At 47.1% G+C, this 56,632-nt stretch overlaps 1 protein-coding gene across 1 annotated transcript; it reads right to left on the bottom strand.

The window, feature by feature from the left end:
• Positions 1-16,389: 16,389 nt before the first annotated feature.
• LOC149345673 (4-vinylphenol methyltransferase 1-like) lies at positions 16,390-50,188 on the bottom strand. Its single transcript, XM_089585271.1, has 4 exons — positions 49,935-50,188; positions 45,803-46,169; positions 25,359-25,518; positions 16,390-16,559 (listed from the first exon to the last, which is right to left on the bottom strand). The coding sequence occupies exons 1-4, from the start codon at positions 50,186-50,188 to the stop codon at positions 16,390-16,392; spliced, it is 951 nt and encodes a 316-aa protein (XP_089441397.1).
• Positions 50,189-56,632: the final 6,444 nt, after the last annotated feature.

Genomic DNA, 56,632 nt, shown 5'->3' with positions numbered 1-56,632 from the left:
GCAGCTGCTGTCGCTTCATCACCCGTGCAGGCAGCGTCCACCCATACGGCGTCCGGCTGGGGGCCGTACGCTCGATGGAGTGCCTTCGCACGGGCTCTGCGGCGCTGCTCATGGTGGGACGGGTGCATATTCCTCGGGAGCGGCCTGATGAGAAGCTCTCGGTGAAGGGATCGTGGGATGGCGAGAAGGGTTGGGTCGTTGGCCGGTATTTTGATTCCCAGGGAGCCCAGGTTATACCGACCTGTGGAAGTTTTTGTGAGCCTGATGTATTGGGCCTGTCGGTGGGCCTCCACCAGTTCCCCGATCGTGTTGTGGAGGCCCAGGCCTAGTAATCTGTCTGTGGGTGTGTTGAGGGGAAGATGAAGTGCTACCTTGAATGCCTTGCGAATCAAAGCATCCAAAGCGTTTATGTCATATTTGGATAGTTGTAAGTATGGGGTAGTGTACAGTACACGGCTGAGGACAAAGGCATGAATGAGGTGACATAGGTCGCGCTCCTTCATGCCTCTATGATGTCCCGAAACCCTGCGGATGAGGTGCGATATCGCGCCTGCAACCTGCTTGAGTTTCTTGAGGGTAGTGGTGTTTTTGCCATCGTTCTGGATGTGCAAGCCCAATACACGGAGGGTGCCAACCTCAGGTACCGGGTAACCATTCAATTCAATGGCAATGGGGGAGCGGGGACAGCGGTGGTTTTTAGGCCGGATGAGGAGCAGTTCGGACTTCTCTGGGGAGCAAGACAGTCCGATGGTCCGTGCGTAATTTTGGGTGAGGGTGGCTGCTTCCTGTAAGGTGTTCTCTATGTCGCCGTCACTGCCGTGGGTGGTCCACAGGGTGATATCGTCGGCATAAAGAGTGTGCTTGAGGTGGGGAATAGTTGCCAATTTCCGGGCGAGGGGTATGAGGGTTATGTTAAAGAGAAAGGGGGAAAGGACGGACCCTTGAGGGGTGCCGATACTCTGAAGTGTGTAGGAGGTGGAAGACAGAGGGCCGAAGTGTATCTCAGCCGTGCGGTCAGTCAGGAATGCTTGAATGTAGGCATACGTGCGCACACCCACATTCAATGGGGATAGAGCAGTCATGATCGCCTGATGTTCAATGCGATCAAAAGCTTTGGAGAGATCCAAAGCTAAGACTGCCTTGGTGTGACCTGGAAGAAGCGGGTCAAAAAGGTCGTGTGTGAGTTGCAGCATGGCATCCTGTGCGGATAGATGAGGGCGGAATCCCACCATGCTATGCGGGTAGAGATTGTTGTCCGCCATGTGACTTGTGAGTCTCGCTAACGCAACATGCTCGAGGAGCTTCCCGAGGCATGAGGTTAGCGAAATCGGGCGAAGGTTTTGAATGGTGAGTGGTTTGTTGGGTTTTGGTATAAATATTACCTTCGCGTGGCGCCAGGACTGCGGGAGGTTACCCTCCCTCCAGCACTGGTTGAAGTATTTCGTAATGTGGGTGATCGATTGGTCATCCAGATTACGGAGCATGGAGTTTGTGATTTGGTCTGCACCAGGTGCGGAGTTGGCGCGGAGAGTCAGGAGGGCCGCTCTGACTTCCGTCTCCGTGATGTCGGTGTCGAGTGTTGGATTTGCTTGTCCTGTGTAGTGCGGTAGAGGTACGGGGCCGCCTGGAGATGTGTACATGGTTTGAAGTGTGTCTAGAAGGGTGTCGGGATCGTCAATGTGTTCATGTGTGAGGCGTGTCACGTGGTGCTGTGCTGCTGATTTGGTGCGTGTGGGGTCAATGAGGTGTCGGAGGAGTTGCCATGCACGTTTGCTGGACAGGTTTCCGGCGATGCCGTCACATATCTGTCCCCAGTTGGATCGGCAGAGCTCCTCAGAGTGCTGTTGGATTTGTGTCTAGAGCGCGGCCAGCCGCTTTTTAAGCGTTCTGTTGTGTTTGTTGCCTTTCCAGCGTTCCAGGATGCTGTGATAAGCCTCCCAGAGGTGGGCTAGGCGTGTGTCAAGGGTCGGTGTTTCGGTTGTAGTTTCGATGTGTCGCGTGTTGTGGTGAACGTCATGCTTGAGTGATTGCACCCATGCACAAAACCGTGTATGTGTTCATTATCGCGCTTATGCGCACGCTGCCCTCCCCCCCCCCCCCCTTTCCCCTAAAAAATATCTGCTGGCGTACAACAGTCAATCTGCAGACCAAGCACCAAAACCGCAGCACATATCGCTCTGAATACAGGCTGGTATGTCCGGTTTGAGCTCCGTACCGGACTTGTCTGTCCGATTTCAGCTTCGAACCGGGAATGGACTGTCCGGTATGAGCTCCGTACCGGAGCGGTCTGTCCGGTTTGGGATCGATGCCGGACCGGTATGAACCGGTATAGCCATCAAACCGGACGGGTCTCGCCGGTATGAAAGTGATACCGGACCGGTATAAAACCGATATGTTCCGGTAAAATCCGGATTGCCGCAATACAGGATTTTTCAATAGGGTATCCTATCCTATCCACTCCTAAAGGCAAAGATTAAGCGTCATTAATTGGCTGTTAGTTAATGCACCAAGAGAATGTGAAGTGAACAATCGCGTAGTAAAATGCAGCTCTCAAGCTTTCGCCTTTCACCACTTTAGCCGCTCCTCGTAATTGTTTTGTTTCCTGTAGCGTTGTATCGGCGTTGAACGCCACGCCGGAGCACGTCACGGCACGCCGGGATGGCGGCCGGAAAAACGAGAGATACGTACGGACGCAGGCCGAGGCCGAGGTTGAGAGAGCCCCGGTTTGATGGTTGGTTGATTGCGACTCAGAAGGATGAAAAGGAAAAGCGCACGGGCTTGCCGACTGGCTCAAGCCGAGCCAACGTCTACGTCTAGGTGGTGTTGGCCGAGCCACCACCGCTGCCGCGTGCAGATAGAGGAGAATCAAGAGGTCAGAGGAAAGAGAAAAAGTAAAGAAAAGAGGCGCGTCGCAGCAACTACCGCGTCCGCCGAAGCGGACGCTGCTGAAATCGGAGCGCAGCGCCTTAAATAGGGCCGCTAATACAGCGCCCCCTCAGGTGAGTGGTCTGTGGTCTCCAAACCGAAACCACTACGCAACAGCAACCTTTTCTGGAGTTCCTTCACACCATTGTTTCAAAATGTGTTAGGCGAATGTGCATTTCTTCTGCTGCAAAAACGTTCTTCTTCAAACTGCACACATCTACGCTAGCTGTGAAGGAATGGATTGATGCTAAGGAGATGCTTGCGCCATGGACGGTGAATTGCCGTCTGTGCAGTACACCAGAGAAAATTGACCATTGTTTTATTCTGTGAATTGATGCTGTGTTCTTCTGGGACATATAACATCGAACAAGTAAGAAGGATATTGATATCACACCCCACAGTATCCGTCTTTTGCCTGTGGAGAAAAACTGTGTTGTGCCGCATGATCGATTTATGCTGCTGGAACTATTTAGTCTCTGGAAGAGCCACCTGATGGACCGCCACTCCGAATCAGCACAGTCGTTGAAATTTTTGTTTCGTGAGCAATGCGCCTTAGTGCGGGTAGTATATGCTGCCCTGGAAGAGCCGCCTAGCTGGCTCCCCTTTCTGGATGCAAGTGTGTGGCTCCCAGACTTTTAAAGCGATAGCTTCACTACGCCAGCCACTTTGCCTCGTCGAGCGTGGTCGCACCTCGGCCGTATGCCCGTGGCTGCAGTGGACTCCCGTCATCCATTTGTAGAAGAAGGCAGGAAATGGGAGTGAAAGGAGAAACAGAAATAGTGTCCTTAATGAAGAAAATGAATTTGAGGAAAGGAAATTACGCAGTAACTGTCTCACATATCTCGGTGCACACCCATCATCCGTATTATGACGTCAGAGATTACCCAAGTGAATCATCAGTAGCATTACATCGATTGTAGAGATCGGCGTCAGCCAGCCTCGCTTGGAAGCAGCCAGCACACATGTGTCTCCTGGGTGGCTCCGAGTACTTGCAGTCTGCTCGGCGACGGCTGGTTCAGGGCCTGCCGTAATGGACCACGAGGAGATGGTCTGGTCCCCATGTGGCTTCAATCAACGGGCTCTGCTGCGTCGGAAGATGGCAGTCTTTGACTGAAAGGAATATCGGGCCGAAGTTTGGGGTACAAAAGCGCCCTATTTCCTGTGTCGCCCCACGTGCCGACAGCACCCGCAGTGAGCAGTCGGGCGTTATCTTCCCCAATTATCGCTACAAGGTCCGGAGCCGAAGGTCATGTTTCCGCTGTTGCACTCCTGGTGGTGGTGAAAAACATTTATAATGCAATAAATATTTACAGAGAGGTGATTGGGGTAGGGCCTATTGGCCCTTTCCCCTAACAATACTAGGTGGAGCCCCTATTCCGGGGCCCCATTGGCAAGCAACGCCGCCCGCGTCCGGTGAACCAAGGCCTTTTGGGTCTTTAGGTCCTGACAGCCGAGCAGGGCCGCCTCCCAGTCCTCTCTGGTGGGGTTGGGGTTGGGGGGGATAGATGGGTTTGACTGACACGCCCAAACCATGTGGAAGGTGTCAGCCACCTCCCCACAGAACTGGCACGTGCCATCAAAGGATGTATTGAAATGTTTAAGCACCGCCGGGCACAGTACAGTGTTAGTAAGAATTTTGATGAGGAGGCGCTCGTCAGCGCGATCCAGACCCTTACAAGGGGCCGGGTAGCGCCGGTGCTCCTCCTTGTAGTAATCGGTGATTTGTTTGAATGTAATGGCCAGATTGTCTGATTGGGAGTACCCTTCCAAGGACAGGGAGATAGCCCGGGGAGAGAGTGCGCGGGCGGCCTGATCGGCCTGTTCGTTTCCCTGGAGTCCCTGGTGACCGGGGGCCCAAATCAGGTTGCGTGGAGTTGGATCTTCAGATCGACAGCTATATTCCAGTATGCGCCAGGCAAGCGGGGGAGCCCAGCCCAACTCGTAGTTCCGACAGGCCCCTCGCGAGTCGGTGATGATGTGTTTCGACTTGGGAGTAGTGAGAGCAAGAGCAATGGCAATCTCCTCCGCGTGTGTTGCGCTGTAGGCTTTGAAAGTGAGCCCGTTGACTGTGTTTGTGTTTTGTACGACTGCGGCCGTGTACCATACCCCGTGGTGTGGGCCGGCAACGTCCACGTAATACACATGTTGTTGGTTAAAATAGTATCGCGCCAACGCTTCCGCGCGCGCCTGTCGACGACCGCTATGGTCTTCTCTGGACATGTTGCGGGGAAGGGGTCGGACCCGGAGGGCGCGTCTCCAGGGTTCTGGCACTCTCTCCCTTTCCTCAATATGGTAGTCATGTTTGATGTGTAGCCGGTCCAAGAGGCGGCGACCGGACGTGGTCTGTGCAAGACGCGTGTATTGGTTGACTAAGTGGGCCTCTCGAAGCTCCCGAAATGTGTTCACCACGCCCAAGGCCAGAAGTCGCTGGTTGGACGTGGTGACCGGGAGGTCGAGAGCCCGCTTGATGACTTTCCGGTGGATGACCTCCAGTTGGTCATCATCATGTTTGCGCAGGTGCAAGTAGGGGGTTGAGTAGAGGATTCTACTCGTTACGAAAGCATGGGCAAGCCGCAGTGCATCCTTGCTTCGTAATCCGCCCCGCTTGTTGGAGACCCGGCGGACCATGCGGCCCACCTGGTCTCCCACCGTGCGAAGTTTGGCTAGGGTGGTGTCGACTCTGCGTTGGTGGTGTATGAAGAGACCAAGGACGCGGATCTCCTTGGACTCCCGGATCGGTCCCGAGGGGAGACTGATGCAAAGCGGAGTTGTGTCCCGAGGGGAGGGACGTATGTGCACAAATTCTGATTTAGACGGGGCGCACTGGAGTCCGCAGTAGGCCGCTTAGTCGTCGACTAGGGTCGCCGCTGCTTGCAGGCAGGATTCCATGTGGCCCAGGTTACCTTGCGTGGCCCAGATTGTAATGTCATCCGCATAAAGAGCGTGATGTATCCCGGGCAAAGAGGACAATTTGGAGGGAAGATGAAGCATTGCCAAATTGAAGAGGAGGGGAGACAGGACCGCGCCTTGAGGTGTTCCCCTCGAGCCGATGGTGTATGGCCCGTGTTCCGCATCTTGTATGCGTATGTAGGCTTGACGGTCTGTAAGAAATTGTTTTATGTAGTTGAATGTTTTGTGGCCACAGTTGGTGTTACTGAGGTGGTCCAGGATTACTTCGTGTTTGACGTTGTCGAATGCGCCTTTAAGATCCAAGGCCAAGACCACTTGTCGTTGTGGGGACATTCGACAGGATCTAAGATGTCGTGGTGAAGCTGCAGAAGTATATCCTGTGCAGACTTGTGAGGGCGAAAACCGAACATGGTGTCCGCGAAAGTGTGCTGTGTTTCTAGAAAATCGGAGAGTCTGTCGCGCACCATCGTCTCCATCAGCTTGCCGACACAAGACGTGAGGGAGATGGGGCGAAGGTTCTCCACATCAATAGGTTTGCCGGCTTTCGGAATATTCTACACTCACACAACACGAACAGCAGATACAGCTTACAGAAACACAAACAGACGTGGACAACCACCTTCTCTACCTTTGGGAGGCCCGTCGCAGCCTCACGAAGCGATGGAAGAAACAGAAACATAACAGACGCCTAAAGAACCGCATCCTCGAACTCACACAACATGCAGCGGAATATGCTACTCAGCTAGCCGACACTAATTGGGTGGACCGGTGCAACGCGGCTGCTCGCCAGATGTCTGGCCGCAACACGTGGCGCCTGTTCCGCGCTCTCATCGATCCAATACAAACACGCACGGAAACCCAACGCCAATTACATAGGGCCTTGCACAACTTTACAGGAACGACAAAACAACTAGCGCACACGCTCAGGGATCGCTACCTGTGCACCACTAAGGACCCCCGGCAGGCGGCGTACTCGTATGCAGGCGAAGAGAACACGGAGCTGGACAAGCCGTTCCAGCTCCACGACCTCCGGGCGGCCTTGAGCAAAATGAAGGGGGGCACTGCACCCGGGCGCGACAAGGTTACGGTCAAGCTCTTGGCCAACCTTCCCGACGCAGCCTACGCCGCGCTCCTCAAATACATCAATAGCATTTGGGACGGAGAGACTCCTCTCCCTCTCGATTGGAAATCGGCTCTCGTGACCTTTATTCCGAAAACCGGCAAACCTATTGCACTCCTGCGTTGCATGCCCCACGAGTCGGAGGTTGTTAACCACAGGTTTCGGCAACACGTGTCTACCATCAGCTGGCCATGGAACAACCCGTGCTGACCTACCGAGGCCTATGTGACCTCACCGGCATTCTCCTCACTCAAGCTCCAACATGTGACAGGAGCGAGGCCACGAGCGAGGGAAAGTGAGATTGTGCGCGAAAGTGAACTTTCAGGCCACTCCCTTCTGGACGAGGCCGTCCTCTACCTAGGGACTCTAGGGAATGAGAGCCCGATTTAACTCGCTTGTGTGTGTGGCCGAGGAACTCTCCCGTTGACTCTCCCGTTTGCTCTTACGCTTGTAAAAATGTATTGAGGCGGAAGCATTTAATGCCTCATCGTTGTAAGCAGGATTCAGGAGGAAAACGGCGCAAAAAAACGTGGACAAAAGAGACAAACACGACAGGACCAGCGTCCACGTTTTGTTCAAGTTTTTTTGCGCCGTTTTCCTCCTGAATCATGAACCAACTAGCCCAAACTAGAGTTCTTCGTAAGCAGGTGTTGTCCACAGAAATGTGGCGCTTTTCAATTGGTCGAAATGGTCGTGACGTCACAGTGCGCGAATTTCAAACTGGGCCAATAGCACTTTGGCTACTAACCATGCAACTAATTAAAGAGATGATACAGGGATCCTCCAAGCAACCCGTTAAATGAGGACTAGGAGGCGGCGCTGTGCAGCTCTCATCCGAAAGACGAGGTGAACTGGTGAACCGGGCAAGGGCGGCGGCAAGTGCCAATGTGTTGCTTGGATGAGGGTCCACTCAGCACACCTCAACTTATTCTGCCCAATGTTTTCGTCACTAAGGGGTGGAGGCTAATGCAGTGATCCATGTTTAGAAGCACACTTGGAGTAGTGTATTTTTGCATTGGAATAATAGCATATCGTTACCACGTTTATGCTGCCGTTTACCAGGCCCGGCTAGCGACATCTGCGCATGCGCGGCCGTTGCTAGGCTGCTAGCACTTTACGGGATCTCTTTTGCAGTTGCGGACAGTTAGCGTTCGCTCGTAAGCAAACATGGCGGCGCACTGCGTGGCCGCTTCGGACAAAATGCAGCATCCGCACGGCATTCTCTGACTCCATCTCTCACTCTAAACGAAGGCATTAGCTTTTATTTCGCAAACTCTCGCTCATACATCAAGGTTTAAGTAATAATCAGCCCATGTTTTTGAGATAATCTAGCGAATATCGGGCAGTTAAGCCTAAATATATGGCGATTTCCCATGCCTCCTTGCGCCAGCGTCCGTATCATGTATCGGCCACTGAGCGCCGAGTCATCCGTGAGAACGTCCATGACATGCTTAATCGCCGCATCACACAGCCCTTGGGCCTCTCCAGTTGTCATTAGGACGAAAAAGGACGGCTCCAATCGCTCATGTGTTGACTGCCAGCGATTCAACTAGTTCATACGAAAGAATCTTTATCCTTTGCTGCGCATAGGCGATGCGTTGGGTTGTTTGCAGGTCGCTGTGCATGTTCGCTGAGTATCGTCAACTTCTTTGCAGGAAAGGTACATTTTTCAAGTTCATTTGGAGCACCGCGTCGACAAGGCACGTTAGAACGCGTTGAAAATGGTTTAGGGGAGAACAAAAATCTTTCGAAAAATGACAATATCATCCAAATACCAGAGACAAGTCTCCCATTTGAGCCCGCTGAGAATAATGTCCAGAATTCGCTCTTATGTCGCTGGGACATTGCGCAGGCTGAATGGCGCCACGTCAAACTCGTGCAAGCCGTCTGAGGTGTCGAAGGCGGTTTTAGGCCGGTTAGCGACGAGCCATCCTTTTTCGTCCCAATGACAACAGGAGAGGCCCAAGGGCTGTGTGATGCGGCGATTAAGCATGTCATCGACGTTCTCACGGATGACGCGGCGCTCGGTGGCCGATACACGCTACGGACGCTGGCGTAAGGAGGCATGGGAAATCGCCATATAAACGGCTTATATTTAGGCTTAACTGCCCGATATTCGCTAGATTATCTCAAAAACATGGGCTAATTATTACTTATGTATGAGCGAGAGTTTGCGAAATAAAAGCTAATGCCTTCGTTTAGAGTGAGAAATGGAGTCAGAGAGTGCGGCGAGGATTCTGCCTTTTGTCCGAAGCGGCCACGCAGTGCGCCGCCATATTTGCTTACGAGCGAACGCTAACTGTCCGCAACGCTAAAAGAGATCCCGTAAAGTGCTAGCGGCCCAGCAACAGCCGCGCATGCGCAGATGTCGCTGGCCAGGCCTGGTAAACGGCAGCATAAAGATGGCAACGACACGCTATTAATTATTCCAATGCAAAAATATACTACTCCAAGTATGCGTTCGCGTTGAAACAATGCATATGACATTTAGTAAACATAGATCACAGCATTAGCCTCCACCCCTTGAGTGAGGAAAACATGGTGCAGAATAAACTGAGCTGAGTTGGTGGGCCCTAGTTAACTTGAAACACTGATCCTGGTCACGGCACCAGTTAACTTGAAACACTGTTCATCCTAGTCACGGCACCAGTTAAGTTTCTCCTCCGGTATGTAAGTAAAACAGCGCTAGACACGGGACGAAGAAAGAACAACACAGCAAAAGGCGCTTGTGCTGTGTTGTTCTTGCTTCGTCTCGTGTCTAGCGCTGTTTTACTTACATATGATGTACCAACTTGCCCAAGCCTCCGCCTTAACACATTCTCCTCCAGATCGTTGTCGGAATGGCCGGTTCGTCTATGATCGTACGTGGTTAGCAGTTCGAAGGGCACTTCGCACCTTCGTCCACTCGTCCGGCGACACGTTGCCGGTTGGGGCAATAACTCCAAACTTCTTGATAGACAAAACTTGTTTATGGAAGACGGGACCAAATACAAGAACTTAGAGAAAAAATCGGTTTGAAAAAAGGCTTTTTAAAGGAAGGGCTTGTGGGATTTAAAATCGGGGAGATAAATCCGTTCTCCCATTTTAACCGCGGCTGACATAGTTCAAAACCGCCCGGACCCCACCCCGTGGTCGCGAGCGCTACCGAGCGCACGCCGACCACGGCGGGCCTTGCTCTGCGGGAACAAAGGAACGACACACTGGCTGACACAAACAAGGCATTTATTGCTACAACAACAATAACGCCAGCTAGCAACAAAATACACTGAGGAATCGAGGATGTCCGACTCACCAGCACGGTTACGAGCGAACGTTCGCCCACGCTAGGGCAAAGGGATAAACTCCGAGGCCAAGCGGGACGGGCTCGGCGGGAGCAAGTTCCAACCAAGAGGCGCCCGTCGCCGAAGAGCGGAGCGGCGCGCGGAAACGTCCGCTTGCGATCCCGATCCCAAGGAGAAGAGAGCCAGCTATCTCCCTCGCGCGCGCGCAGCAAAACGCCATCCGTGGCGCTGGTGTCGCTACGACGCGAGCGCCCTCCCCTGTTAGTTAAAGTAACCAAAACTGAGGAGAGCGCGTTTCGGAGGAGCTAACTACAGTAGGGGGTGCAATGCGGGAAAGTGAACGCAGGGGACGAAGGCGTCCCCACAGGCTGTAGAAAAGCGGCCGAGACTGAGACTCGGCGCGCTCCTCTGCCCTTTGTTGCAGCGGGTTTTGATACCTTCGATAATTGGGCGGAGCTTTATTAAATCTGCTCTCGCCCAAATTCAACCAATACTGCTGCGATGGCACTGTACATACAAGTGGGCGGGGCCCAGTGCTCGCCAGAGCCCGACTCGGCGCACCGCGCACTTTTCCTGGAACTTTCGCACTTTTCGAGGCGCCAGCAAAGCCGAACTCCACCGCTTAGCACGACAGTCGGGTGGTTTCAGAAGGCACCGACTTTACTGACCCCCACCCCTTGAGAGCTAATCTCTTCTCAATGGGAAACGGTCGTCGGCCCCTCGGTCCCCGTTTCCCGCGGCCCACGACAGCGTCCGAAGCGCGCGACGCGCTGTCATCATTATCAATCACCTCCCGACTTCAGACGGACACGGTAGGGGGAAATTAGCTACTGGCGCCGTACGCCTCTAGCTTAACAGCACTCATTCCAGGAGCCCATTGGCTCTTGGTGCCGTTCTTGCTCGGTTCATCAGTTCACCTGGTATTCCGGGTGAGAGCTGCACAGCGCCGCCTCCTAGTCCTCAGTTATTGGGTTATTGATTCTCACCATGTATGGATTGTTCTGCAATGCCCTTACCATATGGTGTAAGTTAGCAACTTCACCGCAGAAGGAGCAATGCGGATCGTACGAATTTGGAAACATATAACTGAATATCGTTACAGAGTGCGCTGCAGAAGTAGGTGGTAGGATTGTTCGACAGGATACCAGCATGCTATCTCAGGAGACTAAAGATCTGATTAAGAAACGTCAAAGCATGAGGACGTCTAACTCCACAGACAGGATAGAACTAGCAGAGCTATCGAAGTTAATAAATAAGCGCAAGGTAGCCGACATAAGAAAGTTTAACATGGAGAAAATCGAGCATGCTCTAAGGAACAGAGGTAGCCTAAAATCAGTGAGGAGAAAACTGGGCATAGGTAAAAACCAGATGTATGCGCTAAAAGACAAGCAGGGCAATGCCATCAGCAATATGGACAAGATAGTTGAATTAGCCGAAGAGTTCTACAAAAATCTATACAGTAGCGAATGTAATCATCAAGTTACTGAGGGAGGCAGTCGAGCACAGCAATGGGACATCCTGCCAGTAACGAAGGAGGAAGTAAAGAAAGCCTTAGGAGCAATGCAGAGAGGGAAAGCAGCTGGTGAGGATCAGGTAACAGCAGATTTGTTGAAGGACGGAGGAGAGATTGTGCTACAAAAACTAGCCACCCTGTATACGCAATGCCTTGTGACCTCGAGAGTACCAGAAGCTTGGAAGAACGCTAACATTATCTTAATTCATAAGAAAGGAGACGTCAAGGACTTGAAGAATTACAGACCAATCAGCTTTGTCCGTTGCCTACAAGGTATTTACTAAGGTAATCGCTAATAGAGTCAGGACAACCTTGGACTTTAGTCAACCAAATGATCAGGCAGGCTTTCGTAAAGGATACTCGACAATAGATCACATTCACACTATCAATCAGGTGATAGAGAAATGCGCAGAATGTAACCAACCCCTATATATAGCCTTCATTGATTACGAGAAAGCATTTGACTCAGTGGAAACCTCAGCTGTCATGCAGGCATTGCGGAATCAGGGTGTAGAAGAGTGCTATGTGAAAATATTGGAAGATATTTATAACGATTGCACAGCTACTATAGTTCTCCATAAAGTCAGAAATAAAATTCCAATACGGAAAGGTGTCAGGCAGGGAGACACGATCTCGCCAATGCTCTTCATTGCCTGCTTACAGGAGGTATTCCGGGGACTGGAATGGGAACAGTTGGGGATAAGAGTTAATTGAGAATACCTGAGTAATTTGCGACTCGCTGATGACATTGCCTTGCTAAGCCACTCAGGACAAGAACTGCAAAGCATGATCAATCAGTTAGACAGGCAGAGCAGAACGGTGGGGCTAAGAATTAACATGCAGAAAACCAAAGTAATGTTCAACAGCCTAGCAAGGGAACAGCAGTTCGCCATTGGTAGCGAGGTGCTGGAAGTAGTAAGAGAATATGTCTACTTAGGGCAGGTAGTGACCGCAGATCCGGATCATGAGAGGGAAATAACTAGAAGAATAAGAATGGGGTGGAGCGCATATGGCAGGTTCTTTCAGATCATGAATGGTAGCGTACCAATATCCCTGAAGAGAAAAGTATACAACAGCTGTACCCTACCGGTACTCACCTATGGGGCAGAAACGTGGAGGCTAACGAAGAGGGTTCAGCTTAAGTTAAGGACAACGCAGCGAACTATGGAAAGGAAAATGATAGGTGTAACGTTAAGAGATCGAAAGCGGGCGGAGTGGGTGAGGGAACAAACGCGGGTTAATGACATCTTAGTTGAAATCAAGAGGAAGAAATGGGCTTGGACAGGGCATGTAATGCGAAGGCAGGATAACCGCTGGTCCTTAAGGGTAACGGAGTGGATTCCAAGAGAAAGCAAACGTAGCAGGGGACGGCAGAAAGTTAGGTGGGCGGATGAGATTAAGAACTTTGCGGGGATACAGTGGCGGCAACTGAAAAAGGACAGGGTTAATTGGAGAGACATGGGAGAGGCCTTTGCCCTGCAGTGGGTGTAGTCAGGCTGGTGATGATGATGATGAACTGAATATAACGAGATTGACTAAGTTTTTCACTGCAATTTCTTTAGGATGACCCTTTGCTCCGTGTTTAGAATTTTGACTGGTTCGACGTTGATTTTAATTGTTAATCTCGAATGTTAGAGTAATTTACGCCCAGGCTGGAGAGACCAGGTTGGAGTGAACTAATCGCAACCTGTACGAAGTTAATTGTGTTTTCTGCGCCATTCAGGTTACCCTGAGAGTATAAGTTCTAATCTTCTGATGGTGTCGTAAGCGGACATGTGTAATCGTTTGTACGTGATAGATGGCCTTAGAAGGCCTTTCCGACCATTCCATAATCACGGGTAACCTGAATTTTGTGCCCCATAAAAAGGTAACTCGTACTAAACAAATAAGGTGCTACAACCGAGCAAACTTCGGCGAAATAAACGCTCAATTGTCAGTCTTTGCTGATCATTTTCTTCACGATTTTTCGTCACGCTCCGTGGAAACGAACTGGAACCTGTTCAGCGTGAAACTTGCTACTCTCATTGACAGATTCATACCCGTCATCAGTATCCCCTGCACTAACACAGCACCTTGGTTTAATAGGCATCTACGTCGCCTTAATAACAAGAAAAAGCGCCTTTACAGACAAGCCAACAAGAACAGACACTCCGAATCTTGGCAACGGTACAAATTATGTGATAAGGAATATCAGTCTGAGTTGATATCTGCACGTAGGCACTTCTTCACACACGATCTACCGGCAATGCTAACAAACAATCCACGGAAGTTCTGGCAGATAATAAACCCCGCTAATCATCCTGACATTACTCTTACTAACGCGGAAGGCAGCAGTGTTCCAGTGGCCGAATGCGCCGAACTTTTCAATAACGCATTCACATCCGTTTTTACCCGTGAAGATCTCCCTCTACCTCCTGTTTCTGTCAGCACTTCTAATACATCAATGTCCGAAATATTTATCAGTGAGACCGGTATCTTATCCTTACTAGGGAAGCTTAAAACAACATCAGCATCAGATCACCTTGGCTTTAATAACAAAATACTCAAAAATTCATCTGATGGTATTCATCGCATCTTGTCCGCTATTTTTTCACAATCTCTATCATCAGGCGTGATTCCGCTGGACTGGCGCCTAGCTAAAGTTGTGCCAATTTTCAAGTCTGGCGATTGTTCCTCACCACTAAATTACCGACCCATTTCATTAACTAGCACTGTTTGCAAACTTCTTGAACACGTAATTCACTCGCAGGTAATTAACTATCTTGAAGAACATAACATTATCTTTAAATATCAACATGGGTTCCGTAAAGGCTACTCTTGCGAAACGCAACTTGCCGGATTCATTCAAGACATACATTCATCGATTGATGCTGGCATTCAAGTAGACTCCATATTTCTTGATTTTTCTAAAGCTTTCGACAGAGTACCTCACAACCGGTTATTAATGAAACTAGCACTGCTTAATATTCACCCTCTTGTCATTGCATGGGTTAAAGATTTTCTGTTTTCCAGGTCTCAATTTACAACTGTCAATAACCACAATTCGTCTTTCAGCCAAGCACACTCTGGCGTCCCACAAGGAAGTGTGCTTGGCCCCTTACTTTTCCTAATATTTATCAACGATTTACCGGATTCCATTTCTTCCCATATCAGACTTTTTGCTGATGATTGTGTAATTTATCGCAAAATTTATTCTAACACCGATTGCCAATCCCTTCAATCTGACCTGGATTCAGTAACAGCATGGTGCTCAACCTGGCTTATGCAACTTAATCATTCAAAAACTAAATTGATGTCTTTTACTAACCGAATGTCTCGAATTCAAACAGCATACTCCTTAAATAATAGCTCACTCGAGCTAGTCACCACGTATAAGTACTTAGGACTTCACCTTCATTCAGACTTAGCATGGAACCACCATATTAACCTTATGCTTGCATCTGCTAATCGGTCATTAGGTCTCTTAAAACATAACCTAAAGCATGCTCCTCCTCACCTCCGTGCTCATGCCTATACCACTCTAATTCGACCTAAAATTGAATATGCCTCGGCTATTTGGGACCCTTACCAATCTTACCTAATAAATAACATTGAATCATTGCAGAACCGCGCCGTTCGTTTTATTTACTCCGATTATTCACGTAACACCAGCGTCACAGCCTTAAAGAAACGCGCAGGTCTCCAGGATTTATGTCTCCGCCGTAAAATTGCACGACTGTCACTTTTTCATAAACTTTATCATCATCCATCACTTCATAACGACTTTTTTTCTTTGCCTACTTCGATTTTTGACCGCCGCGATCATCCCTTTAAAGTTAGACGTTTCACGTGCAGAACATTTATCTATGCGCATTCATTCTTACCACGCACAATATCTGACTGGAACACTCTGCCTTCACATATCGCAACCACCACTGATCCTGATAAATATTTTAAACTTATATCTTCAATAACTACTGCTTAACTCTTCGCATACATTGTTATTTTATTTGTTCATGGCTTCCTTTTTTGCAGGGTTTGTTACTAAAAAGATTCATTGTATTAGTGTTCTGTTTGTATAATTTTAATAATGCAGTAATCTTCGTTCTTTGCCGCGCTGCCATTCTTTTGATTCTTTTGCTTACTTATATGTCATGCAAAGTGTCTTATTTGTGCTTTTGATTCATTTTTTGGTTACTTATTTCAACCAGTGTGTCTTATTTGTGCTTTTGTTGTTTGTTTTATATTTGTGGTTTTTTTTTATTCTGTTCAATTGCCTGTGCCCCCCCCCCCCCCTATGTAATACCCTCTCGAGGGCCTTTAGGGGTATTCTGTATAAATAAATAAATAAATAAAAATAAATCTCCTCTTTAAACGACATCTCTTTGAAACATCATCATCATCATCATCATTTATTAACCCTTAAGGGTCCCGTGGGGACACTACATACGGGGGGGGGGGGGGGGGATACAAGTGTCCGACGGTCATACATATGAAAAGGCAAAAAAAAGAACAAGAAGAGAGAAAAAAAGAATAAAAACTAGAAAGAAAGCTAGACAAAGCAAAACAGTAACAAATTATGAAGTCAATCAAAGACAATGTGCCATAATAAGTTTATTATTTCTCGCGACGTAATGTGCGATCAGAAAATCATGCTCTGCTTATTTGGCGGGTTTGCAGGCATGAATGACAAGAAAGTCTCTTTCGTCGATGGACTCCCCGGACTTGCGTTTCTTGAAGTCTCCAATGACGTCCTCCGTAAACTGCCTCAACTCGGCCTTTTCAGCATCATTTAACTGCTCGTACACAGGGTTGAGAAAGGTGAAGAAATCTGGAAAGAAGAACACGTGAAATTAGGTTTCGCAGCGGCCTACTATCGTCGTTTGCTCACCTCGTGGTTAAGCCCGATAAATCAAGCGTTATCAAATGTAACTTTTATGTTACAGCTTTCAGAATTAAAATGGAAAGAGCATAAGCATGCTACATGAACGAGTTTGGAATGTTTTGTACCTACCACCCGCAGAAATTACGGCTGTGAAATGTGGCGCTACACTCTCCCGTATGTATTAAATAAGTAATTCGAATCGATGTACAGCTGAACAATGCCAACTCTGTCATGTCTTGGAGATTTCTTGCAACGTTTTTCTCTCATGCTGTTTTGTTGACATATTCATGTGTACCACTACCAAGCCTCTGTAGGATCCGTCGACCTCGTCAAGCCTCCTCACCGTCTTTTTGCCGGCGCACCCAACACTTTCACGGGGAGGTTAAATAAACAATATGCAATTCAATTCATTTCAGCTCAAGTCAAATACTACTCACAGCTACACCACACAGTCTAAGGAAGGACATGAAGCCAAAACAGAGGCAACCTTTCGCACTCAAATTCCACTGCTGGGTTTACTAGGTGTGTTGCGATTTCTCACGCAGTGCCATTCGGCGAATATATATTATCGCGCGGAAAAGCCTGCCTGACATGATCTTCCAAGGCCGCATGCTTACTTTTTAATGAGCTTTACTTTTATCATTTCGTTATTTGTGCTTACATCACTTCTGTAGCCTATAAATTTCTGATATGGTAATACTTGCTTGTCCAGATTTCATTACCCCTTCAGCCTTGCTAGGTACTAGGCACGAACATAGGTCGCACATTGCCTTCATCGCCATCATCATCATCCTGACTACGCCCACTGCAGGGCAAAGGCCTCTCCCATGTCTCTCCACTCAACACTGTCACGTGCCAGCTGCGGCCACCCTATCGCCGCAAACTATGAGAGCCTAATAAGCATCCCCGAAAAGTGGCATAGGAAAGTCGAAAACCGGAAAGTTAAGATAAGATGTAGGCCTTCAGTCCTTTTAGAAAAATGGCGGCGAGTCGATAAATTTGATTATCCCTATTCGGAGACTCATCATACAAGAGGCAGACTACACTGGAGAAAGTATAATCGACTAAGAAGATTTTTATAACAAAATGATTACCGAATTGCCCACTTCCTCCTCCTTCTGTTATTTTAAGCCGCTTTATTTTACCCCGTTTAAACAAAACAGAGCATTCCTTAATGAGCACCAGTTAAAGAAGGAGGCACATATTAAAGAACTCCGCGTTCCTGCTTTTGAGACACACATACCCTGGATGAAAGAGAACGCATCATCCACATTTCATCGAAGACAGCACAGTAAGCCACGAGCAAAAAGCGCATTTTTTCCTTTGTTTTAAATAGCCTTCCACTGGACTAAGAGTGCCCGTGATAAATTTGAAATTTAGTGCAGAAGTAAGTTCTTGTGTGAAAACTGACTGTTCCCAGTCCTGAGCCGCGCAGCTCTCATCACCATCATCAGTTCAGCTACGTCCACTGCTGAACAAAGGCCTCTCGCATCGACCTCCAGTTAACCCTGTCCTGCACCAGCTAGAGCCGCGGTGTTGCAGAAAACTTTCTGTTATCGTCTGCGAACTTGACTCTGACGTCTCTTGCCATCATGGCTCCTCTTGTCTGGTGCAGACCTATCTGTGGGCAATAGCCGAACTGACATCTGGCTCGCTTGTTTTGAGATCAGTATCGGGACGTTCAATGCGTGAAGCACTAGTGGGTCATGGCGGCAGCAACAGACCGTCGAGTGAGCTTGCTCAGGACGAACCTACGGGCTAGTCGGTTACACATCTCAAAATTTCCGAGCGCACGAGAACGAAACGAAGACGGACAGAAAGGACACACACCACAAAGCGCCGTACTTCAACTGATTTATTTGCATGCGACGCGCCCACGGTTATACAATGCATCATTGGTACTCGCGGAAAAAGTACAAACATCAAAACAAACATCGCGGTGATATACCTGGCTACTCCTTGATAGCGGTGATGGCCGTCGTGCGATGAACCAGGCCACGTCATAAACAAAAAACAAAACAAACAGTATTCATAGCGAGTAAGCACGTGTAAGGGCAACTTTTGCAACAGCCAACAACTTTTGCAACTTTTGTAAAGTCGAGTGAGGCCGCGCCAACAGTGGAGAGGAGGAAAGAGCGAGCGAAGAAAAAAACGCTTGGTCGATAGGAAGCGGAGGCTGCCAAACGTTGCTATCGGTCTCTCCCAGCCAAAAGGCTCTCAGGGTCTACTTCATTCACGTGACCGCTCTGAAAGCGCCTGGCCTATTCTGTTGGGCAGTGCTTCCTCCGACACAGATTCAGAGTTCTACCGATCTGAGCGCTCTCGGTCAGAGGTCGGCCAGTCCAAGACAACATTAGTGAGCGTGACGTGACACGACGTGACACGATCGAACTGGAAGTGATCTGACAGCGTGTCATCGTGACTCGTGAGTGGCGTGTTGTCGACATGACGCTAAGCAAGCGCTGAGTCGTGCTAAGCGATGTTCAGGAGATCGTTGTGCTATCGAAAACCAGGCTGGGCATTGCCTAGGCGTCCCCAAAGTTTAAAGGGTTTCCGAATAAATTAACCTTGCGTGTGTGCGGGCCTCGCGCTTAGGTTTAGCCCTATCAAGACGGCGTTTGCAATTTCTCCACCGGGTTTTATTTTAGACAGAGGACACTCCATGTGTCGATCGATCTGTACGAACAGGCCTGGGGTGCGGCCTGATCTCGGTGCATAGAACCGACAGCGCACTTCCTCACCAGAGCAGGATTTGACCACCCTGGTGTAGTACTTGGCCGCAACCTTCTATGAACAACCCAGTTAACCCTCGGCCCTCAGTCCCCAATGGCTGCGGAGCAGCTGGCCGGGATCAGACCTGTAACGCAGCGGAGGGTGCTAAGAATCATTGGCTCCGGACAGGCGGCCATTGGAAACTGAACCTAGCAACGTTTAACGTAAGAACCTTATCCAGTGAGGCTAGCTTAGCAGTGCTATTGGAGGAATTAGCCGGTATTAATTGGGATGTCATAGGGCTTAGTGAGGTTAGGAGGACAGATGAGGCGTATACAGTACTAAAGGGCGGGCACGTACTGTGCTATCGTGGATTAGCAGATAGACGAGAACTAGGCGTGGGAATCCTCATCAATCAGGATATAGCTGGCAACATACAGGAGTTTTATAGCATTAACGAGAGGGTGGCAGCTATCGTAATTAGGCTTAATAAGAGGTATAAGCTGAAGGTGGTTCAGGCCTACGCGCATACATCAAGCCGCGATGAGTCAGATCGTTTAAAGCTTCACTGAAGACGTGGAATCGGCAATGACCAAAGTAAAATCACAGTACGCTGTACTGATTGACGACTTCAATGCGAAGGAAGGCGAGAGACAGACTGGAGACCAGGCGGCAGGTGTCTATGGCATAGGTTTTAGGAATAGGTTTTAGGAATAGGTTTTAGGAATAGCAGGCGAGAGTTATTAGTAGAGTTCGCAGATAGAAGACATTTGCGGATCATGAATACTTTCTTCCGCAAACAAACAAGTACGAAGTGGACGTAGAAGAGCCCCAATGGTGAGACTGAAAATGAAATAGACTTCATAATGTGGCTCAGCCTGGCATCGTAGAGGATGTGGAGGTCCTCGGAAAGGTCCGTTGTAGCGACCACAGAATGGTAAGGTCTCGTATTAGCTTAGATTTGAAAAGGGAGCTCAGGAAATTAGTGAAGCGGAAGTCTATTAACGAGTTAGCATTAAGAGGGAAAGTAGAGGAATTCAGGGTTTTGCTGCAGAACAGATTTTCCGCTTTAACTGAAGATGACGACCGTAAGGTTGAAACAATGAACAATCGTCTCACAGATATCATAACGGAGTGCGCCGTAGATGTAGGCGGTAGGATGGTTCGACAGGATACCGGGAAGCTATCTCAGGAGACTAAGGATCTGACAAAAAAACGGCAAAGCATAAGGACGTCTAACTCCATAAATAGAATAGAGCTAGTAGAGCTGTCGAAGTTAATAAATAAGCGCAAGGTAGCCGACATCAGGAAGTTTAACATGGAGAAAATCGAGCATGCTCTAAAGAGCGGAGGTAGTCTAAAAGTAGCGAAGAGAAAACTAAGCATAGGTAAAAACGAGATGCATGCCATAAGAGACAAAGACATGGATAAGATAGTTAAAGTTGCCGAAGTATTTTACACAAATCTCTGCAGCAGCGATTGCAATCAGAATGTTACCGAGAGAGGCAGTGGAACACAGCAATGGGACATCCCGCCAGTAACTAAGAAGGAAGTAAAGAAAGCCTTGGGAGCAATGCAGAGAGGGAAAGCAGCTGGTGAGGATCAGAAAACAGCAGATTTGTTGAAGGATGCAGGCCCACCTTTCTGTACTTCTAGATGGAGGAGAGATTGTGCTCGAAAAACTAGCCACCCTGTATACGCAATGCCTTTTGACCTCGAGCGTACCTAGAGCTTGGAAAAACGCTAACATTATTTTAATTCATAAGAAAGGAGTCCCCAAGGACTTAAGAATTACAGACCGATCAGCTTACTGTATTTACTAAGGTAATCGCTAATAGGGTCAGGACAACCTTAGACTTCAATCAACCAAATGACCAGGCAGGCTTTCGTAAAGGATACTCGACAATGGACCATATTCACGCAATCAATCAGGTGATAGAGAAATGCGCAGAATATAACCAGCCCCTATACCGGGTGTTTTTTTTAGAAGGTCCAAAATTATTAAGGAAAGGCAAATTCTTTGAGATTGATTTTAACCCTGAGGCTATACTGAGGGCTACGGCGGACGCCAGGTAAGAGGCAGACTACTTTAATTAGTTCGCTGATTAACTGAATACGTTAATTAACTATTATAATTTCTATTTTAGGGATTATGTTGTATTAGCAGAACTGGAGATCGTCTTCCAATCAATCCAGCCAAGAAAAAAAATTTTCATGAAATTTTTTTTTTCGCGCGTTACGAAGCGAGAAAAAGTCACCCTGGTAGGAAGCTTCACACTGCAGCACAGCGTCTGTGAGCACCTGTGACGTAGTTCGCTCCGCCCTGCGCTTTGTGTCAATGCGTTTTTGTTCCAACGCGGCATTCCGTGAGGCCGCGGAGCGAAGCGAAACAAGCAGCGATAGCGCAGGCCGCCCGTCCGGGCTTCAGGTGATATCAGCCGTGTGACGCAAAGCGCAGGGCGCAACGAACTACGTCAGAGACGCTCACCGCCGCTGAGTTACGGTGTGAAGTTGCCTACCAGGGTGACTTTTTCGCGCCTCGTAACGTGCGTGAAAAATTTTTGATTAAAGTAGTTCTTTCTCGGTTGGACTGTTTGGAGGACGATCTCCAATTCTGCGAATACAACATAACCCTTAACATAAAAAATTAGAAAATTTATTAACATATTTAGTTAATGAGCGAACTAATTAAAGCAGTTTTCTTCTTGCCTGGCGCCCGCCGTAGCCTCCAGTACAGCCCCAGTGCTAAAATAAATATAAAGCAATTCACCTTTCTTTAAAAAATTTTGGACAAAAAAAAACCCTCTGTATATAGCGTTCATTGATTACGAGAAAGCATTCGACTCAGTAGAAACCTCAGCAGTCATGCAGGCATTGCGGAATCAGGGTGTAGAAGAGTGCTGTGTCAAAATATTGGAAGATATTTATAACGATTGCACAGCTACCATAGTTCTCCATAAAGTCAGCAATAAAATTCCAATAAGGAAAGGTGTCAGGCAGGTAGACACGATCTCGCCTATGCTGTTCACTGCCTGTTTGCAGGAGTTATTCCGGGGCCTGAAAGGGGAACAGTTGGGGATAAGAATTAATGGAGAATACCTAATTTGCGATTCGCTGATGACATTGCCTTGCTAAGTCACTTAGGACATGAACTGCAAAGCATGATCAATGAATTGGACAGGCAGAGCAGAACGGTGGGACTAAAAATTAACATGCAGAAAACCAAAGTAATGTTCAACAGCCTAGCCAGGTGCTGGAAGTAGTAAGAGAATATGTCTATTTAGGGCAGGTAGTGACAGCTGATCCAGATCATGAGAGGGAAATAACTAGAAGAATAAGAATGGGGTGGAGCGCATATCGCAGGTTATCTCAGATCATGAATGGCAGTTTACCAATATTCCTCAAGAGAAAAGTATATAACAGGTGTATCTTACCGGTATTCACCTATGGGGCAGAAACGTGGAGGCTAACAAAGAGGGATCAGCTTAAGTTATAGACAACGCAGCGAGCTATGGAAAGAAAAATGATAGGTGTAACGTTAAGAGATCGGAAGTGGGCGGAGTGGGTGAGAGAACAAACGCGCGTTAATGATATCCTAGTTGAAATCAAGAGGAAGAAGTGGGCTTGGGCAGGGCATGTAATGCGAAGGCTAGATAACCGCTGGTCTAAGGGTAACGGAGTGGATTCCAAGAGAAGGCAAACGTAGCAGGGGGCGGCAGAAAATTAGGTGGGCGGATGAGATTAAGAAAGTTTGTGGGGATACGCAGTGGCCGCAGTTGGCAAAGAAGGACAGGGTTAACTGGTTAGACATGGGAGAGGCCTTTGCCCTGCAGTGGGCGTAGTCAGGCTGATGATGATGATGATGATGTGTCATGAAATCACTTCATGCTCACGCATGCACCGATAGCCCCAAAATTTTAAACGCGGCAGCATTAAAGGCCTCGTGCCGCGGAAACACCGGTGTCGGCGTTGCTGTCGGCATGACGGAAAAATTAGGGGTAACTGACAGGGTCTTAACGCCACATCACGCAATTAAAGTATCTGCGTTGAAAAGTAAATTGGGGTGAATTAGGAGTAATTTCAACCTAGGTCCCTTGGATGCTAGACGAGCACGCTACCGATAGGCCACAAAAGCTTTTTTTTCTTTATTGTCTGTTGTGACAAGTACAGAAACAGCCCAGCCGTGTAGGTTGGTTTAACGTCAAAACTTTTAGGCTTTCATTTTAACAAGCACATCCATCACTTCAATGACTTCATCACGGACACCTTGGTTCCTGACGACGTTAGGCAGCTTACATGCATTGTCAACAAAATAACTGCACACCGGGCGGACGTCAGGATCACAAATTCTTACTGCCATTCCGCCAGATCGCATGCAGGGCAAGAACATATCATATGGAATCAACTTTTTGTTAACTGCGAGAAACGGAATACCTCTGGGTGTAGGAGGGTTTTAACTCTCACTGGGGCCGTGATTTTCTTAACCCGTTTTAGGACATCTGATGTATAACTTGGCCTCTGCTGTACACATTGGTTCTGAAAACACGATGTCTACTATACCTGAATTAAACTGTTAACGTTTCACACTGGTGTGGTACTCCATTGAAAATCGCGCTGTCAGAAAGCTGCAGGCACCAGCTACTTCCCTCAAGTACCCCCTAACACCCTGTCTGAGAAGCGCTCGTTGGTTTAAGGAGCATAGAGGTGGACCTACTGAATGCGTTGCGGTCTGTGACTTTGTGTGGTTCCCAAGGACACGTACCGACGCATGCGTAGTTAATTATCAGCACGCTAATTTGTCATTAGGTGATTAAATCAAATTAATTTCATTTCTCAGATGGTTCGCTGTACTTGAACGGTTTGATGCGTGTGTATATCTGATGTATTGATGTGTAAGGTGTGATTCGGGCATCACTAATCGGAGAAGAGAGAGAGGTATGAACCCGCCGCAGGGCCGCCGAGCGTTCCGTCACATGGTGGTGCGATACTGCTTTCACATTCGGTCACGTCTTTCTGGCGGAAAGTTTCCATCCGTCGCGGTGCCCGCCGAGGGGCGTTGCAATCCCGTTCGTCTGCGGAAAAAGCCGACGTCCCCTCAGCTCCCGATAGCGGCTGCTTGTTAGTGGCGGCGGGCCAGTTATAGGGGCTGCCGATTAGCGGCGGTCCGATTAGCGGTCCGATTATTGGCAGCGGCCCGGATAACGCTATCGCTTTCTACTTTTAAAAGCGAAGCTTAAAGGGCAACTGAAGCGGTTTTAGAATTCGACGAGTTTAAGGTTGTCAAATGTGCAAAATGTGCAGGCAAAGCCGGCGAAATCGTTTGGCTCCAGCGTTTGAAATGGTGGAGTAATCGCCGAATAAAGTTGTCATCGGCGTTCAGCTTCCCTGAAGTGCACAGAGACGGGAAGAGGCCCCGATAATGACGTCGCGTATGACGGCACTGCGTTTCCAGCGAAGAAACGGTTATTCCATGGAAGAAAACCGACGCCATCGAAGGTAAAGCTCACAATGCATTGTTGAGCGCCATCTGACGACACACAGCAGCATGCAGGCGCAGGCAGCGGACATCTGAAATTTCGGCAACAATGACGTCACTGGCGAGTTTCTCCCACTCCTCCGACGTAGTGAGGAGAACCCTGAACATCGTCGCGGTTTTAATTGACGATTATGTCACCATTTCAAACGCTAGTGCAAAAGTGCTTTGAAAATTATCTAGAAGCTTGATAGATTCGAATTCTTGAATAACCTCAAATTCTCAAAAAACCGTTTCAGCTTCCCTTTAAGCGTTCTCCAAAATTTTATGTGATGACAATACACAGGATCCATACATAGATACCGCCTACTGCCTAGATAGGTTCATGATTCTTTGTAGCTATAGGCGCTTGTATGCGGTGCAGGCAAATATCTTCCACCTGCTTTTCCTTTTACTTGTGTGCAATAATGCGGCCCCGATCGCTGCGGCTTTAGTTCTCTGACTGTGCAGCACTGATCTTCCCGGTAAAACAACTCCTTTAATGGATTTTCCAAACTCACCTAAAGCCCTTTTCTTGTCCAGTCCCATTTTCGCGACAGTGTGCATCACTTCGCAAGCAAGCGGTGTCAAGTTCGTAGCACGCACGAGATCGACCAGGTGAGATCGCAAAGAGCCGATGTCCTTCAGTACTCTGGTCTCAGGAAGCACTCGCTTCAAAACCTGTTGGACAGAAAGTAAAAATCGACATATTAAGTCATGTACACGCATCACAACTTTGGTAGAGAAATCGTGTTTACCCCAGGGATGTCAGTTTCGCGCACATTGATTCTGACTTTTGAAATGGTCCTGAGCTTATAAATGCATCTTCATTACCAGGGATTCGGTACAGCGTCGAGCCAGTGCCGCTAGGCCTAGCTCTATTTTTTGAATGCTCAAAGCCATGCGCGACATGGTGGCAATCGATGTAAGTAGAACTGGTTGTCCCCAATTTCCGGTAATGTTAATGATGGAAAGAGGAGGAGGAAATAAGCTTTATTTGAGGGCAACACTAAGGCCCCCCACTGAAGAAGAGCGCTTGCTTCGCCATGGCCCGCTAATGATTTGCCGAGTCCGAGTGAAGCTGAGCACTCCAGGAACAAAGGGGGGGGGGGGGGGGGTGCTCAGCGAAATAATGAAGGGTGGCATTTGCAAACGACACGGGTTCCTCTTGCCGAGAGCTAGTGAGTTCCACGTGCGAGCACCTCATCAATAACGCCAGTACCAAAATGCTGCATGTACTTGGAAGCATTCTAGTCAAAGCAAACTGGCATTTCAGGCATAAAAACTGGCTGAGTAGCAAAATAAAGCTACTCCTTTTAAAAAACTCCTGATGCTTCACTTTCGATGGTTGTGCTTGCAGGGCGGCTCCGCGGGAATTTCTATTTGCGCAATTTCATGACGCCATGCGATGATGCACTTATTATAATGGCTGCTTATTTCGCACTTAGATGAAATGTTTAGATAATAATGTGGCATGGTGTGTTCACTATGGAATGTTACGGACTATTGAGTTTCTCAAGCAGTCGGTCACAAATCTTGGGAAAACACTTCAAGAAGTTGGTGAGACAGAATGCAGGCTGAGACCAGTAAAGTGGCTCCCCTCCTCCTCCCTGCACTTGTGTCGCAACGTGTATACTCCACGTCATAAGTTTCTTGCAGCACTATGGAAGCTAGCGACCGCTTCAGACAATCAGGAGAGCAACGTGTTCATCGTCGCCTCGTCGTCTGCGTGTCGTCTGCTGGCAGCGTACCCAAATAAAGTTAGAAAAGACTGAATGGACGGTGCCTGCGTACCATAAACGCATGTAGGCTTTCGCACGCTAAGTGCAAGCATTTTGCAGGATGCTGCGTGCGCGACTTGTCACAGTCGCTAATTCAGTTCAGCCTATGCAAACAAAGCGCTATGCTATCGTCGCAGCCGAACACGCCTCGTGTTGAACTGCAACACACTCTCGCGCTATGCATCTTGTGCAGTGGCCAGCGAAGCTGATCTGTTGGCGCCGCCGCAGGTTCGAATCCCAGACGCGGCGATATTTATTTTATTCGTTTATTCAAGGTCGAGGTCAAGGCTTCAGGGACGGCGCGGCTTTTTCAGCGTTGGTCGTAAAGTAGAGATTTCGCTCTAAAAATAGAATGAGGAGCGTCAAAACCAAAGGTTTCGTAACAAAGAAAAGGAACGTCCAGACTATTAATAAAACGTCTGCCTTCCGCACCATTATTGAACGCACTTAGTGTTGATAAAAGGGAAAATTTTCACTCACAACACTGTTTTCAGTGCAAAAGCACAAATCCGAAGGCTCAGAGCCTAGAAAAATCGTCTCTTGCCGATATGTGTCCGGATGGTCACAGCCTAGCAAAAAGAAATCACATCAATACCCGCGACTGGGAGCCGAACCCGCGGCGGAGCGAACAGATCGGCTTCAAAGGCCGCTGTGCGAGACCGCTTGGATATCGCTGCTTTTTTTTTTTCTTTTTTCAAAATGGTGTTTATTACAATTATGCGGTGTCTTATATACGAGGGGCGTTCAATAAAGATTTCCCCTGACTCACTTCTATTTGTTGCAGGATGCTGAAACTGCGCATGTGTAATGACATAAGTCACTTAAGGTCATGCGCCAATGTGCAGCTCTGAGCTAATAACGGTCTCTTTTTTACAGATGCTGAAGTGGTGTGAGGTGTGATAATGGATGCCGTGGAATACAGAGCAGTCATCAAGTTCCTGTACTTGAAAGGCCGCACCCCAAGGGAGACGTTCGATGAGATAAAAGAGGTTTATGGGGAGGATTCCCCATCATATGATGTAGTGAAGAACTGGCATCGTCAATTCAAATGTGGTAGGACTTCGGTGGAAACGGCTCCGATTGCTGGGCGATCCGACTCCGCTATCGATGAACACACCATCCAGCAAGTGGATGCCGCCATTTTGGAAAATCTCCGCGTAACCGTTCGAGATCTAGCCCAAAATGTCAAGATTAGTGTGGGATCGGTGTAAAAAATCATTCAGGACCATCTTCATATGCGCAAGGTATCCGCTCGCTGGGTTCCCCGGCTGCTCACTCCTTTCCAAAAGCAGGAACGAGTCGAATGCTCCAAGGCTCTTTTGACCATGTGCCATGGAAACAAGGAGGACTTTTTCAACAGATTGATTAGACAGGATGAAAGCTGGGTCCATCACTATGATCCTGAGACTAAAGTCCAGTCGATGCAATGGAAGCACTTGGACTCACCGCCTCCAAAGAAGGCACGCGCCCAGCCCTCGGCAGGCAAGGTCATGCTCACAGTCTTTTGGGACCAGCACGGAGTAGTCTTGATGGATTTCCTAGCAAAGGGTGCCACGATTACTGGGGCACAATATGCTTCACTGCTGCGGAAATTGCGGGAGGCCATCAAGAGCAAGAGACGTGGCATGCTCACGAAAGGTGTCCGCCTTCTGCAAGACAATGCCCCAGTTCACAACTCACATGTGGCTGAGATGGAAGCACGCTGCTGTGGCATTGAAATTCTACCGCATCCCCCCTATTCACCCGACCTAGCATCATCGGACTTCCACCTCTTTCCAACAATGAAGTCATATTTGAAGGGAAAGCATTTTCCAAACGATGAGACTCCGATTTCTGAAGTCACAACATGGCTTTTGGAGCAACCTGTCGACTTCTACAAGCGAGGCGTTTACAGTTGCATAAAAAGATGGTAGAAGTGTGTGTCCCTGGGTGGTGCCTATGTAGAGAAAGACTAATAAATCTGCAAAGTTTCGTTGCTCTCCGCCCACAGGAAGTGGGTCAGGGGAAATCTTTATTGAACGACCCTCGTACATGAGCTATCTACAAACATTAAGAAAACAGTGGCACATCAACACACCTAAGCAATGAAATACGAGAAAAGAGGAAACGCAGAGAACATATAGCTAATACATAATACAACGCATCTAAGCAATAAATAACTAAAAATAAAGCAATGAACAGCGCAGCACAAAGAGCTAGTGCCACTCCGGTTCAAACTCGGTCTGGGCATACAATTCTTTTAGAGATATTAGTAGAGTTCGCAGATAGAAATAATTTGCGGATCATGAATACCTTCGTCCGCAAACGAGCAAACAGGAAGTGGACGGGGAAAAGCCCCAATGGTCAGAGTAAAAATGAAATAGACTTCATTCTGTGCGCTCACCCTGGCATCGTAGAGGATGTGGAGGTCCTCGGTAAGGTTCGTTGTGGCGACCACAGAATGGTAAGATCTCGTATTAGCTTAGATTTGAAAAGGCAATGGAGCAAACGAGTCAATCTGAAGGCGATTAGTGAGCTAGGGAAAATAGAGGAATTCAGGATTTCGCTCCAGAACAGATGTTCTGCTTTAACTGAAGAGGACGACCGTAATGTTGAAACAATGAACGTTAATTTTACAGCTATTGTTACAGAGTGCGCCGCAGAAGTAGGTGGTAGGATGGTTCGACATGATACCGGCAAGCTATCTCAGGAGACTAAAAATCTGATTAAGAAACGCCAAAGCATGAGGACGTCTAACTCCACAGACAGAATAGAACTAGCAGATCTATCGAAGTTAATAAATAAGCGCAAGGTAGCGAACATCAAGAAATTTAACATGAAGAAAACCGAGCATGCTCTAAAGAACAGAGGTAGCCTAAAAAGAGTGAAGAGAACACTAGGTATAGATAAAACCAGATGTATGCGCTAAGAGACAAAGAGGGCAATATCATTAGCAATTTGGATCAGATAGTTAAAGTAGCCGAAGAGTTTTACACAAACCTATACAGTAGCGAATGTAATCAGAACGTTACTGAGGGAGGCAGTGGAGCACAGCAATGGGACATCCCGCCAGTAACAAAGCAGGGAGTAAAGAAAGCCTTAGGAGCAATGCAAAGGGGGAAAGCAGCTGGTGAGGATCAGATAGCAGCAGATTTGTTTTAGGACGGAGGGAAAATTGTGCTAGAACAACTAGCCACCCTGTATACGCAATGTTTTGTGATCTCGAGCGTACCAGGAGCCTGGAAGAATGCTAACATTATCTTAATTCATGAGAAAGGAGACGTCAAGGACTTGAAGAATTACAGAGCGATTAGCTTACTGTCAGTTGCCTACAAGGTATTTACTACCGTAATCACCAATAGAGTCAGGACAACCCTAGGCATCGATCAACAAAATGGCCAGTCAGGCTTTGGTAAAAGATACTCGACACTAGACCATATTCACGCTATCAATCAGGTGGTAGAGAAATGCGCAGAATATATATAGCCTTCATTGACTACGAGAAAGTATTTGACCCAGTGGAAACCTCAGCTGTCATGCAAGCATTGCGGAATCAGGGTGTAGAAGAGTGTTATGAGAAAATATTTGAAGATATTTATAACGATTGCACAGCTACCGTAGTCCTCCGTAAAGACAGCAATAAAATTACAATAAGGATAGGTGTCAGGCAGGAAGACACGATCTCGCCTATGCTATTCACCGCCTGTTTACAGGAGGTATTCCGGGGCCTGAAATGGGAACAGTTGGGGATAAGAGGTAATGGAGAATACCTAAGTAATTTGCGATTCGCTGATGACATTCCCTTGCTAAGTCACTCAGGACATGGACTGCAAAGAATGATCAATGAGATACACAGGCAGAGAAGAACGGTGTGGTTAAAAATTAACATGCAGAAAACCAAAGTAATGTTCAACAGTCTAGCAAGAGAACAGCAGTTCGCAATTGGTAGCTAGGTGCTGAAAGTAGTAAGAGAATATGTCTACTCAGGGCAGGTAGTGACCGCTGATCTAGATCATGAGAGGGAAATAACTAGGAAAATAAGAATGGGGAGGAGCGCATATGGCAGGTTCTCTCAGATCTTGAATGGCAGTTTGTCAATATCCCTCAAGAGAAAAGTCTACAAAAGCTGTATCTTACTGGTACTCACCTATGGGGCAGAAACGTGGAGGCTAACAAAGAGGGTTCAACTTAAGGACAATGCAGCGAGCTATGGAAAAAAGAAATATAGGTGTAACGTTAAGAGACCGGAAGCGGGCGGAGTGGGTGAGGGAACAAACGCGGGTGAATGACATCCTAGTCAAAATCAAGAGGAAGAAATGGGCTTGGGCAGGGCATGTAATGCGAAGGCAAGATAAGCGGTGGTCCTTAAGGGTAACGGAATGGATTACAAGAGAAAGCAAGCGTAGCAGGGGGCGGCAGAAAGTTAGGTGGGCGAATGAGATGAACAAGTTAGCGGGGATTAGAGGTATGACCTTTAAGGATATGGGTACGGCATAAGGCATCTCTAACATCCTGGGCACAATAAGGAGGGTCAGCAAGGTCCGCATGCAGAAAAACGCAGTTTAAAACCATCTAACCAGCACGTAGATGGGGCAGAACTGTGCGATAAGTTATATTACTGGCGGCAGACGCCGCAACAGTACCTCGGCCTGGAGCCGATTTATCCATTTAAGCGGAGAACATAAACAACGCAACCTTTCTTCTTCTTCTTCTTCTTCTTCTTCACCTCTTTATAATGGCACATACCCACGTGGGGGGATTGGCCAAGGTATACCTTTCGGAACTCCGTCTTCATCTTTCTCCCTAGGCTATCGCCGCAGCCGAAGACGCCTCATGTTAAACTTCATCACACCACACACTCGCGCTGTGCATTGGGGAGCGTCGTCTTCATGAACTTCCTGCTGCTCCGTCCGGCGGCACTGCCGGCTCATCGTCGTCTTCTGCGTAGCGCAAATCTGTGTTTTCGCACTGATTCGAATATAGTAAACATTCTCTGCGGATTTTATACCCCGCAATCAGAACTAAGGAATCTGTGTGTAAGGAATCTGCATGGTTACGAATTGCTCGAGGGCGACACATGGCGTACGACACGACGAAGCATTGAAGTGTTGTATTTGCTATCGCGGTGCGGGTTTTGCTTAAACGGGCACTGAGAGCAACTGCATCCTATTGTTGGCTCTGTAAAGATTTTAAAGCGAAACCTGTACTGGCCTATCAGATGGTGGTGGTGAAAGCATTTATTGCAAGGTTTGCAGAGGGGATGGAGCGGGGTTTGCCCCCCCCCCCCCCCCTCCCTTTATGTGGTACGAAGCAACCCTTAGGGGGCTGCCCTTAAAGGGCAAAGGACAGCGTTTGGTGGGCTATCCACTTAAGGGCGTCCGTAAAAATCCGGCGCTGGTCAGCACCAGCGGAGCTGGCCAGGAGAGTCTCCCAAGTATGAATCCGCCATGGTTGGGGATGGAGGGTGCGTAAAGGTACGGCATGTGAGGAGAACGTGAATAAAGTCTCCTGGTTTGGTCAAATTTTAGGGGAATCCCCCAAGGTGGAGTAGATTTGTAATAAGGGAGTAATTAATCATTACGGGTTTCACGCAGAGTTTACAGGCGAGGAACTGATCAGGTAGCGGGCATGAAGGAGACACGGCAGGGAGCAGTAGGGTCTGGGGTCGGCGCCAATGGGGAGGCTTGGGTTAGGGTTAGGAAGGGAGTCGGCGGTGGGAAACGCACTGGGTATTTTGGTAGTGGCGAAGGATATCTCTGAAGGTAAGCAGACACTCTTGGGAAGGCGGAGGGGGTCCAACTCCAGCCCGGAAAGTGTGATATTGGGCGAGGAAGTGGTCCTCCTCGTTACCCGGGAGGCCTGCATGTGCGGTGGTCCAGATAAAAGTTACGGGGTGGGTGGGGTGCCAGGAGCGTAGGAGACGAGCTGCGGTGCGGGATACGAGACCTTTGGCGAAATTGGATAGGACGGATTTTGAGTCGAAGAGAATTTTGGTGGCAGAGGTAGAGATGAGAACGAGCGCTATGGCCGCTTCCTCTGCAATTTCGGATGAGTCTGTGGTGATGGAGGCTGATGCGAGTAATCGGGCCTGATTGTTAACGATGGCGAGGACAATGCGGGAGCACGACGAGTACGCTGCCACGTCCATGTAGGCTACCCCGAAACTGTCGCCGTACAGCTTATGCAGGGGTTTGGCGCGGACTGTCCTGCGTTCTCCGTCGTGCTCGGGGTGCATGTTCTTAGGGATAGGAAGGATGATGAGATGGGAGCGTAGATCCGGAGGTAGAGGGATCCCCTGAGCAGGATGGCTGATCGGGGCGATGCCTAGCTGACAGAGTTGGGTTCGGCCTGCCGCGGTACCCGTCAGGCGAGTCAGCTGTGCTGTTAGGGTGTCTTCTGCCAGCTCTTCAAACGTGTTGTGGGTACCGAGGTTGAGGAGCCGGGTAGTAGAGGTGCTGGGGGGTAGGCGGTGGGCGACCTTCGTGCTGCTCCTGAGGAGCGCGTTGATGCGGTCCCGCTCTCTCTGCTTTAGGTGGAGGTAAGGGAATTAGTACGCCGTGCGGCTCGTGATGTAAGCTTGGGTGAGGCTGAGAGTGTTCCGTTCTCGCAGACTTGCGCGCCGATTCGCCACGCGCCGAATGACACGGGTGGCTTGCTGGGCTTGGGTCTGGAGAGCTTGGATGGTCTTGCCGTGAGCGCCGTGGGAGTGACGGACGAGGCCCAGGATGCGAATCTGGGAGACTAGGGGAACTGTTCTCTAGCGTGAGTGAGATGGAAGGGTTGGCGGGGTCGTGCGGCTTGGGGCGTTAGAGGAAGAGTTGTGATTTGGAAGGGGAGCAGGCTAGGCCGCGAGGGCGAACGAGTCGATGATGTTGAGGGCCGACTGTAGCTTGTGTTCTATGTCGGTATCACTGCCTCGATGGCCCAGACCATGATGTCGTCAGCACAGATGCTGAAATGTATGCCGAGGACTTGGCCGAGTTAGGGAGGTAGTTGGAGAAGGGTTACGTACCCTGCGGCATCCCCGCGCTCCTAGTGAGACAGCGGGGACCCTGCGGTGTCCCAGGGTGAGTGTGGCTGTGTGTTCGAAAGGAAGTCGCGGACGTAATTGTACACCCGCGGGCCTAATCCTAGGACGTGGAGGCCTTCTAGGACGTCTGCGTAGGTAATGTTGCCGAAAGCGTTTGTTAGCTCGAAGCTGAGGATAGCTCTGGTGTCGTCCGTGGGGAGTCAAGGAAACGGTACTTGAGTTGTAGGAAGTCGTCCTGGGTGAATAAGCCCGGGCGGAAACCGAACATGCACGATGGCATGAGCTTGTTGTTCTCCAGATATCGGCTGAGCCGGGTGTGGAGAACATGTGCTCTATGAGCTTGCCCACACACGACGCAAGGGAGATGGGACGAATGTTGGCTGGAAGAAGTGGTTTGCCGGAGAAAGTCACATTTGACCTTTAAGCAGAGGAGCGGGCGAGGGGGGGAGGGGGGGCTTGTCCACGGCCGGCGCCTCCGCTGCGACCTTCTTACCAGCTGTGGTCACGTGACTAGCCACATGACTCCGTTCGCTCGAAACATGGAGGAAGACTCGAAAAGGAGAAGGCGCCGCTATCGCGTTCGCGCCTGCCATTTGCTAGTTATGGACGAAGCAAGCCGGATGGAGCCGACGTCTTCACGCGCACGGCGGGCCGTGTCTGTTCATCCGGTCAACATTTCCAACCTTGCGAGGGATTTAGCAATTGATAGGAAGCGTAAACGCGCTAAACTGGCAGCCGAAACAGATGTGAAGGGGGAGCTTCGAAAGCAAAGGAACACTGGAACTCTGGAACACTGGACCCCTCATTCGTGCTTTAAGCTACGTGGCGGTAGTGACAGATATGCGCTGCATGCGTTGGCATCGACAACGTTGTGGCAGAAACGCGGGACTGATGCCATAGCCCGTGGGCGTTCATTGCATTCACTGGCGTTGGCGTTTAAAGCGTTTTACACTCCGTTGATTTTGAGAGAAGGATGAGCGCATAACTGGCTCCCTGGATCAGTGGACGCCTCAGTCGCGCTTATAGGTACGTTGCGGTGGTGAGAGAGAGAGATGTGGGCTGCATGCGTTAGCGCTGACAACGTTGTGGCAGACACGTGGCGCTGCAGCAATAGGCCGCAGCATGACTTCACGCTGCTAATGCAAGCGTGACTTCCGCTTGCATAACCAGGGTTAGCCTAGCTAAGCCGCAGCCATTTTATTTTATGGCTCTTTCCGGCAACGTTGACGTTTGTCCGCCAGCAAAAGGCGCATTTATTGTCGAGAAAATTGTATTCACAAATCTTGCCGCCACTTGATTGAACCTTCCCAGTGGTTAAGGAAAGTTTTTGTCGTCACAACAGGTTTCCTGTAATCTTTTTAACCAAGAACTTGCAGTAACAACAAAAATTTTAAGGCGGAAGCATTTAATGCGTCATCGTTGTAAGCAGGAGTTGTCGACAGAAGTGTCCCGCTTTTCAACTGGTCGAAATGGTCGTGACGTCACAGTGCGCGAATTTCAAACGGGGCCAGCTGTACTTTGGCTAGTAACCATGAAACTAATTAAAGGGATGGTATAGTGTTGCTCCATGTAAGTGGGACTGAGTCTAGTTAATTAGTTAATTAACCGATTAGCCGAAATAACCTTTCTAGTCAGAGCAGATAAATGAATAACGAGTAGAAAATTCGTCGAGTTGGGGAATCGAGCCAGGGTCTCCGGAGTGCGAGACGAGCACGGTACCACTCCGCCATGCCGGCTCGATGGTTTGGAATGAACAAAGGCGCGTCTAGTGGATAAGGTGTCTTCGTTCACTCCCATCTAAAATTGTAAATTGTAAATTGGTTTTTTTGAGGAAACGAAATGGCGCAGTATCTGTCTCACAGATATCGGCGGACACCTGAACCGCGCCGTAAGGAAAAGGAGGAAGGTAGGAGTGAAAGAAGAAAGAGAGAAAGAGGTGCCGTAGTGGAGGTCTCCGGAAATAATTTCGACCACCTGGGGATCTTTATCGTGCACTGACATCGCACAGCACACGGGCGCCTCTTGCGTTTCGCCTCCATCGAAACGCGGCCGCCGCGGTCGGGTTCGAACCCGGGTACTCCGGCTCGGTAGACGAGCGCCTTACCACTGAGCCACCGCGGCTTCCTCCCTTCCCGTTACGGCGAGGTTCCCAGATACATTTTCTTTCCTCAAAAACCAAATTCCAAAATAAATTGAAAAAAAATTCCAAAAACTACAAAAAAAATCCCCTGTGCCCCTTGGTTTCTGTGGCTGTTGGCTTTTCTCATATTTATAACGAGCCCCTCATTCCACTTTCCTCGTCTGCTTAATTGCTTAACGAGGGCCTCGGTTCTGGCAGCCTTGATGCCTTAAGAAGCAAAGAGGGTTCTCACACAGCTTCCACCCTCGCCGTTCGATGACGTTCTACGTCACATCAGCGGTAACTCAGGACGTGCTACGTCCGCCGCTTAAGAACGTGGGTGGCGCTGGTGAACACTCCCAAGGTTAGGTTATTTGTAAACATAAATACCCCCGAAAGCAGAAGGTTTGACAGCCGTCGCCGTAGCTCAGCGGTAGAGCACCGGACGCGTAATTCGGAGGTCGTGGGTTCGGATCCCACCGGCGGCATGTGGTTGTTTTTTCTTCTGCTTTTCTAATCAATTTTCTTTAAGCGATAACATATTCAGTAATATAAATTGATCAACACCACAAAATAAATAAATAAAATTTAAAAAAATCCGCTGTGCCCCTTGGTTTCTGTGGCTGTTGGCTTCTCTCGTATTTATAACGAGCCCCTCATTCCCCTTTCCTCGTTTGCTAAATTACCGACGAGCAAGGCATAGAACCGAACGGGCGATGGCGTTCAATGGACTCCCTGGCAGCGTTGCAAGACGCTGTCGCATTTCACTCTTAGAGGTGAAGCTTACCATCTTAACAACACATCTGTGGCACAAGCAGCAACACTGCGCTTAAGGCTTTCGCCTCACCGCACTTTAGGTCAACAAATTGCCCCTCTGAATTTTTTGTAGTAATAACGGAAGTTTGTGTGGCTATTGCAGATATGCAGTACAGAACAGAAAGGTCAGAATCAAAGTCGAAGTCATTTTATTCAGGCAGCAGTAATAGATGCCTGCAGGTACCGCAAAAAAAAGACTACAGTACTGCTGAAAAATATTACAAAACAACGGAAAAACAACGGAAAAATCTGTCATTACGACAAAACGCGAAAACATTTTGTTATATTACTGACGCGATTATTTTTTTTTAACTAATTGTGACGTCAATTCCAAATAGGCGGGCTGTCGCCATTTTGAAGTGGATGGAGCTGATGCATAGCCCCTGGGATTCGCTTTAAAGATAGGCGCCGATACACGCACCTTTCTTTTAAGTTTATAGAAGCTCCGTATAAAGGCTTTTTGAGATTGTAAGGTGGTGCGCTATCGATACAGTTGGCAGTCGGCGGCAACCTTTTGCTGCGAACTGACTGCAATCTTTGTGTACGACAGGTAACTGCTTCCGACGGCCACCTGATACCATTATCCTGCGCATATCGTGGAAGAACTGGACAGCTCGGCGCAGCAAATCAGTCCACTTCGGGACAGCGTGACCGGAAGGACCATCACTGCCAGGCTTCCTGGAGGCGGCACTGCTGCCTCTAGACAGCTATAAAACCGTGGTTCACCTTCGCAGTCGGCGGCAACCTTTTGCTGCGAACTGACTGCAATCTTTGTGTACGACAGGTGAGCATTGTTGAAAACTCATCACTAGCCTTTTGTCTCGTTATGCCGCCGACTGCAATCTGTGCTGTTTGTACCTTGTCATACCGTGTGCTTTGCTACACCTGCTAATATTATTCTCGGCTGTTCACGATGGCACGTTGTGGGGTTTGTAATGAGGCTCTACCTACAGATGGAAAACGAACTGTTTGCTGCGAATGTAGCATTGGGCACCATCTCGGTGACTGCTCCGGTCTTTCCGAGAATACATTTTCATCCATGGGACCAGGAAAACGTGAAAAAATGGCGATGTCGCGTGTGTCGCGGGGAGTCACTTCCCGTGAAATCCAATGATAAGCCAACTGAAGAACCATCGGACGTTTTTAAAAAAGTGGCTGCGTTGGAAGAAAAATTGATGGTTGTTTCTGAACTGAAGATAAGCATAGATAGCCTCCTGGCTCTGCCGGCGCAACTCGAGAAGCTTGTCATGACAATTCATGGCCTGCAAACGACAGTTACTGAGGTTCAAACATCAGTAGAATTCTTGGCATCCAAATACGACACGCTCCTTGCGACTTGCAACGATGCCGTGCAGGCAACAGAGACGCTTGAGCAAAAGGTTGCATTTCTAGAAGGGACTATTGACGAACAGGCTTCGATGATTCACCGAGTTCAGTGGGAACTCAATGAAAGTGAACAGTACAGCCGTCTGTCCAATCTAGAAATAAGCGGACTGCCAGTTCAGCCACAGGAAGACCTGCGGGCTGAAGTTGCGCAGATGGCTGAAACACTTGAAGTGCGTGACTTCAACCAATCTGAGATAGCCTCCTTGCACCGTCTATCATCGAGACAAGGGAAGATTCCGGTCGTATTGGTCAGGTTTTCGTCCCCGAGCTTACGGGAGAAATGGCTGCAGGTAAAAAGCAAACTTAGGACGCTAAATGAGTCCCACAAGCTCTCCTCCGTTTTCTTCAATGAAAACTTGACCCGTATGAACAGTGAGCTGTTCTGGAAAGCTCGAATCCGAGGAAAGGAAAAATCTTTCAAATTTGTCTGGGTCAAGAATGGCAAAGTTTTCGCCAGAAAAGAAGTGGGGGCTTCCGTTATCAAAATCGCGTCTCTTTCAGACATTGAAAAAATGACGTAGGGAAATTCACTATTACTGCTATGGCTTCTTTTTCAAGTTTTGCCGTCTGTTTCCAATCGTTCCATCCAGTTTCTTTGAGTTCTCTTACAATTCTTCACATCAACATTAGAAGCATTCGAAAACACTGGAATCAATTTCTGGTAATCGCACAAGACCTTTACCAAGTAGTAGACGTATTTGCTTTCACAGAGGTAAATATTGCTGACAATATTACCTGCATGTTCAAGCTTCCGGGTTATACGGAGCATTTCCTTACCCGCCAAATGGGTAAGGGTGGAGGAATTGCTGTTTTCTTCAAGGATTCATTATCGGTTTCCAATATCAACATCTCCATCAACGCTGCAGAGGCAATGGGATTTGAAATTTCGTACAGCAACATTTCCAGTCATCTCCTTATCATATACCGACCACCGTCTGGAAACGTGGCTAATTTTATCACAGCATTGCATGACGTTTGTAAGCAAAGGTTTAGCCAAGGTAACCTATGCATAATGGGTGACTTGAATATTGATCTGTTAAAGCCTGAGAGAGCATCTGCACAAAGCTACCTAAATGCCCTTGCAGATCATGGTATAGAAACACTACTTTCAGATCCTACTAGAGAAGAGATCGTAAACAACAGTTTGTGTAAAACTTGCATAGACCACGTTAACGTACGCGCGTCGGACTTGTCTTATGTTATGGCAGCTGTCATTCGAAAGAAATTAGCGGATCATTACTTTACACTATGCCACTTTGCTAAGGTCGATTCTGCACAGAAACCTAATGATAGCAGGTGTGTTATGACTATACTAGATCGAAAACTATTTGACAGTAAGGTGTCATCCTTCGACTGGAACTCATTTATATCACGAAATAACAAAGATACCGCCTACGATAACTTTGTTTTGGTTCTTAAAAATTTTAAAGAATCCTGCAAAAAAAGTATCATTGTCAAAAAACGAAATAATAATTGCTTCTGGCTTACAGCTGACATTCTCGCAGTCATTAGATGCAAAGAAGCGCTGTGGTCAAAATGTCGCACTTCACCAAAAAATGCAAACTTACGAAATGAATTTCGGGCTGCTAGGAACAAAGTAACCGCTCTTCTTCGGTCCTCTAAAAGGCGTTACTATGCTAGCCAGTTTCGCAATTGCCACCATGACGTGGCCAAAACTTGGGCTATCGTGAACGAACTGCGTGGGCGTCAGCGTAGACCGGTCAAGGACGCAATAGAGCATAGTTTTGGTCACTTGACAACCTCTTTGGCAAATGATTTTAATAACTTTTTTTCTAAAGAACAGCGCATTGCCCGTGCCACATCACGTTCGCCGTTACTTCCTTCTTCTGTGATTGACTCAGCATTTCTTCCACACATAACAGAGCCAGATCTTTTCAGCATAATCTCCAGTCTACGGCATAACAAATCGGCTGGAATTGATGGAATATTTATCAGCGACCTTTCCAGAAACTTCCAAAGCTTGAAGTGTGTCCTTCTTTTTATGCTAAATGATATGATTGAAAGTGGCTTCTTACCATGCTCTCTTAAACAAGCGCGTGTTATACCACTTTACAAGGGTGGCAAAAGAAATGATATCTCGAATTATCGCCCAATATCTATCGTGTCGTGTATATCACAAATTTTAGAAAAACACGTCTTATGTACAATGTCAGCATTTTTGCTGAGGCATAACGTGCTTAGCCCACATCAATACGGATTTGTTGCTGGTTCTGGTACCCAAACGTGATTAGAAAAGATGTCGGATTCCGTTCATTCTAGTTTTGATCAAAATGAAGTGGCATTTGGTCTCTTTCTTGATGTCAGGAAATCATTTAATACTGTTCACCATGATATTCTCTGTGAACAGTTGTTTTGCTATGGTTTTCGTGGTCCTTTTCAAATGTTACTAAGAAATTATGTGTCTCAGCGATCTCAAATGGTGGAACTTGGACCTGTGCAAAGCAGAATTATAGACTTATATAGTGGTGTTCCCCAGGGATCCATCTTATCACCCCTCTTATTTAATCTCTATGTTAATGACCTCCCCAGCATTATAACTTCATCACAGATTTATCAATATGCAGATGACACCCTCCTCATCTCATCTAATACAGATTTTTCTTGCGCACTCCGTCAACTTCAACAGGACGCTACTAATCTATATGATTGGTTTCAATGTAACCTGATTGATATAAACCCCCAAAAAACTCATCTAGTGTGCTTTAGAAATGCACACAAGCCAATCCCGAAAAACGCTGCGGTTTTTTTGCACAGCTCCAGTTGCACTGCATGTTCTTGCTACCCCATTACATGTGTACCGTCCGTGAAATACCTTGGCATTTACTTTGACAGGGATTTATCCTGGAACACGCACATGGCACACCTCAGTAAGAAGCTCAGAGGCGTCGCATGCTTGCTCTATGCTCTAAGGGCCTACCTGCCATTTGCCATAAGACGTTTAATTGCACAGTCTTTGGGGTATTCTCTGCTGAGATATGGCATGTGCTGTTTCTTCAACTGTTCTGCAACATGGAAAAATAGGATAAACCGTATTCTCAAGAATATGGCTAAGAGTGTCATCTATTCAATACCCCATGAACAGCAAAGTGTATTCCTTTCTTCAGGTCTGCCTTCCTTTGACATTGTGTTCAAACAAGTCACTGTACTCAGATATTTCTGGAACTCTGAATTTCGGTTCCACAACGTTAAACCAATCCCATTAAGAAAAGTTTCTCGATATATCGTCCCTGCAGTGCGAACTCATTTTGGTATGTCTATGAGGTCATATTATATCCCATGTATATTCAATGAGATGCTTGATAATGTTTTCAACTTGAACACTCGCAGACAGTTACGTGATGCTATTGCCGAGCTTGAACAGCTCTAGTGCATATGTTTTAATGTACACAAAACAAAGAATTGATTTGGTAACACAGGTTGTTGCTGCTGCCGGACGGCGCCCTACAAGCCCAATTGAGGCTTGGCGCGTCCGCGTCTTGTATCGTTTCTTTGGTGTGAATAAAGTATTTATTATTATTATTATTATACAGGTTTATTTATTTATTTATTTCCTCAAAGGTCTCGGTTGAGACATTACATTATGGAGTGGACGGTATCTGGAAACAATGGTAAAAAATGTTAAGATGAAAGGTTGGCGATGCTCCGCTTGAATTCTAGTGGGTTGATGATAATGGCAACTTCGGTGGGCAGGTCATTCCAGTCTCGTGCAGGTAAAGTTCTTTTGGTCGCGAGTATCCCTTTAACTTTTCTACATTGTAAGCACCTGAAGTTCTGGTACGAGTGACTGAAGCATCAGCCATGAAAAGCCGAAAAAACTGCATCCTAGTTAATCCAGTTTTGTGATCTAGGTCGAAAACTTTTACTGACGGTCAACAATCAGAAAATTATCCTAAAAGCTTGAGATACATAGAAGCACCCATTGGGACCACAATGAGAATTATTTTTTTTGTGGCAAAAATAAGCTAACATTAATTAGCTAATTAGCCAATAAGCTAATTAGCGAAAAACTTCATTTGCACAGCGAACAGCCGAACTGGCACATGGTTTTTGATGATCAGAATTGTAAAAAGCGTTCTTAATGCCGCTTTCTTAGCCTTGGGGTGGCAGGGAACCGAGAGGCCGACAGGATAGCTCGAGGATACATTACTTTCCGAGCTTCCGACGAGACCGCGGAACTCGCGCCAGCACCCAGGGAATACTCGGCCATACTACAAAACTATAGAGGCAGAAGAATGCGATATCCCCCACCGCACAAATCTCTCAGCAGAGAGGAAGCTGTCACTTGGAGACAATTACAAACAGGCTCTTTCCCAAACATACATATACTAAACAAAATGCAGCCTACGATATACACGAACAAATGTCCCTGGTGCGACGAAAAACCTACACTATACCACATCACATGGGCCTGCCAAAACATACACGTGGTCCCCAAAATACAAAACCCGAGTGCGGAGCAGTGGGAGACTCTGCTGTCCAGCGACCGCTGTGAAGACCAACAAGGTCTGGTGCAGCGAACTCAACGGGCGGCAGTGGCCAGCGGAGCCCTGGACTGAGGGCTGCCGACCACTGATTAGAGGCGGACGACTTCGACAGAGAAGGCTCCTGGGGGTAGAACCAAGACGTCTCTGAAGATGCCCCCAAACCGCAGGAAAAACCATTAGTGTAAATAAAGTTTTCCCTTCCCTTCCTAGCCTTGATTAGATGCATCTAGCATAGCGGGCGACGCTGCCGCTTGCCGCGTACCGCCACTACGCACGCGTTGATTGCATTGCGCATTGTCGTGTTCATCAACTGCCATCTGCTCTCCAACTAACAAAGTCTTTCGACAGTAAAGAATCTATTAGAATTAGTCCACAATTTATCCCACAGCATAGACAGACGAAAACAAACCGATCTAATACTACGAAATTTTTTCGAAGACAGTTGGTCCGGTTAGGCATATTAAACTGATTAATAAACTGGAGTCGACACTAGGTTATGGCTCTATAGGTAACTGGATTAGCAACTACTTATCAGACAGAACAGAAAAATTCAGGGGGCACTTTGTATCTCTAAAGTGCTGCAAGGCGAAAGCCTTTCCTGGCGCACTGTTTGGCATTGATTTCTTTATTTTTATTTTCTTCTGTCGGTTTCTTGTCGGTTTTATTTTCTAATTTATTTTGATTTTATATATTTTTAACTTTTTATTTTTGACTTTTATTTTTAAATTTTTATTTCATTATTTTTATAATTTTAAATTTTTTGATGTTTATAAATGTTTTTATTTAATTTGCCTTCTTATTTCTATTTTTATAATTTTTATTCTCCTTTTTATTTTCCCTTATTTTTTTATTTCCGTGAGTGACCTCATAACTCCAAATCCGCGCACTCTGACGTCATAATCATTTCGACCAACCGAAAAGCGTGACACCTCTGCTGACAAGCTTCTGCTGACAACCTTCTGTCGACAACCTTCCGTCGACAACGATGAGGAATTAAAGGCTTTCGGCGTAACATTTGCTGAAATTGTTGATCAAGCCTCCCATATAGTGAATGTTGTGTCTGGTGTACCCCAGGGTTGCGTCTTGGCGCCTGTTCTCTTCCTAGTTTGCATAAATGGTCTAGCGACTAATCTGAACGTTAATATACGACAGTTAGTAGATGACTGCATGCATTACTGGGAAATTAATACTACAGACGAATATGAAGCCCTTAACAACGCACTAGAAACTATATCTAAATGGTGCGCCGAATGGCAGATGACACTTAACGCAACTAAATCTGCTATTAAGACAATTTATAGGAAGAAGCTAACCCCGACTTTAAGTACACTACAAATGACACACAGCTTACTGCAGTAATTGAGCACAAATATCGTGGCGGATAGCCCACAGCCTCAGGTGGAATGCTTACATGGATGAACAGCTTTCGACAGCTCTAAAACGACTCCTTTTCATTAGACGACGTTTCAGATTAGGCCATTATGAAACTAAACTATTAGATTACAATGATTTGGTTAGATCTCTTCTCGAATATGCTAGCGTCGCTTGGTTTCCTTGTACTAATCAAGATATAACTAAATTTGAAGCAGGTCACAGAAAAGCAGTCAGATTCTTGTTTAACAAATAAAAATAACTGATTAGGCTAGTGAAATAATTAGAGCAGAATGAATGAAATCATTGCAGACACGCGCTAAATTCGCGCTGCTAAAACTCATGTTTCAGCTAATAATCGACATGTAAACCTGGACACTACTAAATATATTTATATTTCCGAAGCAATATCCACGCGTCATAAACATTCAAATGCGTTAAAAGCGCACGGAAGAGGAATCTGAACTCGTATTTTTACCGCTGGAACTCGATCTACACGTTGCTAGCATTCTTAGAAACTTCGAATTATTGCCCTGTGCGGCGATTTCTCTAACACAAATCGGATTAAACGCCCAGCTCCGGCATTTTTTTCTGAATTCCCCGCAGACGCTGGTACGAGTCCGCCAACCTTTCAACCAGTCCCGTCGCGGCGTGCCGCTCTGCCATCGGTGGAGTGATACGTAGTGATCGGCGAAAGCAAAGAGTCCACGCGTATTTTTATTTCCATGGGCTTATTTGCAGCTATGTAGTCTCTGACTAGATCTATTTGTTCAAGGAAACTTAAAAAACAAAATAAAAGCAAAAGCAAAGCCGCCAGCGACTGCCTGAAAGGCACTCCACGCGTTGGTCGACTCCTCCCACCGTATGCGGGAAATTAAAAAAAAAAAAAAGCCGGGAGCCGGACGTCAATCCGATTTGAATGAGGGAAATCGGCCCCACTGGGCATTAATTCAAAGTTTCTAAGAATGCTCGGAACGTGTACATCGAGTTCATGCGGCAAAAAGACGAGTTCGGATTCCTCCTCAGTGCACCTTTAAGTATCATTTTCTTGCTGACTGCTTCAAATACTCATTTTTCCCACTAGCAATCATAGAATGGAAAACCCTTATTTGACAGAATTTAATATTGATGCTTACAGTATGTGGCGGTATTAATTAGTCACTTCCCGACTGCTTCTCTTCTGTTATTATTATACCCATGATTATGTAGATTTCTTAAACGTTTAAACTCTTTATTCCACCAATGCTTCGGCACAAAAACAACCACGTATCCCATGTTAACGCATCTGCAGTATACGTTCACAATATTTATTGTTTACTTATTGTCCGTGTATTCTAAAAAGTAGCGTTTCTTCTACATTTTGTTATTCTGTGTGTAATGCTCCCGGCAATAACCTCATTTCATGTACTATTACATTGTTTACGTCATAATTTTGTTGTATTTACGTGTATTTGCGTTTTACCATTTGTTGTTTTTTTAAGGTGCTGACCAGTTGTATATTGTGATTAATACTAGACCCATGTCTCGTTGAATTAACTATGCCCTTCTGCTACGACCTCAATTAAACTTAGCACTACGCATAAATAAAATAAATACATAAATCCTCCAATGGTTTCTTTGCTGCCCAACAGCGAATAGCAGAGCGTTTACAAAGAATGAGAAGTGAAAAGTGCTCATTCCCATCATTTCTAGGGCGCAATGTATTAGCGCTGCCGTTCTTGAACACATGCAACCGCACTTAGAATCACCTTGAGCCAAATAAATATTGTAAAGTCCCCCCGTCCCCCCCCCCCCCCCCTGCTTTTTTTTACACCTAAAGTTAACAGCACACAAAGAATTCACTGTCTCCCCCGAATGTGTGTTGCAACACACCTCAAAGGTGAAACCTTGTTAGCTGAGAGACGAAACGAGGGACGAAACCGGAAGTTTGAGCCGTGTACCCTCAAGAGATGAAATCCCGACACTTTTTGTCACTCACGTCGGCGTACTTGGCCCATCTGGGCGAATCCAGCATGGCCTCGAAGACGTCCTGCACGATGAGGTTCGTGGTGAACACGAGGAAGCACTCCCCGCCAGGAGCGAGCAGCTTCTCGATGTTCCGCATGGCGTGCCGCTGGTCGCCCATCCACTGCAGCGCCAGGAAGGAGTGGACCCTCTGGAAGCGGCCCTGCTCCCGCACAAACTCGGCAACGTCCTCGTCCACCAGCAGGTCCAGGTATCGGTAGTCGATGCGGGGATCGGAGCGGTGCTCGCGGGCGAATGTGAGCATGCTCTTCGAGATGTCCACCGCTACGAGCCTCTTGCACCAGGGCGGCAGCCGAGGCAGCAGGTACCTCAGGGTGAAACTGCAAAATCGAAGTGCTCTCTTAACGGTATCTGCAAGCGGTTCACTTGGCCAGATGTCGAGCTACGCTTGAGCAGAGAAATCTGCTGGTGTTATGGCTTAAGCAGCACTTTTTTGAGAATTTCACGATATTCAAGGATTCAAATCTATGTAGGCTGTAGGCAAAGCGTGCCAAGTGTTTTTGCACTTGCATTTAAAATAGTTACGTAATCGACGATTGATATTTTTGCTTCTCCTCAATGCACCGGAGGCGTGCAGGAAAACTCAGCGTGACGTCACGGAAGGTATGATTTCAAATTACCGCTGTCGTCAGCCACACCCAGCCCTGAAGCGTTAGACGCTGCCAAACAACTCTCGGCACTGTTTGCCTTTGGTGGCGTTGGCTTTTTTCCTTCAAAGCAGGCGTTTGTGCGTTGGAAATGTACTGATACCTTCGACGACGTCATCATGCGCCCCCACTTGGCGTTGTGCTCTGCGGAGAAGCTTGAAGGGCGTCCGGATTTTAATCGGTGATTACATCACTATTTCAAGCGCTAGCCCAAAAAGACTTCGCATGCTTTACCTTCAAGTTTCACACATTCGACCCTCTTAAGCTCGTTGATTTCTAAAGCCTATGCAGTTTCCCTTTAATCAAGAGGCAGTGTCATATCGTTATCGCTTCTTTTTCAAACCACCGCGAGAACAAGATGCGGTGGCAGCGGTTCATTCGTTTTCGTTTAATGTTTTCAGCGAGAGCTGTACGGACAAGGCTTGACGAAATCACTTCGTCGTAGTCGTCGTCCGTACTCTCCCTCTCGCTCCTCTTTCTCGCTGCGCCTGTCAAGGCGGACGACCTTCTTGTATGAACTATTCCTGGCCTCGCGGGACCATGCTGGTCCTACACACCTATCTGCACAGTTCCCTGACAGTCACTGGATCCGTCTACTGCATTAAAAAGGCATTCGTTAGTGCTTATCCGTGGCTGTAATGCGAGCGACTAGGCGTAAACGCGACATTCCAGACGTTTTTCCAGAGTTACTGCACACTCCTACTAGCATGAGCGGTACCCGCCACCCCAGCTGTGTCCGAAATTCCAATACCACAGGGGCGACGTCCGGTCTATTTTTTCCCATTATCACGCTCCTGAGCTTAGAACCGAAAAAGGAAGGCTTCGGATGCCACCCTTCTTGTTTCAAATTCATGTCTTGGCGGTGCCACAATCTAGACACCCCAGTTTTTCCTTTCATACCAAACGCGGACCACAGTCTGCTGTCCTAGACCCGCGACATGGCGCCATGAGATACGCCGTCCGCAAGCGAATCGGCGGATTAATATTGGCAATGTGAGTCTCCTTTTATTGCTTTTTATGGGTTAGTTGGTTTACGCGTTCAAGGCGAGGCTGCCTTAACGTATTCGTAACGAAGACGAAGGAGAGACGGGTGGATGGCCGGGGAAGAGGGACCATGGAGGGCTTGAAGGAAAAAGGGGGCAAACAGTCTGGCTCGCAAGCTTACAATCCAAGCGCATCCTTACCCGTGTCGCACCCCTTTAATATTAAACAATAGTACATGGCTAGAAATCCTAAGACTGAACCGAAGGAATCATTCCCCTCCATATATTAAACGCACCACACAAGAAGCAACACGCTGGAGGCGAACGCAGACAAGCACCTTCCCTACCCTGTACTTGTACAGCCTCATCCACCTTACCAGATGCCACCGAAGCTGTCCTTAGTGCGGCGGTAAACACACGCTATTTCACATTTCGTCGAGTTGCGTGAGAAAACAATCCCACTTAAGAACATCACAGGCATCATACGACCAGTTGGATGCAGCCTTGGCCAGCAACGGTCTGCAGAATCAACGTCAGACCATCCGACGTGTCCAGCCTTCAGCGCAAGCCACCGGAGTTCTGAGCTAAGGAATCTGCCCACCTGACTCGTCCAATGTTTAAATAAAACCGATAAAGTTTATGCACTATATATGTGTATCTGCCGGAGAGAAAAAGCGGACGAATGAGTCAACGCGTCTTCCGTCGCTGTATCTGAAGAAGAGAAACTCTGTTTTTTGACACGCGCGCACTGGTCTTGGAGGCAAGGAGGATGATACTGCCTTAGCCGAAATTATCCGCACCACTGCTTTCATATTTTTGTGCATGGTCCATTACACCCTCGAATCAGTCCAGAATCGCGCAGCTAGATTTATTTCTTCGGACTACTCGTATCTCACCAGCGTCACTGCACTTAAATCTCAGGCTAATCTTACTAATCTCTAGTCCAGACGTTGCATCTTTAGGCTCTGGCTATTTCATCAATTTTATCACAGCCCTCTTGATGTTTCAGCTATCTTGCCAGCTCATCGCTTATCAAGCCGTACCAACCATCCCAAAGCAGTCTACCCTCCCCCAGCACAGTCTGCAGCTCATCTGCGCTCATTCTTCGTGCAAACTGCTCGAGACTGGAACAGCCTGCCAATCGACTCAGTGCGCCACTCCGATCCACTGCACTTCAAGGCTGCCATCCAATCTCTCATTAGCGGAACATTCAGCCCATCCCTCATTTAATACCCCATTCCTGGGGCATTTCAGGTGTTGATAATAAATAAATAAATATACATACCGCAAGCCGGGGAACGGCTGCATGTGGTGATTCAGCGGTGTGTTGTGTCGTTATGGCTGTCTTCTTCTTCAATAGAGTATGGGATGGTAGAATAGATTTAAGGTCATGAAGCGGCGCATGGGCTATGAGAAACGTCGTCGAGGAGGGCTCAACCCGCTGGAATTTTTTAACGTGCACTGACATCGCACAGCAAATGAACGTCTTTTGCATTTCCTCTCGATTGGAACGCGGCCGCCGCGGCCGGGGTCGAAACCCGCGCGTTCGGACTTAGCAGCCGAGAGCTCTCTCCGATGAGCTACCGCGACGGTGCTCTTTAAAAAGAATAATTTAAAGCGGGCTTCCCAGTGCAAAAGCATTCAATCAAGCGTGATATTAATGGATTTTGTTTTCATACCTTTGTCATCATGTTTTGCCTTCTGATACTTTTATAATTTTTTCCTTTAAGCCAATGTTCGTTATCTCTCCACCCTCCCCATCCCTAGGATTCCCGATTACCGAGCTGGCATATTTCTTTTCATAGTTTTGGAGCTCAACCGGCTCATCTGCTTTAGCAGCCATCATGCCTAGACAAGATTCCTGCTTCCCATGCAAACGCCCATTTCACTTCATGTCCTCCTTCTCACTCGGCATTCTTCCTCAGAGTGCAGGCCCTATATGAACTCTGCGAATGGTCAAAGCTTTGCCCATACGAAGTCAAGCACCCTTGTAGAAACGCTGGAGTGCACCCTGAAGCTTTCCCTTGCGTTCTTCACTTTGTGTGTGAGAAGAAACCTCCTGTCTGCGTACTCTGTACCAAGGTGTGGAATTAAGAGACACGATGAGAGCGGAGTGGGTCAAGGAACAAAAGCGAGTAATTTAGCTACATTCTAGCCGTGGTCACGAAAAAGAAATAGGCATGGGCAAGTTATGGAATGCTAAGGTGAGCTAACCGATGAACGTTAAGGGCAACGGAGTAGATTCCGAAAGAGTTCAAGCGCTGTAGGGGTGCCAGAAAGTTAGGTGGATGAATAAAATTAAGGAAGGTTTTGGGGTAAAGTGGCCACAGCTGGCGTATAGAGAGGAATAATTGTAGGAATATGGGGGAGGCCTTCGATGTGCAACAGACGTAGTTGAGCTGGTAATCATCGCAGCGGCGGTACCAGAGTGCAGACGATGAACAAGTAACCCTACCTGCCCGGCCCACAACCGATGTCGAGGAACTGGCTTCGGTCTTTCTCGCCACCGTGGCGTTGTGCTTTGTCAGTTAAGAGGTCAGTGATATCCAGGAACGCCGGCAGAAAGGCGTCCAAGATGGCCGCGATGGAGGGTTCCGCGGGTTCCACAGCAGCATCATACAGCTCCACGCACTTTCCCAGGCTGTATATGTCTGTCAGGCAGCTGGCAGCAGCGGCGTCCGCGCGGCTTTCTGGCGCTGGTGTGCTCATGCTGAGGATAAAGCATGGGGGAAAAAACTGGTTCGGTTTGCTTTCCATTTAAAGCGCAGATCTCGACGTAGTGATACAACAGAACCTGCCCGCTCTTTCCAGCGGCTCTTGCTGTTCTTATTGTATTTATGTGCTGCCTAGATTTCTTAATGGTCCTGTTTTATTTTTACTTTCTCGTTGTTAATTTATACGTACACACCGGATTCTTTTTGTCTTGCGAGCTAGCATCCTCATCACATCTTTCCCGCCTCTTTGCATTCACTTATTTATTTATTTATTTATTTATTTATTTATTTATTTATTTATTTATTTATTTATTTATTTATTTATTCATTCAAAGTACCCCCAAAGGCCCTCATTTGAGGGGCGTACATGGGCGGGGGGGGGGGGGGGGGGGGGGGTGGAAGTTAGTAAAAAGCATTGATTCAAGGTTAAATTAATGCGCTAGAATAAAATAGAAATCTCAAATATTAATGAAAAATAGGCATCCACATGCATGCTTTTGTACTGTTGTTCCTGTGCTACCGCATTCGTTTCTGTGTCGATAATATTTTGATGTATTGGTACGTATATTTATGTGTTGCGCTCACATATGTATATTTATGTAATGCCTTCCCTTTCACTATGCGTTATCCTCCTTTGAGGGCCTTTAGGGGTACTTTGAATAAATAAATAGCTGACATCATCGGGGTAAAAATACGGACATTCGAACCTTCTCGCGGACGTTTCTGAGATGCATTAAAGCCGCGCATTGTTCGTTACATGTAAGCTACCATGCTTGATTTGTTCAAACTGCGCAGTGAGTAAATCAGCACTGTTTATAAACATATTGCAAAAAACAATCATGATTAAAAAAATAGGTTCCATAAGGAGTGCATGGTACAACTTTCGTTGTGATGCACTCATATCCCGTTTGGCAAGTAAACGCACTCCTTAAGCCTGCGAAATTTCATCTCGCTGGGTGCATCACGACGGTGACAATTTCCATTTCAATACAAATGATGTATCAATGCGATTTTAACACTAACATATTAAGCACTACGTACTAACGCACGAGTTTCAGGTGTCAGTGGTGGTTTGGCATGAGTGTACCGAACTCGCACGTTAGTACATAATTTGTCTCGGTGCATCATGGTTCAAGAATACACAAAGTCTAATCAGCAGTAGGAAACAAATTTTTTAAATATTTGGACTGATGCCGATGTGGGTAGTCAGCGGTCTAATAGATACAAGTCAGCCGTTATAGGAGCACGGAGGATGAACTGTTCTTCATTGCTTGCATATGAAGAAAAGGTCGCCTGAACATAAATTTATAATTTATAGCCTATTTTATTACACTTGGTTCAGAGTCCAAGCCAATTTACTTTAATTCAATTTATTTACATATTTACGCAGGAAGCGATCTCAAAGTTAAAAAACTGTCAGGGGACGTCCTGTACATTATTTGGATGAACATTTTATAAAAGTTTATGAAAGGCAGCAGCAACTCAGTGCTAAAACACGTTCGAAATAGAGTGTGATTGATTATTATCGAATAACAGATTTATTGCCTTCAAGTTAAGAGCTGCTTGTTTGGTTTGGTTTATAGGGTTTAACTCCCAAAGCGGCCATGACGGACGCCGTAGTGGAGGGCTCCGGATGATTTCGACCAACTTCGGTTATTTACCGTGCACTCGTGTCGCATAGCACACGGGTCTCTAGAATTTCGCCTCGATCGAAACACGACGGCCGCGGCCGGGATCGAACCCGTGTCTTTCCGGTCGGCAGCCGAGCGCCGTAACCACCGAGCCACTGCTGCGGCTCGAAGTTAGTTACTGCGTCGACGCACAATACATGCTTGATGGATAAAAACAGTGAAACTAAGAACACGAAAAAGAAGGACTACAACTAGTAGAAACAAATATTTGAGATCAAAGTGAGTACACAAAACAACAGCAATAAGGATAAAACCAAGAAAAAAATTACACTATTACATCACTTTATGCTAGTGCAATCAGCAATTTTTTTCATGAATATCAGAGATGTTGCGAATGGTTTATATGTTTGGGTAACCGGTTGCAGAAAGTTATGAGCATGAAATTAGCCGTTAATTGACCATAATTTGTTTTGATCTTGGGTAGAAGCAAGTTTACGTTAGCAATGAGCCTCGTATTAAAAATTAGGGCATCTTAGACGAGCATTAACCCAGGCGCCAAAGGAGACCAGGCTACTAAGGTATAAGTCCTTTATCCGTACATTTCTTGACTATGCTTTTTTTGTGTGGAATCCCTACAAGCTAACACAGGTTGAGAAAATTGAGGCCATCCAAAGGAAGTCAGTTCGCGTCATATGTAGTTAATATCGCCGTAATTATTCACCCTCTTCGGCCCTGAAATCAATACAAATAACTTCCGTCGCCACTCCCCGGTGACTAGAATCCTTAAAATTTTTGCACTGTGTCTTTCATTACCACTACCGATTCTCAAGCGGCAAGTATACCACACAAGTGCCATACAATAGTCAACAAGAAGTTATCATAATCTTCATCTCGCAACTTACTTTGCTCGTACTAATGTGCTTAAATACAGTTTCTTTAGGCGTGCCATTCAACATAGGAATACATTGCCCGGTTCAGTGCGCTCCCTCCAATAGACAGATTTTTGCATGCCATAGCTGACTGATAATCTCTTTATTTACTGTTCTCACGCTCCCAATTTGTGCAGTGTTTTTATGTTTTCAACTTGGGTGTTCTAATTTTTGCTAGCATGTCATAATTTTGACTGTATCTAAGATGTTTTGTATATTCCCACTCCTGCGAAAGCCCCTGTAGGGGCTGCAGTATGTAGAAACAACTCAAAAATATAAATTAGCTAAAGAAAGCGCTTTTATGAAGTTTAGAGGGATTACATAATTTAAGAGTTCGAAATTAACAATGCTAGCTTATGCCTGAAGAGATATCGCCATGACAGTCTACATAAATCAGTAAAGAGAGACGCCGCATGTGTAGTGCTTTATTTTACAGCTTTTGGAGGTCTTGAAGGCCGTAGTGTTTACCTCATGATGAAAAACAATGCTGTAGTTGACTCTGAATGAACACGTTGTAAAGAGTTACTATATGTAGGGGAAAGCAAAACCGAGTTTTTACTAAAGGCCTTGTTCCGAACTCAACTTTTCTGGAAGCATGTTTTGCACGCAGATCAAACTTAAGATGAGTATCCAGAACAACTACCAGAAACATAACTTCTTGTGCAAGTGGTAAACTTTTAGACTGTAATAGAACTGAAATGTCAGTAGTAAGTTGAGGGCTATGTAATGACATGAATTTCGTCTTTGAGAGTTTAATATGAAGGTGACTCCGTGCACACGAAGTGGGCAAATCATATAAATTCATGTTTGCCTGACATATTAATGTGCTGAGACAACGGCTTCCTGTGTGTATGACTGTGGCGCTAGCAAAAACATTATGATTGAAAAACTAAGATATTTAGTGAGATCATTAATGCATTACATGAACAATAGCTTGCCAAGGATTGAGCCTTGCGGTACTCCTCTGGCTACAAGACTAGGCTGAGTTCTGTCAGACAAATAGCTACGAAAAAGCGATAATGGCGGAATACGTACACAAAAGGAGTGACGTTTTCGAAGAAAAATGTCACGAGTTTGTCAGTTGTCTATAAATACTGTCCCACAATATGTCCGCTATCAAAAGCAAGTTTAATTTGACCTGCAAAGTCATCACCATCAGCCTCACTAAACCCACTGCACAGCAAAGGCCTCTCCCACGTCTCTCCAATTAACCCTGTCTTTTGCCAGCTGCACCCGCCGTGTCACCGCAAACTTGTTAATCTCATCGGCCCACCTAACTTTCTGCCGCCCCCTGCTACGCGTGCTTTCTCTTGGAATGCACTCCGTTACCCTTATGGACCAGCGGTTATCTTGCCTTCGCATTACATGCCCTGCCCAAGCCCACTTCTTCCATTTTATTTCGACTAGGATGTCATTAACCCGCGTTTGTTCCCTGACCCATTCCGCCCGCTTGCGGTCTCTTAAAGTTACACCTATCATTTTTCTTTCCATATCTCGCTCCGTTGTCCTCAGCTTAAGCTGAACCCTTTTTGTGAGCCTCCACCTTTCTGCTTCATAGGTGAGTGTCGGTAAGATAGAGCTGTTGTGTACTTTTCTCTTGAGGGATATTGGTAAACTAGGATTCATGATCTGAGAGAACCTGCCATATGCGCTCCACCTTATTCTTATTCTTCTAGTTATTTCTGTCTCATGATCCCGTTCAGCGGTCACTACCTGCCCTAAGTAGACATATTTCCTTACTACTTCCAGCACCTCACTACTAATTCTGAACTGGTGTTCCCTTCCGAGACTGTTGAACATTACTGTGGTTTTCTGCTCATCAATTTTTAGACCCACTGTTATGCTCTGCCTGTCTGATTGGTCATGCTTTGGAATTCATCCTATGAATGGCTTAGCAAGGAAATATCAGTGAATCGCAGGTGACGAGGACATTCTCTATTGACTGTTGTCCTCAAGTGTTCCCAACCCAGGTCTCTGAACGCCGTCTATAAAGAGGCAGCGCATAAGATTGGAGAGATCGTGTTCCCCTAAAAGGCGTCCTTCCTATTGTAATTTTTTTGCGGTGTTTATGTAGGACTAGGGTGGATATGCAGGCGTTGTAGATATTTTGTGGTAGTTTTTCATGAGGCTCTTCTGCGCTGTGTTTCCTTCGTACCTTTATGACTACTGATTTTTCGTCTGGGTAATATGCTTTTTCGTAATCTATGAAGGCAATATGGAAGGGTTTATATTCGGCGTTTATCTCTATCTCCTGACTGAGAGCCTAACATGAACTATTGTAGAGTAGCCTGCACGAAAGCCTCCCTGGTCATTTGATTAACTGAAGTCTAAGGGTAAGTAAGGGCTTTCTTAAGTGTAACGCAGTGGATTCCAAGAGAAGGCAAGAGTAGCAGGGGGCGGCAGAAAGTCAGGTGGGCGGATGAGTTTAAGAAGTTTGCGAGGATACGGTGGCCGCAGCTTGCAAAGGACAATGTTAGTTTGAGAGACACGGGAAAGGCCTTTGCCCTGCACTGGGCATAGTGTGGCTGACAATGGTGATGATGAAGATAGTCTGGATTCTATTAGCAATTACCGTAGCAAATGCTCTGTAGGTAACGGAGAGTAAGCTACGCTCGAGGTCATAAGGTATTGTGTATAATGGGTGGCTAGTTTTTGTAGCCCGATGTCGTCACCGTCGTTCAACTAATGTGCGTTTACTTGATCCTCATCAGGTGCTTTTGCTCTCTGTATTTCTCCTAAGGCTTTCTTTACTTCTTTCGTCAAGGAAGGCGTGTCCAACTGCTTTACTACTCTATCTCTCTTTCTCATTAACATCCTGATGACATATCTATGTAAATTTGTGCACAACACATTAGCCAGTCTAATTGCCTTATCCGCATTGCTAATGGCATTCCCTCGTTGTCTGTATGCGCATACATCTGATTTTTGTCTATGCCTGTTTTCCTCTTCACCGCTTTTAGGCTATCTCCGTATTTTAGAGCATGTTCGATTCTCTTCATACTATGCTTCCTTATATCGGTTACTTTACGATTATTACCGGTTACCTCCCGCTTTACCAGTTCTATTTCGTCTGCGGGGTTAGTGGCTTTAATGCTTTGGTGTTTCTTAATCAGGCCTTTCGTCTCTTAAGAGAGCCTGCCGGTATCTATTTTACCACCCTGCTTCCTATGTCTACTGTGCACCCCGTAATGAAAGCTGTGAGATTATCATTGATTGCTTAAACATTACCGCCGTCGTTGTCGGTTAAAGCCTTATACCTGTTCTACCTTCTCTTACGGCTAACTCGTTGATGGGGTTCTTCCTGACTAGTTTCGTCCGTTCCCACTTCAAGTCTAGGCTAATTCGAGAGCTTACCGCCCTGTGATCTTTATATCGCACCTTTCCGGGGACCTCCACGTGGTGCACGATGCCAGGGTGAGTGCACAAGTCAAGTTCATTTTTAGTCTCGCCATTGGTGTTTTTCTACGTCCCCTTCTTGTTCTCCCGTTTGCGGAAGAAGGTACACAAGATCTGTAAATTATTCCTCATTGCGAACTCTACTAATAACTCCCCCCTTCTATTCCTAGAGCTTATGTCATGGTCGCCCACTCTGCTTCTTGCCTGCCTTAGAATTGAAGCCACCCCTCACACAGTGTTCTGCATTTTTGCTTTGCTCATTGCCATTTCCACGTCTTCACATAAGCTTGACGATCTATTCATTATGTTCGGAGCGGTGGTTCGGGGGTTATGACTGACCCGAAAGATGCCGGTTCGAATTTCGGTCCCTGCCGCGACGGTTGCATTTCCATGGAAGCGCTAGAGGGCCGTCTTCTGTGCGATGTCAGTGCGATGCTTGTGACGCGAGATGTCACCACAGTTGTCTCGAATGATTGCAGCCGC

This window comes from Amblyomma mixtum, chromosome 4 (assembly GCF_055824585.1).
Source record: "Amblyomma mixtum isolate Tamu chromosome 4, ASM5582458v1, whole genome shotgun sequence".
NCBI classification, from domain to species: Eukaryota; Metazoa; Arthropoda; class Arachnida; order Ixodida; family Ixodidae; genus Amblyomma; species Amblyomma mixtum.
This window is presented reverse-complemented; position numbering and strand designations above follow the sequence as displayed.

Bases quoted from the DNA above. Each gene is read 5' to 3' on its own strand.
- LOC149345673 (XM_089585271.1), bottom strand. From the start codon at position 50,188: ATGAGCACACCAGCGCCAGAAAGCCGCGCGGACGCCGCTGCTGCCAGC. The intron at 46,170-49,934 runs GTAGGGTTACTT...TCGATTTTGCAG, and splicing joins ATCGGTTGTGGGCCGGGCAG to TTTCACCCTGAGGTACCTGC. The intron at 16,560-25,358 runs GTGAGTTTGGAA...TCTTCTTTCCAG, and splicing joins GGACAAGAAAAGGGCTTTAG to ATTTCTTCACCTTTCTCAAC.